The sequence below is a fragment of the Microtus pennsylvanicus genome, chromosome 4, assembly GCF_037038515.1.
Source record: "Microtus pennsylvanicus isolate mMicPen1 chromosome 4, mMicPen1.hap1, whole genome shotgun sequence".
NCBI classification, from domain to species: domain Eukaryota; kingdom Metazoa; phylum Chordata; class Mammalia; order Rodentia; family Cricetidae; genus Microtus; species Microtus pennsylvanicus.
This window is the reverse complement of record NC_134582.1, coordinates 61,183,593-61,255,681: the sequence shown is the minus strand read 5'-3', so window position 1 is coordinate 61,255,681 and position 72,089 is coordinate 61,183,593. Positions and strand designations below refer to the sequence as shown.

Below are 72,089 nucleotides of genomic sequence, written 5' to 3'. Positions count from 1 at the left end.
TCAACCACAGATGTTATAATATGTTAGCATTCACTATGTTCTTTTTAGATTAGGTATCCTTAGCCTAGCACTTACCAAGTACATTAGGCTGCCTGGTCAGTGAGCTCCAAGAATCTAACCATGTCTGCCTCCCCATCCTAAGATCATAAACTCAGATCAACTCGCCCATTCTTATTATACGGTCTCTTGAAATCTAAACTCAGGTCCTCGTGCTTGCGCAGTTAGCACTTGACCAACTGAACCGTCTTCCCAGAGTGCTTGCTTTATCTTAATGTACTGCAAGGTGGTAAGGCTGTATGGAGATCACAGCCACCACTTACTGCCAAAAATCAAACACAACCAGTATCTACAGAAGGAAAAATAATATTCATAAGCCACCAATCTTGTATAGAGACTTGCACAGCAAACCCGTCTCTAAGAGAGCCTAATATCATAACTACAGGTTAGCATTCTTCAAGATTTTGTGAGGCTTCTAACTTGGAAATATTCCCTGAGTCCCACACAGAGATTAACACAGCACACAGTCAAAGCAGTTCTGGATGCTGAAGCTGAGGCAGGGCCACATGCAGGGATGACCCTGCCTTGCCTCTTCCTAGCCTCTGGTACTTGCTGACAATCTTTGGCACCCCTTGGCTTGAGACACATTACCAGCACTCCAGTCTGCCTTGCTTGTCATATGAAATTCTCTTTATGGGTAGCTGCCTATTTAAAGCCGTTTTTGTATAAGAAGACCAGCCATGTTGGATCAGGAGTACAGCACTTGTCCAGCAGGATCTCACCTTAAATGCTTATACTTCCAGTGACCTTAAGTCCCCAAATAAAGGCACAGTGTAACACACTGGGAAGTAGAGTCAACATAAATAGAGGGTCACAATTCAAATCACAATAGAGTCTATTTGTAAACTTAAACATTTGAGATATCAAAAGATGGGGCTTTTAATTTCTTATGTTTATTTTAAATCTTTTATAGAATTGATACTGAAATCTCAGCCCTTGTTCTCCATGAATTTTCAGACTATTGATGAGGCAAGCAGAGAAGCAAGTGAGCACTACACAGTCACAGTCGTTATGGAAGTACATGCCTCATCCCTAGGAAAGATGAACTTTCAGAAATAAAATAATTACAAAAATATTAGACTACTAGTCTAATGAAAGTTCCAGCAAACAAATTCTAAAATACTAAAAGCTCAAATTAAAGATTTTCATTTCTACTAAAAATAATATTTATATCCTTTTTCTCAGAAAAAAATACAGGTAATAGCAAGGCCAGATGACTCTGCATTTTAGGAAACAGTGTAAGATGCAGAAATTCAGCATCCATCCACCACCGTACATCCACAGCGTCCATCACCAGCGTCCACCCACCAGCATCCATTCACCAGCCTCCTTCTACTAGCTCCCACAGCTTCCTAGGAAGGGATCAGGCTGTCGGCCTCGAAAAGGAAACTCTGACAATAGTACTTACATGTTCACTGACGGATCACACCATGTTCCTGACCCACCATGAAAGCATCTGTTCCCTGAAATATAGTCTTGTGGGTTTAATGCTTCTTAGCCCTTTATCACACAACATCACAAAATAAAGATGGTAGTTTCATTTCCTATTACGCAAAAGTGAAAATAACAATAGCAAAATGTGAAATTTGCTCCTCAGGAGTGCAGATGGCTTGATCCTAAACCACACTCAGGAAGCCTCTGGTAATAGATTCGGTCACATGTATACAGATTTATCCTGAGTTACAGAATTTTTACAGCTCGCCCCCAGCCACTCACCTGGCAGACCTGCCTCTTGCCCTTCCCACTCCCTGCCCCTCAGCTCTGAAGCTCTTCTCTCCTTCTGTCTGTTTCCCCTGCTACTCTCTGTAGTCAGTCTCAAAGCCCAAGACTCCATCAGTTCTTCCCTGCAGTTCCCCTGCGTGCACTCCGGAAATGTTTCCTTCATTGTTTCACACTACACTCGCTGAGAAAATACCCTTTCTCCCTCTCATTGAACCTAACCAGGAAAGCCAGGAATGGAAGGGAAAATACTGTTCCCCAGTTACAGGGAGAGTGGGAGGAAAAGCAGAACCTTTTCATAAGCATCTGTGAAGAATGTTAGCGTAATTCTAATCTTGGGCAGAGAACATAAAGGAATCCCAATTATGTGTATTTTTCCCCATAATGTGTCATATCATGAAGGGGGAGGAGGGAGAAGAGGAAAGGGGGAGAAAGTGACAAATGCAGGGGATGCAACAAAGCTGAGGTATAGCCCCTCACAGGTAACACTGCCATGTTCGCGCTGCTGTGTGGGTGCTACCATGTAGGACAGGAATATAGTCTAGAAAATTGAAATCAGGGGAGTTAAGACAGTTAAACAACCTTTGTGATTTTAGACACTCAACTCATAGAGCCGTTAATGTGTGCCTTTCTAAAGCTGTATTATGCTGGATTTATGATTTATGGTTTGGTAATAAAAACAAAACTCCCTCCAATTCATAACTTTTATCAGCCTCATAAATACTTTCTAATACCTTAAAGGTCTCCAAAAATTCTTTTATTAATTTTTAATGCCTCAAAAAGGATAGGTGCTATTTCAAACTTCTCTGGTTTTAGACAGGATCTTACTATATCCTGGCTAGCATGGAACTCATAAAGATCTGCCTGTTTCTTCCTACCAAGTGCTGTAATTACAGGCACCACAGCACCCCTAAAACCATCTTTGTCTTATATTAAATATGTATTTCTGAATGACTGTGCTATGATAATAAATACGTAGTTTTTATGGAGCGAGAATTCTGAACTATGGTTGTTCATTTTTTTAAGTGACATGGTAGAATTCTCACAAGACTTGAAATGTGTCCTTGACTGGTGATTGTAAACCAATGGAGATACACTAGATGGATTGTGTTTTCCTGAAGGAATCTGTGTCTACAGAAGGCTCTCACAACGAGGATCCACATTCCTCCTGGAGAACGCACACAACATGCACATTCTCAGTGGTATGGCCATGTTTACTCAAGCACTGATTGCTGAAAAGAATGTAGACTGAATCGTATCTTTCTATAAATGTGATGCATTTCTTCCTTGCCTGGAGTTAGCAGCAGTCACCCAAGATTCATTCTAAAAAATCATACTTTACCATTTCTATATGAATGTGGTAGGCAATGTGATAACTAGACTGCCCACCACCAAGCATGCTACACCTTGTCCCTCAGACTTAAACTGTGACCTTTCATGGTGCCTTAGTTACTGTTCTATTGATAGGAAGGGACACTATATCAAGGCAATTTATAGAAGAAAGTGTTTAGTTGGGGCATACTGTAGTTTCAGAAGGTTACTCCATTTTTGCCATGTTTGGGAGCATGGTGCACATAGACAGGCAAGGTACTGGAGAAGGAGCTGAGAGTTTAACATCCTGATCTGTTACAGACAGGGAGGAGAGAGAGAGAGAGAGAGAGAGAGAGAGAGAGAGAGAGAGAGAGAGAGAGAGAGAGAAAGGAGAGAGAGAAAGAAGAGAGAGAGAAGAAAGAAGAGGAGGAGGAGGAGGGGGAAGGGGAGGAGGAAGAGGAAGAGGGAAGGAGGGAGGGAGGGAAGGAGGGAAGGAGAGAGAGAAACAGGGCCTGGCCTGAGCTTTTGAAACCTCTAAGCTCACCCCCAGTGACACAGCTCCTCCAACAAGGCCATAACCCCTAATCATTTGTAAACAGTTCCACTACCCAGGAAACATGCACTCAAACATATGAGCCTATGGGGGTGTTTCTCATCCACACCCACCACATATGGCAAAAAGAACTGTACAGTTGTGAGGAAATTAAAGGCCCTGAGGCAAGGAACCTCAGTGAATTATCTGCGTGGAACCAAGGTAATCGGGGTCGTCAGGATAGGAGGACAAGAGGGTTAGGACACAGAGAGATAAGGAACACGGAAACAGATGGCTCTGACAGCATAGAAGCTGACAATGGCAAGAACAAAAATGAAACAGAACACAGATTTCCTTGCAGCATCTTTAAGCAATTTAGTTCAAGTCAGTGGAAACCAAGTCAGGCTTCGATTCTATAAAGTCTTCAACCTGTGTTATTTTTATTGGCTGTTTCTGTAATGACTTGTTCTCACTGCAATAAGAAATGCACACAGTGACGTCATTCCACTTGCTGTAAGAGAATCAGGCACGTGCAGAATTGCAGAGCATGGAGCCTGGACCACACAGGCCTAATCGGCAAAGGATGCTAAGCTCCTGTGAGACATGAGGCCAAGTGACTGACATTTTCAGGCTTGACTGTTTCTTATTTGTAAATGCATGCTGAAAAACCAGGTTGTGAGAGACAGCTGAGAAGGTAAGTCATAGCTGCCTGTGGCTTCAGCTTCAGGGAGATCCATGGGCATCCTCACACATACCCACACATTCACAGACACACTTGTGCACACACACACGCATGCATACATACACACAGAAAGAAGCTCACACAGACACATATACACAGAGAGGCACATGCAGACACACACAGAGAGGTATAAACAGACACATATGCACAGAGGCACACACACACACACACACACAAAGTTTGACAGAGCATCATTTTCCGAAAAATTAAAGATGTTATTGTTATCATGGGAAGACTGAAATGCCCTTCCTTTCAAAGCTGTTATACTTCCTCTACTGCTGAAGGAAAATGAAGTTTCAAAAATTGAATGGCTATTGGAGATATGGCTTAACAGTTAAGAGCATTGACTGCTCTTCCAGAGGACCTGAGTTCAATTCCCAGCAACAATATGGTGGCTCACAACTAATCGGAATAGGATCTGATGCCCTCTTCTGGCATGCAGGTGTTCAGGTGTATATGCAGATAGAGTACTATATACACAAACTAAATCTTTAAGAAAAAAAGCTAAATGGAGCCAAGTTCTCCAGTGACTCTTGGGGTTTTCTGGCTGAAATTAAAGCAGACAGTGAAAGTGCTGAATTTAAGAAACAGGTTCCACCCATAACACATGAAATGGAAAGAACGGTTTAGATTGTAGCTTGGATCACATTTTCTTTGAATATCCTTTTTCAGAAACAAAAACATAATCAGGCAATTTGTAATCAGCTCTCTATTTTCAATACCAAATCATCCTGTTGGAAAATTTGAAGGTAATTGACTTTTTATTCATTTTTAAATACCTGGAACCATAACTTTAACCTGCCTTCTAAAAACAAATGTGGCTTTTTATTTTCACATCAGGATATTTTCAAAAGGTTAGTGTGAAGTAGCTATAAATATGCAGAGATTGCAACAGCTCAGACAAACATCTCAGTAATAACGTAATTGAGCTGTGAATATTTAGTGTTTGAAACCCGATTACTTTGTGGCTTAATTTGTGTACTGCTTGACTGTTTTGCATTTTCAGACAATTTAACAATGTAGACAGTATATGAAGATGAAATCTTAAAAGAAAGCTAAGATGTTGAAAGTAAGAAAAAATGTCTAAGTTGTGTTCATTTGTCAAAGCCAGATACTGAGTGGGATGCATTTGGGCCTGAAAGGCTCCGGGCAGCTCAGTACATAAAAGTCACAGGTACGGAGATCCCCATACACATCTTTGGATGATTAGTTTTACTCTCTTGTTGAATCTTGGCACTCACTGGTGACATAAAGATTAATAACACACTACAGAACATCATCTTTGTGTGTCTAAAATACAGCTTTCTCTATGATGGAGAATCAGTCAGACCAATGAGTCCTTGTGGCTACTTTGTGCTTTCAGAAGATACATGTGGCACAATTCTCCTTAGGAATGGTAGTGATGTGTATTATCCTAGACCCAACTGAATGAGTCTACAAGATTTCATAAAACTGTATATCAAGAAAAAACCTGAGCTTCCAGAGATTCATAATGATTTAGGCCAGTAACGAAAGTGAATGTGGACAGTGTGTGCTGATCAGCTTGTTCCAGATTACTATCTGTATCTGGGAGTCCCCCCCAGAAAGAAACACAAGAAAACAAAATACATGAAAATATCTCTGTATTCTTAAGTTAGTTTTCAACACCCCCACAGGTATCAAAATCAGTGCTCACATTCCTTTAATTGAAGAATGTAATTGCTGCATATCTCTTGTACACATTCCTGTTGGTTTTGAACATCTCTCGATAATTTACAGTCCTCAGTATAATGTAAACTGAACCTGTAATGTTTAGGGAATAAAGATAACTATAAAAGCATATACAGTAGACACATACTCAATACAAACACCAAGTTTCATAAAAAATGTTTGATCCATGGTGTATTTCGTCTATGGATATAAAAGCCAGCAGATGCAGAGGGCTCTGTGTGCAGCTCTTGTTGTTTATTGCTCGTTCATCTCTGCAGCATCCCGTAGGCATATAATTTATTGTAAGTTGTTTCACAAATGATAGGGGAGCCAGGAAGTCCCCAGGTCTGTGGCAGACTTGGCAAGCTGGAAACGCCAGAGAATGGATGGCTTCGTTCCAGTGTGATGATCAACTAGCCAGGCCCCAGCAGACCTCACATCTGGGTTTGAGTCTAAGAGCTATTGGGCAGGAAGAGGCCCTCTTCATTGGGAAGGGTTCTGCTTCTATCTAGGCTTTAGCTGAACGGATGAGGATCACTAGCGTTACAGAGTACCATCTGCTTCAGCATAACAAATAAATTCCAGTCACACTCTGCACCAGGAACTGCACTGAAACAGAATGTAGGCACTTTGCGGCCACTTACATGGACACATAAAAATTAACAAGCACAGCGTTCCTGCTGTCAGTTCCGTTCCACCTCCACATTGAGCCTTCCTGACCATCCTACCCCCAGCCTTCTGGTCCTCACTAAGGACACTTCCAGTTTTCCAGAACCAATTGCACCCTTCCTTTCTTACGTTTTGATAACAGAAAGCAAATGCTCTCATTAAAAATATGATGCTTTCTTTTTAACACCTACCAGTATCTTTTAAATCAGTTATGACAAAATCCAAACCCAAGTTTGAATTTGGATGTTGTCTCCTTCACCAGGTTAAACCAGTGTGTCAATAACTGGTCTCAACATGTAATCAACATAACACTACCCAGAAGATATGTGATATCCATTTTGTTAAAGTGTCTTCAAATCCTGCAGCAATACTGTTCAATTCAAGTTGACCATGTGTTTTGAAGATTTGGGCATGGTTTCTCCTGAAAGGTTTGTAGATCAGAAGCTAGATCCTCAGTTCTTGGTTCCCAGACCTGAAGCTGGTGAGGGGGACTTAAGTTATTAGAACCACCACCGCTTCACAAGAGATTTAGAAATTAGTGCTCATGGGACTCTGAAGTAATTCTCTTGAGGCTGTTAGGCAAAGAAGGTATCTGATGGTAAAATGTTTGCTGGCAGATTCAGACTTATAAATGGAGAAATATAATGTACCTTCTTTTTATTAGTTTCTCTTCTTGTCTCTGCCACTACATCCCTGACAAAGAAACTTGTGGTAGGGAAGATTTCCTTTGGCTCCTAGTTTGAGGAGATACAGTCATTATGGAGAGAAAGCATGGCAGTTAGAGACTTTATGGTGGCAGGAACTTGTGAAACTGCTTACTGTGTCACCATGCATGAAAGACCATGAAGAACAGGAGAAATGACCACTCTGATGGCCAGGCTATAACACTCAAGGCCTACTATCCAAGATATACCTCTCACTACTTCCCAAAGGGGTCTACAACCTCCCCAAACCACACCACCAACAGAAGACCAAATGGTCAAACATAGGAGTCTACAAGGAATAAATACAGCCAAATTCATAACCCTTGTTAGCATAGCTGATATGATTCTCTTTCAATTTTGCAGAAGAAATGAAGTCACAGAGCATTAGAGTAATGCTTCTCAAAACACGCCACGGGAGTAGGTTTCTCTCTTTGCCTTCCCCAAGGCTTACGGATGATGCTGCCACAGCATCAGGAAAGAATAAAATCATTTAAAATTCACATTTTACAAGATACAGAAACCATCAGTAGTGACAGCTTCAAAGGTGGTGACACCGTGCCACAATGGACAGTCTCACAGAAACATCCTGGAGTCAAGAGGGCTTGATTTCACAGCGATGAACAAAGACCTGATTTTCCAGATTCTTTTTCATCCCTCAACAACATTACTTCCCTGTACTGTAGGGCAAGATGGCCCTAATGAGGGTTTGCAGAGCAAAGGAAGAGAGAAGGTGGAGGCATGCCTTCCTAGACTTTCTGACTTGTCTCAGGGAGCACAAAGGGGAAAGGCAGTCTTCTTGCTTGGCTCTTTTCTGAAATGTCATGTTTCTGAATGTGGGGTGATGTCTCCTGTGCCTCACTAGCAGCAGATGAGAACAACATGCTGAGGGGTTGGCAAAAGAGCTCAGTAACTAAGCTACTGCCTTGCAAGTGTGAGGGCCTGAGTCTAGGTCCCCAGAATCCATGTAAAAGCCAGGCATACTGCCTGCCTTCTGCCTAAGACTGGAAGCAGCCATAAGATCATGGAAGTTCATGGACTTGTGTAGGAGGTCCTTCTGTTTATGTGTTGCCTTCATTGGCTAATGAATAAAGAAACTGGGACAAACAAGTGGCCCTCTCCATTGCAACACATGGACCAGTTAGACAGGGACATGTGTCAAAGTTCCAGCCAATGAGAGACCCCCGTCTCAAACAAAAGATGGAAATCCATGAGGACTGACATCATAATTATCCTCTGATTTCTATACATTTTATACAGACAGACAGACAGGCAGGCAGATCACACACACACAGGGAATAGCAGGCTTATGCAAAGAACCTAGGTCATAAACTCATAAGATCTGATTTAAAAAGGCTGAAGTGATGCTTATATATCTAAAGTGAACTTCGATAGATAGATAGATAGATAGATAGATAGATAGATAGATAGATAGATAGATAGATATAGATATAGATAGATATAGATAGATATAGATAGATATAGATAGATATAGATATATATATATATTCAAGGAAGAAAATCAACTCTAGAATATCAGAATTTACCACTGAAATTCTGATTTAATTATTCTAGACTGAACCCTATGGTTCCATCATGAAGACTTCCCACAATGTTTTCCTGCACAGTCATCACTGGAAACCGTTCACCTCAGCCATATCCACACCTGAACTGTACCACAGCAGTCCCCCTACATTGGCCTGAATGAGAGCATCCCCCATAGACTTAGGTATTTGAACACTTGGTCTTTGTTGGTGATACTCCCTGGGATGACTGAGAATGTGCAGGCTTGCTGGCAGAAGTTCATCTCTGGAGGGAGTCTTCCATAGCCTTGCTCTTCTCTGGTTCACTCCCTGATTCTTGCTTTTATTTAGACGCATGAGTTCTTGACTCTCTGCTCCTGCTGCCAGACCCACTGCTCACTGTCATGCTCCGCACCATGATAGATATATACTCATAAGTTACCTTGATTGTGGTGTTTTACCAAAGCAACAGAAAAGCGAGTGATATACCTGCACAACTTGGTCAGCTGTCTTCAATTTCTCCTTTTACCCAAAAATAAGAATATTTTTTCACCTGTTTACAGCCCTTCAATGGTTAATGTTAACTCCTATATCAAGCCCATACAGTGAAGCAAGGTCTACACAGCCTTTCATTATTTGTGCCCTGAGTATTTATCCAAAGCCATTTCTCTCCAAAACCCCTGTTTCCCTAGGAGCTTCCACATTTCATCAAACTGAATTATACGCACTTCATAAAATGGACAGCATTGTTTGTCTTTACTGCTCATCTCCTGTATCTCTGGAATGGCTTCCTAGCCCTGATGATGCAGATTTACTCTTCTAAGTACAGTCCACATATCAATAGTGCTGTATCTGTCCTAAACCCACATGGTACAATGGACCAGTACAGCATTTGGTCTGCTGCATCTGATGCAGTGCATTCACTTTCCAATAATAATTTGTATTTACATCTATCTCTGTCAGTTTACAAATGGGGGCAGAATAAACTCTGTGTCTTTAGAACTTCTATTGCATTAGGAACCTGGTATTTACACACACAATATCATATATCAATAAAACTTTTAAATCATACTTACTTATTTAAGTTTGAAAAAGATTTTTTATTTGTGAGTATGAGTGTGTGTGTGTATGTGTGTGTGTGTGTGTGTTTGTGCATGCGTTCACATACATGCAGGTGCCCATTGGAGATCAGAAGAGGACATCTACTGGCAATGACATTAAGGTTGTGAGCCACCTATTACGGGTGCTTGGATTCCAAGTCCTCTGCAAGAGCAGAAAGTGCTCTGTCATTGAGATATCTTTATAGTCCCACTTACCTATTTCTTAAACTTGTTTAAAAGGAGATGTCCTTTTGTCACTTACGAGGATAATCCCTCAATATCTAACTACACAAATTAGTCAGCATCAAAAGACTAAGAAAAATTTTAAGACATCTCCAAATTAGATGTAGTTGGAGAATAAAAACAATAGTTGGAAAACTATTGCAATTCTACATGTGTACCACTCATTCTAATGAGACATTTCTATCAGTATTTCTTTTTTATGAGGCATGAGTAGAGGGCAGACATTAAAGTAGGATTTAATCCGAATCCTACTCTTCCCTTTTGTTATTTGAGCAGCTGTCAGCAAATTTCCAATCCACATTGTACTCATCTATAGAAGAAAAATTTTATTTCACAATAATAATAAGCAAAATAAAATTTCTGACATTGTTTTAAAACATGCTAATAATAAGAAGTGTCTAGTTTTCTCATCTAACCTTTTCCTGAATATTGTTTCTGTTTCAAGCATCTTGTTCAAAGGAGACATCACAGATCAGCTAATGATAGTCTAAGGGATATACACAGAAAATTCAAATTCAAATCTATATTAAAAAGAAAACTTTGTAATATAAATATGTATCAAGTATTTTCTATATAATATAGATTATATACAAAATAAAACCAGGCCTTTCATTATAACACTGGTATGTGGGAGACATAAAACATGCATATGTGATTTTCATTTTTTATTTGATCTCACTTTATAGCTGACAATGTATGTATTTATTACCTCTGTTAAGTCTCACATCAGCTCCAGAGACAGACAAGATCAAAATCTTTCTCATGTGCAACTCACAAGTTGAACATTGAGGCTTCATAATTTGTCCAAAAGTATCCATCTAACAGGAGAGAGAAGTAAGATTCAGTCCAGAAAGTGTCTAACTTCCAAGGACCCACTCCAAACTGGGACCCTTAACCTCCTGCTTGCAATGAAGAGAATGACGGCTAATTTCACCTGAGTGTCACTTTCCATTGGTAATATAATCCTCTGCTCTTACAGTCAGGCAAGAAACTAATTATCTTCATATAAAAAATTCAGCCTTTGGATGCTGCGGATTTCTATGTTTGGACACATCTGGTTAATTCACAGAACTTTTCTATCCAGATGGCTTGTCATTCTAAATGTCTTCACATAAGCAGAATAAAACTCAAACTGTTCAAGCTTTCCTAAATGAACCTCCAAGCATTCATTGTTCTTTGAGATGTATAGTGTTGACTTTGATGCACTGTCATCTTGTGTTTGGTTTTCCATCATTAAAAATTAATGATGTGTCACTACAGGACTATAAAACTGCTGACTAGGATGTCACACTGAAAAGAAATGTTGAAGTGTCTTATTGAAGAACAGACATAAGTGAAAAATGTCCCAGGCATAGCCATCATCCCTACAGACCAAGGAGCTACTGATACTGTTGATGCAAAACTTTTACATATAATGAGATTTAAGAATAAGACTGAAAAGTACAGGCAGTAATGCAAAAGTAGACATGTGGACTTACTGAATAAAGAAACAGTAAGAAGCTTTGGCACATGGGCCAGCAAGATGACTCAGTGGGTGAAGGAGCATTTGATCAAGCCTGAAGACCTGAGGTCACTCCCTAAAACTCACTTGGTGGTATAAAATAACTGATTCCCATCTATCCAGGTTTCATATTGCTGGAGTAGGAACAAGTCCCAGGACTAGCATTTTTACTGACCATCTCCTGTGTTCAGAGAGTTCTATAGTTTGGATGTGGAATGCATCACGAAGATCATGTGTGAAAGTCTTCGTCTATAGTGCATTTTGATACAATAGTTTTTAAAGTTGGAGATTTGGTACAGTGGTTAGATCATGATGTTTCTGGCCTCATTGATGTTTTAGTCAAGTTGTTTTATATTAATGGGTAATTTGGAGATGCCGAGGAAAGTAGACATGTGGAAGGATGGAAATTAGAGGAAGGAATGAGGTCATACCTTGAAGAATGTATTTTCTGCCCACCTTAGTAGTAATTTGGTAATCTCTCTCCCTCCCTCCCTCCCTCCGTCCCTCCCTTTCTCCCTTTCCTTTCCTTCCTTCCTTTCTCCCTCCCTACCTCCCCCTCCCTCTTTTTCTCTCTCTCCAATATGTTTCTCTTTCTTGTCTCTCTGTCTCTTTCTCTCTGTCTCCCTTCCTCCCACTCCCCGCTTTCTCCTTTCTAACTGGCTTGAGATCAGTAGCTCAGGCCCACCATTCTCTCTCTACCACAATGATTCTGCTTCATCACAGGCTGAAGAGTGCTGGGAGAAGCGCCTGAATGCAGGGACTGGATCCTCTAAAACTGGAAAAGCTGATTTTCTCAAACATTTTCCACAGTGACAGAAGGCTACCTTGCACAGGGAGCATCAAGTAAGAATGGACACGTGTCTGAGCATAGAAAACCCATGTATTAACTGCCTTGCATCCAGAGACCAGAACATCTAGGATTCACACCCACAATGGAAGTGGCTCTGATTTTTCCAGCCCGACTCCTAGAATAAAAATATGTTTTACAATAAAAAAATAAAAAATAAAATAACTGATTCCCTACAAGTTTTCTAGCCTTGACATGGGCAGCATGGTACACCAACACACACACACACACACACACACACACACACACACATAGACATTCACACACAAAATAAATAGATAGATGGATGCATAGATAGGTGATAGATAGATAGATGATAGATAGATGATAGATAGATAGATAGATAGATAGATAGATAGATAGATAGATAGATAGATGATAGATAGAAAAATGCAATTTTAAAAATAAAATACATTGTAAAATGATTTGGCGACAATAAAGATATCGTCAACAGAGTCAAGAGATTTGACCATATAGAATGCAAGAACATTTGTGCAAAATGTGGAGGCAATATCCAGATGTGAAAAGCACTCAGCCAGCATAATATCAAAAACCAAGTAACCTAACGAAATACTAGGCAAAATATCTAAACAGACATTTCTCCAAAGAAGATGTGCAGGAGGCTGGAAAAAAAGAGCACAGAGGTTACATGCTTGAAGCACAGATGTGCAGACTGGAGCTCAAGTTACCAAAAGTCAGACAGATACCAGATGGGTAGAGTAACCTATCTGAAATTCTGACCTCACAAGTCAAGACTGGGAACCCTAAAGCAAGAAGCCAGCTAGTGGAATTAGCCATATGTGCAAGCTCTGCATTTGATAGACTTTGACCCATTGAACAAGATAGAAGAGCAATAGAAGATGACTCCTGATATTAATCTTAGACCTTCATATGCACATATGTGCCTACTCATATGCAAACATTCATACACACATGTAAAGCACACATGCACACACATACATGAAAGAGGAAAAAATAAAACAAATACAAATATTAAGCAAATATGCAAACCAACTCTTCATCAACACTGTAGGAAAATATAAATTATAATAAGATCATTAACAAAGAGTTAAAGATGACAATGTTTATCAAGAAAACAATGTTATCAAGAAGACAAAGAAATGACAAATGCACAATGAGGAAGCAGGAATTCTCATAATCTATAACTGGGTACATTGGCTCAGTTGTCACAGAGAACAAGGCAAAGATTATGCAAAAGAACTGCAAATGAAACTACCTATAATTCAACCACCCCACTATTGCATTGCTGATAGACGGATAGATAAATGGAATAAATTACATCAGACAGACACCTATGATGTGGGATTCCCCTCTGAATGCTGTGAATATGATTTATTACCTTTGGTTAACAAAGAAACTGCTTTGGCCTATGGCAGGGTAGAATATAAATAATGGGAAAACTAAACTGAATTCAGGGAGAAAGAAGACAAAGTTAGGGAGATGCTATGTAGCTGCCAGAGGAGAAAGATGCCAGTCAACCTTCAAGGAAACAAAACATGTAGAAAATGAGGTAATACCACGGCCTTGTGGTGATACACAGAGCAATAGAAATAAGTTAATTTAAGACATAAGAGGTAGCTAGGAATATGCTTGAACCATTGGCAGTGTTATAATTAACAGCAGCTTTTGCATGATTATATGAGTTTGGGTGGCCAGGAAACCAACACACAGTCTCATTTTGCAAATGTCACCCACCATCTGCCATGGATTCACATAAGACCTAAAAAAGCTTAAAACAGTGGGGGGGGGGTGTTTCTAGACCTACAAAAATGGAGTCAACTGGAGCTTTTTTACAGCTATATTTGTTCAGATAGGCTGTTTGCTGGTGGCAAGCACAGGTACGATTTCTTTAAGAACCATGCTGGAGGCATGAACAACTCTGACTTTTTCAAGAGATACCACTACAGAGTACCTAAATGGGGTTTGTGAGAAGAGTACTACAAGTTGATTAATGGCAACATAGACCTGCTGCATCCCTGAAGCTGGGGCAGTGAGCATGGCTTGCAGAGCTGGCAGTGAACATAATTCCACCATATTGGACTGGCAGAGCCAACAGGCAAAGCCACAGTGTTAGTCTTAGAAACGCTGCTTAGCAGTTTAAGAAGCATTCCTGGTCAAAAAAAAAAAAAGGATTACAGGTATGCAATAAACACAGATTCAGACCCAAAAAAGACCTCTAAATGGGTCACAGTGTTAGGTAAATGTACATGGGCTTAGGAGAAAAGGAAGAAAGAGTACAGACAGTCATAGATTAAAGGAGTAAAGATAATAAAGTAAATAGTAAGAAGTAATAGAGTAACAAAAGATAAATCACATGAAGATGGAATGTACACAGAGTCTGGATTGTGTACATTATTGTGTTTCCTTTGAATTTTTTATTGAGACTGAGATAACTACAAAGAGACATTTTAGTGTACAGTCTGCTAAAGTAAACCAACACGTATACTTTAAAGGTATCTTGACTTCAAAATTTGAGTCTAAGGATGTGTTACTTTGGAAAAAAGATTCTGCTTTTGTTTCTACAGAAGATGATAAACTGTGTATTCCTTCTAGGCTAATTTGGTTTGATGGAATAAGACCTCATGAAAGGTCTTCATAAACCCTAAAAATACTTTGCCCAATAAACAGCATGAAGCAGTTTGGAGAAAACTACACACAAATTCCCAAAATGATTGTTTATAATATTTATTTTTGTTTTAAATGAGTTTGTTTGTATGTGATTAATGATCATAATGATGTGGGATTCCCTTCTGTATGCTGTAAGTACAAAGAAGCTGCTTTGGCCTATGGCAGGGCCAAATATATGTAGGCAGGAAAACTAAACTGAATGCAGGGAGAAAGAAGACAGAGTTAGGGAGGTGCCATGTGGCTACCAAAGGAGAAAAATGCCAGCCAACCACTGAGGAAAAAAAGAGATGTAGAAAATGAAGTAACATCATAACCTTGTGGCAACACACAAATTAATATAAATGGGTTAATTTAAGATGTAAGAGCTAGCTAGGAATACACTTCAACCATTGTCCTTAACAGTGTTGTAATTAATGCAGTTTTGTGTGATTATTCGGGTCTGGGTGGATGGAAAAGGAAAAGGCAGTCTCTGTTTATACACCTAGACCCATGCACTGGTATTTTCCTGCAACAGTATGCCTAATAGCCAAGATATGGAATCAATCAAATGTCCATCAGTAGATGAAGGAGTTTAAATATATAACATGATAGGATTCAGTCTAACCATTAAAAGATAAAAATTCTGCCCTTGGCACCAATACTGTATTAAACTATATCAAATAACTCAAAAATAAACTTACGTTGTTTTTCACTTTCTCAATGTTCTGTAGGTGTGGTTTCCATGTCTGGCACACTCAGGATCTATGACCATAAATCTTGATATTGGCATAGAAATCACTTTTTATGTTCAGGTTCATACATGGCTTTCTCTGCCAGTTCCTCAGGAACTGGCACTTGAGTAAATGGTGGTCAGTTTTGCATAGCTGAATGTTATGTTTTCATCCTAATTAGATCAGATAATAAAGTTCTGCCTGGAAGACTAGTTGCTTGCCTACTTGAGAAAACCAGAGATGCTGTACTAAAAAAATTGTTGTAGAACTTGGCACAGCCATGGCATCTCTGGATCATATTCAGCTTGTTCTTTGTGGACAGCCATTCCCATGGAGAAACTGGGCTCCAAAAGTACATTTGACTAGCAAATTGACTTGATTGATTCAAATTTCATTACATACTGGAAGTACATTTTGTTTGAGCTAAGCACATTAATATATATCAGCCAGAAGAAAGGCCCAATTCCTTCTTTGTTATTCATTAATAAAACCTAATGATTTCAACAAAACACTAATGAAGGCAAATATTGACTTGCATAATTCATTTGAAAAATTAATTAATTGTTTTATTGGGGCAGCCTGTTCCACCAAGTAATTACTAAGGCTCCGATGGAGAATCACTTTATGTTATTTATTTAGCAAGCTGTTGTTTACATCCTTCATTTTCTATTGATTTGCTATGCATACAGCTCTCTGCCTACAGAAGGAAACTAAGTGTAATATGAAATAATGATTGAGACTATGTGCTTAAAACTGATAAAGGGTGGCATCTAACAGGAGGTTTACTGAAGTCACACTGCTTTGCAGAGATAGAAGACTGATTCAGTTGCAGTATTCTTTCTCACTAGAGTTTTGGAACGGTGGTATCTGGGGGGAAAATGTCCTCACATAGGAAGCAAGTAGAGGCACAGGCGAGGTCAAAGAAGCTCTCCTAAGTTAGCATTATGATGTACCTTTTGATTAGAGAAACCACAGCTTTAAAGTAGCACAATAAATTTTCATAGAAAGAATAATATTATTTTCTGAAATGCAATATCAAAGGTTATTATGAATAAGTTAGTAAACATAGCAGTGTTGTATCCTAGCCAAGTGTGGTAGTGCACGCCTTCAATTCCAGCACTTGGGAGGCAGAGACAGGTGGATCTCTACTAGTTTGAGGTCAACCTGATCTACATAGTGAGGTCCAGTACAACTGGAGCTATATACTGAAAACATTTCTTTTAAAAAAAAGGAAGAAAGACAGAAATAGTGTTGGATCCTAATTTTCTTCTATAATGTCACTCTATATAGTGAACTTTATCAGATATTTTAATTTGGAATAGAAATGTTTACAGAAAAAATCCTGATAAGTAGATACTGATTAATGGTTTTATTTGCCTCGACACTACAAAGTAAATACTAATATTGTTTACATTAATATATGACCCCTTAGACCATTTTTTCATTAAATTCAGCTATGCAAGAGCAAAGAGTTCACTTGACATCAATAACTGTGCAAGAGGCCAACCAGGGACTGGTCCAAATTGAGACCCACACCACAAAAGGGAGTCCTTGCCTGACACTGCCAAGAGGGCCAGGAGCCAGAGGTGAGATGGCCCAGAGACCTAGGCTAGAAGCAAAGATGACTGTCAAAAAAAAAAGGCAGTGAAATGATTTCTAATGATACTCTGCTATACTCATAGACCAGAGTCTAGCATAATCATCATGAGAGATATTTAATCCACCAACTTATGAGTGTAGATAGAGACACACAGCCTAACATTAGGTGGAGCTTGGGGGATCCTACAGAAGAGGGGAGGAAGGATTGTAGGAGCCAAAGGGTTTGAGGATACCACAAGAACACGGCTCATAGAACCCACTAACCAGGGCTCATAGGGGCTCACAGAGTCTGAACTGACAATCAGGGAGCCTGTATGGGTCTGAACTAGGTTCTGTGCATATTGGTTAAGGTTCTAGGAATGCTGTTCTTGTGGGACTCCTAACAGTGGGAGGAGGGTTACCTCTGACTCTTCCTGCTTGTGGGACCCTTTTCCTATTGTTGGGATGCCTCATCCAGCTCTGATAAGAGGGTTTGTGTCTAATGTTACTGTAACTTGCTGTGCTGTGTTTGGTTGATATCCCTGAGAGGCCTGCTCTTGAAATGGAGAAGGAGGGAATCTGGGAGAAAAGGGGGAGGAGAGGAGATGGGGGAAACGGTGGTCATGATGTAATGTTTTAGAGAAGAATAAATAGAAAAAAGAAAAATAGTGATTGATCAAAAGTTCTCTTCTTTTAGAAGATAATTCATTATCTTGTCCTGTGTAAGGAAAGTATTTTTACATTGCTTTGCCTAAAAGGGACTTTCCTTCAATTGCAGGCATATTATTCTGCAGCATCAGCAAGAACACTAGCATAATAGTGGCATGTTTCATTAAGATATAAAAGGAAGATAGGACCTGAAGTATCGACATTCCAAAATAAATCAGTCCAGCTCTTTACTCAGTTCCAGAGTCCTCGTTACCATACGGATATGACAGATGTCTTCCAGAGCCTAGTTTAGACAGACTGCTCAGGAAAAAAAAGGAGCTCTCCTGGTCCAGATGGAAATTAAGATGGAAATAGATGCCCATCCCCAACAGACCTATTTAAGAATAAGAGAGCATCATTTCTCAGAATGTGTAAGTCGTCTTGGGAGTTTTCTCCTCTGTGCATTATTCAAGGACCATTTTAAAGCAGACCTGTATCTGAACGGGTGGAAGATGGAGAAAATGAACGAACGAATGCCACTAAAGGCCATTCTTTCTGCAGAGAGAGGGTGCATGTCCGATTCAGACATTTACGGCTGCATGACTCTGCAAAGCAGAGCGCTCTAGCCGTTTATTCAACAGTGAATTTCTCTACTTATTCATATCTCAAATATCCACAGGATGGCAGCAAAGGACGACATATCAAATCTGACTGCTTAATTCAAAATCAGCTAGCAAAAGTGATTAATAAGGCTTGAATCTCTTTCTGCCTGAGACACTGGACCAGTATCAAATCTACTCATGGAAACCACAAGTGTGCTGTTTAGTTGCACCTCTATAGGCTGAAGTGACAGTTCACCACGTGATTTATCCATTGTTTCAGTTAAAAATCTGTGACAGAATCTGTCTTTGTACTACTTAAGCTTGTAATCTCACAGGTTTATTAATCTGAATATAAGTCTATAGAAAATGTAAGTCCACAGAGCTGTGGAAGAGGTACCTGTGAGAGCCTTGAGTTTGCTTTCTTCAGAAGTCCATGCTTACTTAATTCGCCTTCCTGTTCCATTTTCCTGTCACACAAACAAATTAAAATACACCAGATCCACACTGTTTGCACCAACTTGATTTGGCTCGTAGCCACAGGATTGCTTCATTTTCCAGCTACTCCTTGCAAGCGAGATGTAATTTACCTCCAAGCTCCAAGTGTAGGGTAAGAGGACCAGCCAAAGAAACACCCACACCCCCACCGCCCCCCCAAGTGCTGAAATCAGAGCCAGTGAAAGAAATGCTTTAGCCCTGAACCCAGACCCAAAGAAATGCACCCTAACTCTAAAACCAGTGCCAAAGAAACACACTTTGTCCCTAGAATCAGAGTAGGTGAAAGAAATATACCCTGGCCCCAAAACTAGAGCCAACAAGCTTTAAAAAGCCAGTGAAAGAAACAATGCTTGGCTCTGAAATCAGCCATATTTTCCCCTGACCAACTAAGCTAACCAATCCCTCTTCTCCCTGGGAAAACTTCACCCCTAAGAATCCCTGTATAAGCCCTGTGCCTGTTCAGTTTGTGGTTGCTCTTCTTCCACCCTGGTAGAGGCAGCCAGTCTCCTGGTCTCTTCCTTCCCAATAAATCTTTTGATCCAGGTTTGGGTGAAGACCTTCTTTCACTGGAGAAAAGACAGAGCAGAGCCGAACTGTAATACTTTCTCTTGGGAAGTCTTTCCCTAGCAGTGCTGAGTTGTTGCAACTTTGCAAGACGAGTCAGAAGCTAAGCAGAGCAGAGCGGTAACATTTTCAATGGGGAAAGCTTCCCCTAACAGAGCAGAGCTGCTACACTCCCGAGCAACAGAGTTGAGTTGTAACAACTTCTCTGGGAAGCCTGGGGGAGGGAGTTGGCAATTTGTCTTTAATCAATTCAATCCTATAACTACTGCTGCTGATCCATTTTCTACATATGACCTAAAACTGAAATTATTATTTTCTTACAAGAGCCATACTATCTCTCACACAAAAAACTCGCAGTTTGGTGCCAGAAACGCTGGCTACTTAGTTGTCAATCCAAAACTTTAACAGAGTAAACACTCCAACAAGTTCCAATAAAGAAAATTTTAAAAGCTATTTCAATCTTATTTGTGCTTCAACTAATGTAAGTCATTCAGTATATCCTAAAATATTTTAGTGTGTAAAAATTGTCCACCCTATCAACAAGGGAACCTACAGAATTTATCAATACAGATTGCCATCTAGTGGTCATATATTAGATCACAGTTTGGATTCTCAAAATGAAACCGCATTGATTATAACTAGTTGGGGTTTTAGTGTACACAATCGCTGCATTCAAATGGTCATGATTCTGTTATTATAACAATTAATTTAAACTTTTTATTTCCTATTTGCACACTTGCTAAGAGGGTGTGATATAAAAATGGATGTGTACCAATAAGAGAAGCTATGTCTGGAGTGCTGGTTTGCTGAATAGCCATTCAGATTTACACATGGATACTCCCATACAGCTTCATTTATGAATTTTCCACATTATCAGATAGGAGTGTCAGACTGCCTCTCAGAAGAAATAATCCTTCCATCAATTAACTGCAATTAACTAAAATCAAGGGATTTTTTTGTCAGTTCTGTACTCCATCAAAGAGCCTACTTTATCCCTTCATGAGTTCTCATTCAGTTATTTAAAATATTTGCTTAGGGTGGGCATGCAGCTGAACATTTGGATTTCCCAACACTGGGGAGGTGGAGGCAAGAGAGTCAGCAGCTGACGATTTATCTTCAGCTACATAGAGAGTTTGAGGGATATGTACATGCCTATAATATTGACTTGGTACCTTGTTACATGCTAGTAAACATAAAAGAATAATGTTGTGGGGTTCTCACCAGAGAAGATTGCTCAGACAGGTGTTCCAACCAATAGAAAGCCTTTCTTAGCCAGCCAGCAACTACACTGTGTGTTTGGGACTCCTGTGCACCCTGAACCTTTCTCAGGGTGAGTTTCTAAGCAGAAAAACTGTGTTCTGGGATCAGCTAACATGAACACTTAGCCAGAAGTGGGACTACAGAAGCCAAAAAACAAGATTAGTGCACTCAGAGACCTCCCCAAAGCTATAGCCTTTGATGGAGTAGGTCTTTATTACTAGATCAGAGTTTGGACTCTGAAAATGGATTGCATTGATGATATATAGTGAGGGTTCTGGCAGGTGGTGCTGTCTCCATGTTGTTTTACAGCCTGAGTGGTACTTCCATCATGGAGACTGTTGTGCAAAGGTCTGGAGCCCTGGTAACAAATAATGACTAAGAATATCTAAGTTTTTATCTAAAGAAGAAAATACTAAAAATCGTATGGTGTTGGGGTTTGCTACACAATGGTTTAAATGTGCTTTTCCTTCTCAGTGTTCTCACATAAGATTAAAAATCAAAACTTTTAAGGGCCGGGCGGTGGTGGCGCACGCCTTTAATCCCAGCACTCGGGAGGCAGAGGCAGGCGGATCTCTGTGAGTTCGAGGCCAGCCTGGTCTACAAGAGCTAGTTCCAGGACAGGCACCAAAGCTACAGAGAAACCCTGTCACAAAAAAACAAAACAAAACAAACAAAAAAAAAACTTTTAAGGAACTGCAAATTCCCAGGCAACATAAGGAATCTTGTATTTTAGTTGTGAAATACTTGCAAATATTTATACTATTAAGCCCTGTTCGCTGGAACCTACTTTATTGAAAACTACCGATGTCTAAAGCAGTGGTTCTTAACCTGTGGGCCATGGCCCTTTGGCAAATCTCTGTCTCTAAAAATATTTTCATCGAGCTGGGCGGTGGTGGCGCACGCCTTTAATCCCAGCACTCGGGAGGCAGAGGCAGGCGGATCTCTGGGAGTTCGAGGCCAGCCTGGTCTACAAGAGCTAGTTCCAGGACAGGCACCAAAGCTACAGAGAAACCCTGTCTCAAAAAACCAAAAAAAAAAAAAAAAAAAAAGAAAGAAAAGAAAAAAATATTTACATCATGATTCTTTTCAGCAGTAAAATTAAAGTTCTGAAGTAGCAAAGAAAATAATTTTATGGTTAAAGATCAGCACAACATGAGAAACTGTATCAAAGGGTCACAGCATTAAAAAGCTAATAAAGACTTTCTATTGGTTGAAACACACGTCTGAGCAGTCTTCTCCAGTGAGTACCCATAGAATTCTCAACCTTTTGAAAATTGAGAACCAGTGGTCTTAAGTCTCAATCAATTTAGAAAGAACATAAATATATAATATGGACATGTTTTAAAACTCTAAGGTTGTTGACATTTTCCCATCTAGAACATCAGTAACTCAGAACAAGTGAGAGTGAGCAGAAGCCAAATGACTAAGCACGTGCTGACCTACTCAAATAAGTTTGAGAGAATAAACACTCCTTACATATTTAATTGGGAATTTTTTTTCTCAAACACACCATTGTTTTCAGGGATTTAAGGCTGATCATGTCTAATGATTGTTATATAAATATCTAGAATCTTGTCATAATATAAGCAAATGCTACTGTAGCTGCTGCTGGTGGGGCTGGTCACATGTGTAAGCCAGGGGTTGTGCTTTGGACAAGGTCTCTAGCAGGATCCAAAGAGAACCCTCTGAGCAAAGATTAAAGATGTTTTTAAAGTCCCACACAGTCCTATACCCTTTAATTTAGAAACCAACTGCCACGTGTGTGAAGCATTGTATAGAGGAGAGATTTTGAGAATAGAAAAGTCCTTGAGAGTCAAGATCATGTGGTTCAGCAGAGGAGGAGGCAAGTAGGGATGGAGGAGGAGGGGGTAGGGATGGAGAAGGAGGCAGGTAGGGATGAAGGAGGAGGGGGTAGGGATGGAGGAGGAGGCAGGTAGGGATGAAGGAGGAGGGGTAGGAGGAGGAGAAAGAGGAGGAGAAGGAGGAGGGGTAGAGGAGAAAGGAGGAGAAGTAGGAGGAGATGGGAGAAGGGGGACAGGGAGGAGTAGGAGGAGGGAGGGAAGAGGAAGAGGAGGGAGGATGAAAAATAGGAGGGGGGAGAAGAAAGAGCACACCCAGTCTTTGACGTTGCCCAGCATTAATCAAGGGACTAAAAGAAAGAGACTAAAAGCACAAGAATAAAAAGATTCCTGCCCATTATACATTTTTCCACATTATATAGTTAATAGTAAGCAGAAAATGTAATGATATTTATATATAAAATCAGAACTTTAAATATTTAAGAATCATGTGCCTAATGATAGATATCATGTTCTTAGGCAGCTATTGACTCACTTGGATTTTGACATTCTGGCACATTCTTCCAGGAATCTGACACCAGAAGCAGCTCATTTGTCTCTAAACCCTTGTTTCATTATTAAAATAATCCCTTCCAAGTGTCACCTTGACATTCTCTCAAAATGACTCTTTCATTCTCAACTGTCTTATTAGAACAAATTTTTATCTGTGAAGCACTTCTTAGTTAATTGAAAAGAGAATTGGAAGCCAAACTCAACTGTCCATACCTATTTGTGAAGATATTTTATAATTACAACGTTAATTGAGTTGATCAAATCAGAATTTTGAAAATTACCTTCACAAAGACATGCTTCAACTTCCACATAATGTGGCTTTGAAGAAGAAAAGCTGCCATTTCTTTTAAAAGAAAATCACAGGAAATCCCTAAAATCACTTTAAACATTTTAAAAATGAAGACAAATTGTTTTATAGTCTGTATCAGAAGCAGAAACTTGGGTACCTGCTCTATAGAAACTAGGGTCTCATGCTCTACAGACTGAACAGAACCAGCTCTGACTTGAAAGCAGTGAAACACGAAACATCTGGTGGAGCTTTAGAAGAACATAGGTATTTGTAGGTTCTACAGGGAAATCAAGTCTAGCATCATAAGTGTTTCTACATAAATATCATTATAAACAGGAAGCATTGTATAAATAATTTCTAAAGCAAATTCTACCACTTAGCCTGAGTCTTTAGGTTTTAATATTATGTGTGACTCAAAGAAGAAAATGCTAGACTTGGATTAAATGATGCTTTTTTTTTTCCCTTAACCTATTTTTTAAAACATGAAATGCCAGAAGATGGTTAGAAACTTGGGAAAATAATCGTTGGAGTAGTAAAGAACTCTGAGGACTTCACCAGCAAAGTGATAAATTACTGAACTACAAACCCTCCCTCCTCTGGAGAGACACCGAGAAGACAGATGCTTCCAAACAATTCTCTGGGAGCTTTAAAACAAAGATTTATGATAGATAGTAAAGCAAACCAAGAAGGAACTATCTCCAAAATGAGAGTAGGGCTGGGTAGGGTTTAACTAGCTCCAAACCCTCCTTGACCCTGTCTTGGTCTTCAGCGATGACAACCCAGTTCCCTTCATCTTGGAAGTAAAGAGCAAAATGCACTGAATATAACTGGCTCTTTTGTGTTGAACTTGTGGCCCCCAGGCTATTTTGAGGAAGTGGTGCAGGTTTCAACAATGGGTCTTAGCTGAAAAGAGTAAACCTCTGCAAGGTGCCATGGATGGCTGCCTCTGATCCCTGTCTTGCTCTTCTCCCTCCCCTTCCCCCCCACTCCTTCATATGGACTGCGAGGTAAATCGTCTCCCCATGATTCCATTATAGTGAAGCTCTGTCCACACTCAGACTGTAGAATGAGGCTTCAGCAAACATAAGAGTCAAAATTGTTGTTCCTTTAAATTATTCTGTCGGTATTTGTTCATGGTAACGAGAAAAGCTGATAAATACAGATAGCTCATTTGCAAGGTGTGTGTGTGTGTGTGTGTTCTAACCAAGGTAGAATATGTTTGAGAACCTGGTTTTCTAGTCTCTCAATCATACCTCAGAATCTAGACAAGGGGAAAGATAGCATTTCTCAAGACAGTGGCAAAGGCTAACAAAACTCACGTTTAAGGTCGTGGATGAAGTCACATTATAGACCACCAAGGGCCAGAAGAGAAGTTGAGGTGAGACTCCTTAGAAAAGACGCATTCATATGCAACCACGCATATGTATGAAGGATGTTTAGAGAGTCACAGATGTCTGCTCGGGCAACACGTGTTTAGAAATGTCCTGTGTCTAATAGTAAAAGTAAAATGCTGCAGATCCCCAAGTGGCTGTAGTGGGCAGTTGATCCAGAGACCACGCCGCAGGTCCCCGAAGTGGCAGCAGACAGTGGGTCCCGAGAATGGCACATTCCCCAAGCGGTTCCTAGGCAGGAAGCTACATGGGCAGCCAGTCCCACGAGGTGAGACAGATAGATGGGCATGCCACAAGACCATGCCACTGGTCTCTGAAGGTGACTGGGCCTGGGCAGGGAGCCATGTGGCTGGCAAGAGACACAGACATGGATAGGCATGCCAGGAAGAGTGAAGTTGGGTATTTATTTAGTGTGTTATGGAGGGGAAAGGGGAGAAGAGCAGAGAGAGAAGCAGAGAGATGAGGGGAGAAGGGAGGAGAAGGGAGAGACAGAGCTTCTGCAGAAAAAGAAGGGACTCAGGCTGGGAAGCTGAAGATGGGTGGGGGCATGGCTTGTCCCTTAAAGGTACAGAGCAGACTATTACACTGAGAAGATCAGCAGTTTTCATCCAGAGCAAGACTGCATGAGCGACGGGGTCTGGGTTGAGCATGGAGCTGGTCTGCATAAACCAGGAAAGGTATACATCCTTCCAAAAGTATGTGCATGCTCACACATCTGTCCATCCATCTGTCTGTCTGTCTGTCTGATTTCTGGGCCATCAGGAATATCTCTGTCAAAGCAGTTGGTGAATGTGAGCTGGAACTCCTGCTGTCTGTTGTGTTTTAAACAGAAGATGCCCACAGAGGCCCATATGTCTGAGTACTCGGTCCCCAACTGTTGTGCTGTTTGGAATGGATACAGCAGGACAAGGACAGGAAGCCTTGCTGGAGGAAGTCTGAGGTCTTCAAGAGTTTATAGCCTGGCCACACTTACAGCTTACTGTCTGCTTCTTGAGTAAGGATGTGTAATGCCCAAGTTTCTGGTCACCAAATGAATTCACAGAGCCGAATTTCTGATGGAAATTACATGAAGATTTTAATAATATTTAAACTGGAGTTTGGACTTCACCTCCACCAAACCAACACAGTGGGTAAGGGAAGTGCTGCCCCAAAGCTGGGGAAGGAGCAAACTTTTAAAGGGGAGATGCCTTAATCAGGGGATTGGGTGAGTAGTACATAAGATAAGGTAGTTTCTGAACCCATTAATCAGATTTGGGGCGTGAAAACCTAGCAAAGAGCTATTAATAACTGACAAGGTATCTTCACAGACAGGATTCCTCCCAAGAACATCTGGACCTTGTCAAATTTTATGGTCCTGCTCCCTATCCTCTTAATTGGCCATTTTTAGGGTATCTGTTCAAGTTTTTGCTAAGGCAGCACATTTCTGGAGCTGAGATCGCCCACTCCCAGCTCATTATATGCCTTAAGGTGAAGCCCCTTCTTTAAAATGGCATTTGCAAAGTCAGGTCCTCAGAGGTACAGCATGAGTAGCCTCTTATTCCAGCTACCATACCTCCCCTGTCTGTCGCCATGGCTTCCCTGTCATTATGGACTCTTAATTCTTTGACACTCTTAGCCAAAATGAATCTGTTCTCTTCTGGGGTGTTTTTATCAGGGATTTTATCACAGCAACCAAAAAAAAAAAATAGAAGAAGAAGAAGAAGAAGAAGAAGAAGAAGAAGAAGAAGAAGAAGAAGAAGAAGAAGAAGGTAATTACAGCAACAAACAGCAATAGGTGCATACAAAACCCATAGTCATCTCTAGAAGAGACGTCTCAAAATAGGCAGTCTACTACTTAAAGTATGAGGGAGGGAGAAATGAAGGGCAGGGACAAATCTGATTTTCAACATAACCACATTATGATTATCAAATAATCAATTTCCAAAAATAAAAATCCACAAATTATATATAAAGAACATAAAACAGGACCCACTCAAAAAAAAATGTGCAGACATAAGATTCATCAAAGATGAATGATTTTTAAAAAATGACCTAAATACACTCAAAATATTGAGAAAATTGTTAGTAGACAAGGAAAGAAAATTTTAGCAAAATGGTATCTGAATGAGTTGAGAATATCAACAAAGAAACAAAAGGGTTTTTTTTTTTTTGAGTAATACAAGTTTTAGGACCTAAAACTACAAGTGAAATAAAGAAAAGATTCATTAGAATGATTCATTAGAAGAGGGGTTAAGAAAAAGAGAAAATAAGATGAACCTAAAGACTTATAAACAGAATTTCTAATCCGAGAGAATGACCTTTTTATTGTTTAAACTATTGACTTCTTTATTTCACAATCCTCAGTTCCAGGGATGGATGCTGCCATGGTCTGAACTGTGGCTCAACTCACTGAGGCATGTAGCTGTTGAAGCTTTGGAGCCCAAAGTGACTGTGTTTAAAAGCAGAGAATTTAGGGAGACAAGTAGCATTAAATCTTAGAAATCAGTTTTCTCATCATCTGAGAACATCCCAGCAGGGGCTGCTGAAACCAACAGCCACTTGCTTATGCCAAGCAAGAACTGAAGGTGATTCCTCCTATGCTGATGGTTAGCCTTTCTGCCCTCCTGCTCTTGCCAGTCACTGGGGACCAATATTCTGTTCTTCCACATGTTTGATTTCTTGGCTTCTATAATTCAGTGAGAACATCAGCCTGGCTTGTTTCTCTTAACGCAACAATCTCCAGCTCCATCTATGCGACAGCAGATGGCAGGATTCCATGCTATTGTTGTGTGTATAAATAGACCACACTTTCTTTCTCTTTACCTGTGGGAACAAAATATGTGGTAAGTAATTAAACAACTTAGTTAGCCAAATTGTACTGGATCTGTGTTATACTTTCTTGAGCAACTTCATAATGTACAGTTATCATTAACCACATTTGAGAGCATTATATAGCTTTATTTATTGATGAATGGTAGCTGTTATTCATTAAACAGAAATATTATAGTGGGAACTGAAGGAATTTTCTAAGGAGTCAGATTGAGGCTCAGGGTAGGATTTCTTTTGCCCCACCCTCCCTTGCTACTTCTCAAAATGTCCCTAGTCCTTACCTCTGAAGAGTCAAGTTCTAATCTAGAGAATAAGTACAGATACACAGCAGAATTAAAGACTAATTATCTAACATTTACACTCAATAATATTAGTTTTCCATCTGCCTTCTGTGTTCCCAAACAATGCAGACTCTTGTTTTTACCTGTAACTCTCCTAAAATAAAGTAACTAAAGCAAGAACATGATAAATTCACAGCATAAAAGTATTATATGGCTGAAAGAAACAATCACTGTCTCAGTAAATTATTGCAACTTCTACCAATGGATTTTATATAAGAGGTCACTTTCTCTCCCTTTCTGCCCTCATATAACAGCATTAAAAAAATAAGCTGAAAAAGCTAGGGCTGGGCATGTAGTTTAGTGGTGGGATGACTGTGTAGCATGTTGTAATCCCTGGATTCAGCCAGACCTTAAAGCTGCATTTTCAGTGAAATATGGGAAGAGACTGTGGTATTAGACCCTAAATGAGTCCTAGTGGTGACTCAACGTTCTGTTAATGACTCGGTGTCCACCTGTTCTAGTCCAGCAGGACCTGTGAAGTACCTTGGTGTAGAGGGTCTATAGGATGGGCAAAATGCCTGCGGAGCAAGCCTAATGGCCTGATCTCCATCCCTACTTGCAGGTGGAAGGAGAGTGCCTACCAGAGTGATCGTCTGACCTACATACATGCCCAGTGATGCACATGTACTCTCTCATGCATCACACACACACATGCATGCACACGCACACACTAAAATAGCAATAACATAATTAACAGATAAACTAAAAATCACTTAATATTATGGCCATATTCTCCAATTAAAAACAATTGACAAATATCCTCATCATTCATCATAATGAATGACTGTAGCACAAGTATGCGGACTTTCAATTGCAGACCAGTCCTGCAAGCTGCAGGTTTCTGCCTTCTTAGAATCTTGGTGTTAATGTGTGTGCTTGCGAGACCCATACAAGCACAAACATTTCCATCTCTTCCCCTTTTTGCACAGATAATGTTGTAGGGGTATTGGCTCAGAGGTGGGTAGGAGAGCTTTATACTCTAGAGTATAAAATAAAAATAAATGAATGGGCTTTGCTTCCCTGGGTGGAGATAAAACACTCAAAGGTGACGTAGGCCAGCTGGAGGGCAAACAGCTCTGCTCTGCTCTGAACCAGCTGTAGAGACAGGTTGAAGGACAAGTTTGATCCCCACTGTTGGAAAATGAGAAAAATGCCAAATGTTGATATTGGCAATGAGGTTCTCTAAAACACTTGCTGGCACATGCCTTCTTGTGTAGTCAGTTACAAAGGTGCCTCCGTGTGACGTGCAAATAAAGATGTCAGGCAGCCCTCAAAGTCCAGGTGCAAGCTCAGCTCTAGTTGAAGGAAGCAGAGAAAATAAGATGAGAGAAGGAGCAGAAAAGTAAAAGAAATGAAACTGGCCAGGGAAATTAATAGAAGATGGTAAGAAGAAGGAGGAAAGGAGATGAGGAGAAAGGATGGAAGGAGAAAATGAAAGGAAGAAACCCATCATCCGTTGTCTCACCAAGGTAAGATCCCAGACATTGTGACATTGTGTGCTCCCAGGACACAGAGCTCTGACTTCCCACTGTGATCCTCCCCTCTCCATTCAAGCTCCAGCCTGCCTTTAGAAACAGGAACATACCAAGCAGTTTCCTCTCCCTTCTGGGAGCATGCATACAGGAAGCGTGAGCTTCAGCTACTCTCCCCACTGTTCTATCTTAATCATTTGAAATCAAGACAAGCATGTGATAATTGACCAAGATAATTGACCAAGTAACTGAATGAGTAATCATCTTTTAAACAAGAGACTAGAGCGTTAGTGGGTCTAGCACTTTTGTAGGTTATGTGACAAGTTGCTAAGTATTTCCATACACTGGGACTAACAACCAGAGTTTCATTTGCATTAAAATTTGAAACTTGCCTAAATATTTTTTTAATATAAAGACAGATTAAGTTATGAGGAAAGTAAGGTTTATTTCTATGTGATGGTTGTCATTGGTGATATGAGTTGAAGCCTACATTAGCATAACATATAAAACTTAGGTCCTGGGACTGGAGAGATAGCTCAGTAGTAAATTGCATTACCTGTTCTTAAAGAAAATCCTGAGTCCATTCCTGGACCTACATGGCAGCTCACAACCATCTACAACTCCAGTGCCCAGGAATCTGATGCCCTCTTCTGCTCTCCATGGTCTCCTGCATGCATGTGACACACAGACACACAACCAGGTTCACATACAGATAAAATAAATAAAATAAAATAAAACATAGATCTTCTGAATGACATCATTCAGCTTGGATGAGGTCAAATTAGCAGGGTTCTCTTTTGAAGAGTGGCATGGCATTTCAGGTTCTGAACTCAGGCATATTCACGTGTCACTGAAACACCATGCTGACTCCGACTCAGACATGCTGTGCATGCTACCAGGGCAAAATGTACTAAACCAGCTTGATGCAAATAAATAAATTTTAAAAATGCACCATTGTTTTTATCTCTGGATTCTCTTTCTAGGTCAGGGATGCTTGGGGCCTTTTAGAATGGCATTTCCCCAAGTATTACGTTATTATATGTCTGCTATAACTTGTCTATGATGATTCATATTTTTAAAAAACACTCCAGTGTAACAAGTATAATCTGTAAGATTGTCCTTAACTTCCAGCAGATCGCACATCAGAGAAGTAGACATGGTTCTCAAGCATAATTTCAGTTATAACAGCTCTCTAACCAGTAATTCAGTTTCACAGGGGAGATGCAGATTGCATACATAAAAGAATCCAAACCATTAAAGGTAAAATGAAACCTATCTTTTAACAAAATTAATGTGCATATATTTTTATCACACAGCACATTTAGCATAAAACATTATGAAAGGAAAATAGCAAACGTCTACATAAAAAGTGTCAGAATGTAAGAGCAAATGTTCTCTGTGGAATCTTACTGCATCTATTAGAATGGGCCAGTGAAAAATACTGCCTAAGAGAACAGATAGATGCCTTCTTCTCGGGCTGGAGAGATGGCTCAGTAGGCAAAAATGCTAGTTACTGTTTCAGAGGACCAGAGTTCAGTTCCCAGGATCCATGCTGGATGGCTTACAACCCCCTGCAACTCCAGCTCCGGGGAACTGATGTACACTTTGGTCTCTGGAGGTAGCTCTGAAGGTCTGTTCTTGGGTGGTGCCTGACTGATCTCAGTTTGTGGTCCTTCCCACAACCAGGTATTGCTTCAGAATAAACTACTGAGACTCAGGCCTCCATTAAACTCAGGCTGAGTCCTACAATGGCAGGTGATAATGGCTGGGAGTTAAGAACTTCTTTGGGTGGTCTGTTCCTATTAAGCTCATCATGGTTGGCTGAGTCCTACACTTCCCCCTTCACAAGCACCGATGATAGGACCCAGTCATGGGTCCTGCTTGCCCATGGCTTTAAGGAGGTATTATTGGGACCTAAGAACTATTTTTAGTTAATAAATCCATTAACTGACAACTTTGGACCTATTTTTCTGGTATATCAACAGGCACTATAGGTAGTTATATTGTCCCCCATGCCAGGGAGTTCCCCCTTGTCCTAACCTTTCAACCTATTCTGGGCAGGGAGCATGAGATGAACATGTTCCTTTCTGCAACTACTCCAAGCTGACATTAGGGGATTATTATCAGAGCCTGAGCAGGTTGAAAGGCTAGCCAAAGGTAGTGAGGAAATTCAGGCAATGGGACACTCATCAGACTTCATTGAAGGGACGGGGAGTGTTCATATCAGCTGGACTGGTCCACATCACCTTTCAGGAAGTTCAGGGCTGGCCACCATTCAGAGCAGGTTGTAGCCAGCAACTGATGCTTAAATGTGTCTGCCAGCCAAGTGGAAGCCTATCGAGATAAGTTTAAACTAGGAACAGAAGTTAAAATTTATGTACTTAAAAAAAATCCATATTGTAGAAAAAAATCCGATAACGGGTGTAATGATCTGTTCTGTCTCTTTAAGAGACAAGCCACACCCACTCCCTCCCCTGTCTGCTGAGACAGGCTGATCTTCAGCTTCCAGCCTGAGTTCCCTCTCTTTTCCATCTCCATCTCGCAGAGGCAGTTTCTGCCTCTCCCCACGTCTCTTCTTCCCCCTTCTGTCTCTCCCTTCTCTCTCTTCCTCTTTCTCTCTCTGCTCTTCTCCCCTTCTCCCTTCCCCCTCCATAACCCACTGAATAAATATCCAACCTTACTCTGCATGGCGTGCCTATCCATGTCTCTGTCTCTTCCTCCCCTTTTCCCCTTGTCTCCCTGCCCTGGACCAGCCACCGCTCAGGGACCTGTAGCCATCCCTGCCTAGGACTGGCTGCTCTCAGGGCCCACTGCCTGCTGCCGCATGCCCCAATGCTAACACTTGGGGATCTGCAGTGCTTCTGCTGCCTGCCACTGCAGGGGATCCTGCAGTATTTTTATTAATCCATTTCAATGGGTATCTGTAAACAGAAGGAATAGACTCATATCTTTGAGTCCTAGCAAAAACTACAGATTTTGGTTAAAAGCACGTGTATTTTTCTGCTGTCCAGAGAACCATGTATGGTTTGGACAGAAATGCCTTTGACCTAATGAGAAACACCTTTAGTACATATTTAAATGGCAACTAGAATAAATCTAAAATCTTGAGTTTCTGACCCAAACAGTAAGTAGTCAATGCCCTATCACCTTATTAGAATTATACCATAGAGGGGGAAGAAATCAGAAACATTTTCCATATCTTAACCTGTATTTGCATCTTAAGTCAATTTTTTGACTCTCAAAGCTTAGGAACTTTTGTATCCTCAGACCTTAAAACATTTTTAAGAGACCTAGTATTTTTAGAATGAGCTAACAAGCTATCTATAACTTTGTGAATATAGCTTTGTGGAAGGATCTGGATAACTTTTGCTCCTAAACTGCCATTATAACTGGCATAGCCAGCAATACTATCAGAGATCCTAGAAGAATAAATAAAGTATATCTTTATTTATCTTAGTACAGACCAAGTAGTTCCCAAATCTATTAAAACTGACAGGGATCAGAGTCCATCTACAGTTAGTCACACCCAGGTCTCCATAGCATTGGAGGCGGAAGTATCCAGAGCAGCAGTCTTACAGTCTTAACCAATAAGGTAAAAAAAGAATTATTTTCCTGTGGAAGAGGGACTTGGAAAAGATTGACCTAACATGTCATTCCATACTTCCTGCACAGAATAGGTTGAAAGGTTAGGACAAGGGGAAATTCTCTGACATGGAGCACAAGATAACTACCTATAGTGCCTGTTGATATACCAGAAAAATAGCTCCAAAGTTGTCAATTAATGGATTTATTAACTAAATAGTTCTTAGGTCCCAATAATACCTCCTTAAAACCATGGGCAAGCAGGACCCATGACTGGGTCCTATCATCGGTGCTTGTGAAGGGGGAAGTGTAGGACTCAGCCAACCATGATGAGCTTAATAGGAACAGACCACCCAAAGGAAGTTCTTAACTCCCAGCCATTATCACCTGCCAGTGTAGGACTCAGCCTGAGTTTAATGGAAACCTGAGTCTCAGTAGTTTATTCTGAAGCAATACCTGGTTGTGGGAAGGACCACAAACTGAGATCACCCAGGCACCACTCAAGAACAGACCATCCCCAAAGGAAATTCCTAACATTCCAACCATTGTAGATAGGATCACCTTTCAGCACACACTCACTAGGACACCCCTAGACAAATGCCAGCCAATCAAAGGTCCTGAACCTTAGAAATCCCTCACCCCCACCTTTACTACTATGAAAACCCAACTCTAACTGAGCTGGGACTCTCGGATTATTCCAATACGTTGAACACATGAAGAGACCGAGTTTGCAAGCTTGTATAAAATAAAGGCTCTTTGCTTTTACATAGAGGACTCGGTCTCCTTGTTGGTTTTCAGGGAGCTTCATGGATCTGGGCATAACAAATGCCATGCGTCCTGGCACTGTTGGTGTGTTCATCCTGTCTGTTTCTTGAGAATGGAGAAGTCTGAGTCATTGAAGGATGTGTCCCATTCTCACTTGTAGATACTTGAAAAAAAGCTGTGGGAAGACAGGGCCACAAGTAAAGGCAGAACACCAGCCTCCCTGCCAGCACAACTCAGGAGGAACGTGCCTTGCCAGAAAGCAAAGTGCAAAACACACTGGGAAAGAGTTTGCCTCTCCGAATCCTATTTCCTAACAGCTTCTTTGTGTGAGGGTAGAAAGAATGTCAGTGCATTCCAGTCTCAAAAGTACTGCTCCTTTATTCTCCTAGTAGTAAATTTCTATACCAAGTGCTAAAGGGGCTGGAGCTATAGCTCAGTCGTTAAGAGCAATTATTGGTCCCCAATGTCACATTTTTTACCGGTATGCCATCTCTGCAACCACATCATGAATTTCCCAGACGCTGTGGAGTATTTTGATTGTCTTGCTAGCCTGAAACTCAATGTTTCGAGGTTGCAGTGTTAGCACCTTCGATCCTTTAGTCTCTACATACAGCAAAGACGAAATCAATTTAGCATTACTTTATTACCTTCTTTAATAAGAACTATTATTTTACACATTCAATGCATGCTTATTTCTATTTGACAAGTCTCAAAAGCAATTTAATTGTCAAATTAAAATTCTTTAAAACATTGAAAAATAAACTTCAATTGCTCTTTAGACAGTTACCTACTTCCTTATAAATGTAAGAAAAAATGATCTGTACAATTACATAAAAACCTGGGGAGGGGATGAAGGTGTTTAAAAAAGAAGCAAGCTGTGTTTCTTACACACTAGAATAGCACAATTTTCACCTTACACATATAAAGAAAGAATAATATCATATGATGCTATGGGGGAAAATGACAGTTTCAAAAGACTACCAAGAAAATGACTCTCAGGGAAAAATAAAAACATGAAAAATGTAAAATGAAATCAGAATCTTAGATACACATGTAACTGAAGACCTTAGCGTTGCTGGAGAAGGGCTAAGGGTTTTCTCATGGAGCCTGTGTCTGGTCGGCACAGCAGTTCAGGCCCTTTCAAAGACTCCCCACATGTAGCCCAAGCTGGCCTCAAGCTTCTCACATAACTACAGAGAACCGTGAACTTTCTTGATCCTCCTGCCTCGCCTCTCAAGTGCTGAAACCATGCTTGTTTTATACAGTGCTTGGAATCAAATCCTGGGCTCCGCTCCTGCCTGGCGAGAATGCATGCAGCTGACTGAGCTACATCTGCTTCATAGCCTTCTTTCCTGCCGCTGCATTCCAAATAAGAAGAGGTCTTAACAATGACTTGCCTGATGCTTCACCAAACTAAACAGCAGCTATATTGTCTTCAGAGCAAGAAGAAAATGCAGGGTGAGACATGGGGAAATGCGAACACCTTGGCTGTTCACCGGCCTGCTGGCTTCACTTCCCTCCTGGCCTGCTTGTTTGTCTCTGAACACCAAAATGCTCCATCAGTTTGTCCTCCCTAAATGAGAGTTTGATCTCTTCCTTCCATGCATCCTAACTTCTGTCCTGAGAAACTCCCCCTAACAAAGCAAACTGATAGAAACCTCACTCACACTGAAGGATGACTGAGTTTCTAGACGATTTGCCACCTAGGTGAATCTGCTACAGTTCATTCAAGCAGCTTTGGCAGACAGGGAAAGGAATCCAAGAGGCCTGGGCTTCTGGACTGGTATCAACCCTCTCCCAAAGTCTCGAACTTAAGGTTAAGACCAATTTGCTCTGCATTGAGAACAAGAGTGGTGCCATCTGCCTGTAATTGTAGTGTACAGAGACTGGGCAGAAGGACTGTGAGTTTAAATGAAGAGAAGGAAGAGGGGGAAAAGGAAGAAACGAGAATAGGGTGATGGAGAACGTATGTAACTTCAGCAAAGATGAGCACTAGAAAGCCATGTCATTTCTGTCAACACCCCACCAGCAAGCTGTGAGTCCCAGCAGTAGGGGACAGAGGGGCAGCTTCTAATATTTGGGAGTACAAGTCTTTATATATCCTGCAATGGGAATCCATTCTTCCATGTGCCTATCTCTTTCTTTCCCACTAAAAGTCGAATCTATATTACTGAATTTAAACAAATTACACAGGCAGGCTGATACATTCATGTAACCAGGCAGGAGCAAGGCTGCCCCTTTAAAACCCCTGATTTCCTTTTACAAGGTGAGCCACACCCAGTCTTGTCTGCTATTTTTGCCATTTTCCTCTTGGTTTCACTGCATTTTAAATGCTGCTCTGCTGTGCACTGTGTAGAAATACCCATGGCTTCAGACTCCGCTGAAATACAGGAACTGCTGCACAATAGACTAGCTGGCCAAGTTTTGTTTCCAAAGTCCAGTAGAGTATTTACTAGTGAAATCGGAGAGAGGCAGCTGCTAGATCATCAGCTTTGCAAAAGGTTTACTGTAATTTAGTATTAATTATTTCTGTCCTAAAACATTCTTCAAATAGTGTTGCTTAATGTTTTGCTCATTTCTTAAGCCATTTTTATGAGTGTGTGGTGCTGCAATATTGGTACAACTTAGCTGTTTTTAGACTGTTTTACCCAATTAATTTGTTAGGTAAATACCTTCAGGGCAGGGTGGGTCCTTTACAGACCTCAGCTAATTCCAGTACTGCAGTGTGAGGTTTGCTGGTTCTTTGTTTTAACACTTGTGCTTTTAGAAAAGCGGTCAGCAACAAACCACTTTAACAATGCAAATTACTAGGGGGAAAACTGTAAAATGTAGAAAAATTCATTATATATGCACACACTCCTTGGCTCACGATGCAGCCGTATCGTAGGAACTCTCAGTGGAGATGCGAGATGTGTGCACAACAGACTGCCAGGGTCAGGACCTGTGGCAGACTGGGAACTGCAGCTCACTGCCCTGTTGAGCGTGGCAGGAAGATTAAACACAGCACACAGTCAGTTTAAAAAAGATCAGAACTCCTCAAACACTTTCCCCTGAATATGTGTCAATTGCACACTAGACTAAAGTCAACATATCACAAGCCAGCATAACTTCAGAGCAATTTGAGTGAGTAAAAACTCTATTTTACAGTCTCTTCATTTCAAATGTCGGGGACAACTGCGGAGGCCGTGTCTGATTGTAACCCGGTGGCATTATCTCTTTGTGCATGTTTCTGCCAATGTAAGAAATTTGGGTTCCAAGTTGTTTAAAAAGTCCAGTCCCTCTTCTTCCTGCTTTTCGCTGCAGCAGCCTACAGAACCTGCTGGAGATCCCCTGCCTTCGTAGTTATAGGTGAGGACGTAGTCTTGGGATGGGATGTGCTCTTCGTTCTGATTACACGCGTGCAGTTTCTGTAAAGACCAAAAAACAGGATTGTATTATTTCTTTAAACAACTTCAATTTTGAACAGAAAAATTATTTTATTTACCTTTTATGTTTAATTTTTAACCAGTGTGTCCTCTAATGGAGTCCTACACACAAAAAATGCACATGATTGGTCTATATTACAGCCATATCATAAATCAGTATAGTTTGCATATTTAATAATCCACAAAAATAAAAAACAGGTTTACAACTGTTATATCTACATACATTTAAGTCATCATGAGATATTTATCCCCAGATGTTATGTCTATAGTTGAGGTCCATTCACGAAGTGGAGACAATATGCCAAGTGGTTAGAATTTGTATGTGGCTATCAAATGGTCCCAGTTTTGAGTAACATTAGTTTACTAACTTGTGTCACTTTAAATTACATTCTCCTCCAATGTCACTTTGTTATTTTGGAAACTACTGTTGGAAATGCAGTGCTTGAAAGCCTGCTTCTTATGCCCAGCATTGTACAGTGGATATAAACTCTGCCTCTATTGTGTGCAATACACTTAAAAAAATTACTGCACTCCAAAGTACCCAAAAGCCAAAGATATATCCCCAGAAAAACCACTAAAACTAAAATCATCAACTCAACGCATATTGCAGAAACCATGTTTTCACTATAAAGCAGCAGGCTTTGGGCAGACACATGGAGGCGGACACACCTCTGCACTGCAGGGTCCCGCTGGCCTGTCTTCCAAAGGCAAGGCTCCCTCTGCTGACCTGGAGAGCAGTCCTTCCCTAGCCCCCAGCTCTGACCAGCTGCCAGCCACACCTCCCATTACAGGGTGTCCCTTAGGGAGCATCTGGAGCTCTGTCCCTTAGCATAATCTTACGTGCATGCAGGCTGCAAATATAAACCATGAAACCACTTGAATAGGACGAAATAAAAACAAAACAAAGGCTGCAGACGTGCAATAAATGAAAGCCCTCTTTTAGAATATTGCTCATGTTCTGTCCATCCCAAAACTAAAGGCGTCTGGTACAGTGTTTGCTCCAAAGACACCAGTGCCCTCTGGGAAAGACATGGAATCAGTGCCAGCAAGAATACCCAAACAGGATCTCCTACCCTGGTCCTGCACACAAATCACATGTGAGATGTCGTGTGCGCGCACACACTTCAGTGAAACTAGAATCTTCCAGAATGAAGCAAAGGCATTAGCGTTTCTAAGAGCTTTCCTGTGTTGGTGTAGACCAAGCCGCTCACTTACCCCTTTCTTTCACAGGACTGCCCTCTCTTGTTGACACACTTTATATTTGCATGGTATGCTTTGCGAGTTGAAAATAATTCCTATGATAGTGTTTTCTATGTTTCAAAATTACTAAGAATAAATTTCAAATGTCCTTACCCACTGGGTTCTTTAGCCATTCTACACTGCATAGCTATGTGGCCACTCACCACACCCTATAAATATGCGCAACAATAGCTAGTCTATTTAGAATACAGCAGAAAAATGAAATAATTTTATAAAGTTAATGTATGGCCTAAGTAAAACATGTTAATATCTAACCTAAAACTGCATTCGGATGTTTATGTTTTCATAGCAAAGTACAAGTTTGATTTGGCAAATAATGTATTTTTGAGAAACTAACATTTATCTTCATATTCTTCTCAAAGGGGTTTATAAGACAGTTGTACACTGAAAAGTGAGTCTTTACAGACAGATATCAGAAATCCCTGGTTCTCATAAGATTCTAGGAACTGAGTGAATGCGACAGAGGGATCAAAATATTGAAAGATTAAATGTAACAAAATCAAGGCATTTTTAAAAAACGACTAGACCTCACAAGAGAAGACACATGAAACACTGGCAAAGCAGCTTCTGGAAATTTACATTATCAGTGTCCTATTGTTCTCTACTTCAAAGTAAACCCTCTGGGGACACTCACTTCGCCAAGCCGGGGCTGAGTGAAACTGTGCCACTCGGAGTAAGTGTATCTGCAGTTGTCAGTCTCCATGTGTCCTCTGCCAGAATCCAGGGTGTGGTGATGGCCGGCCACGCGGCAGGAGTCTAAGGTCTGGTGTCCTTTCATCTCGTATGTCTCCTGCCCACCGTTTCTCATTGTGCCACAGAAGCCTTGGCTGGAGTTGTTGGCAGTCTGGGTGGTGAATCCATTGGCTGAGCACTTCATTATAATAAAACAAGACAATAGTGGGTCTCAAAGAATGGCACACATTGCAGAGAGCAGTCAGAGTGATTACTGTTGTAATCATTCCCACCATAGACTAAGTTTGAATTAATACAACAAAGAGTGGAAAATAAAACAGCAAGGTAAGCTTCAATAAGTACCGCTCCATACGGGCTGGGACACTGAGAGTCCCAAGTCGACTTACAATCTACAAGATTCCAACGACTTACAAATATGAATTGACTCCTAAATAACTTCACAGGGATGCATTTGAAAACTATAGAAGCAATTATTCACCAAGGAAGTTACTTACCACCCTGTCGTCTCCAGGTGCTTCGGTGTTTGATATAATTAAGTTTTGCTGTGCTAAATCTTCAGGAAAATGTTTTCCTTTCCGGGCAGTGACAACACTACATACTAAAGTTAGCAGTACCGCTAAGTAAAAAATAGAAGAAGAAATAAAGTTTTAAAAGGACATACTTCATTTGCCCTACATACAAAAATAACTATTCTTCATTGCTTATGACTTGGGCCACAAGAAAACAATGAGAATATTAACTCTGCCTTTGATCAAATTATCCTCATCTTGCTAGGTTCACAGGCACAGTCTGAAATGCGCAATAATCACAGGGGAGAGTGTTTAGAATCACGAGTTCAACTGCAGATCTTAAAAGTCCCGACGGGGGGGGGGGGCAAATAAAAAAGTGTCTAACATTTATTTAAGTCAAACACTAAAGATATTTATTTAAGTCAAACAGTAAAGATATTTACTGATTCCCAAAATATCAGTTTTTCAATTGGAAAATTAAAAAAAAAGACTTTTTCTCAGACTTGTCTCCAATAAACATAATTAAGCATATTTTGTATCTTCTTAGAATTTTATCCTACATGGTAATAATGGGAGGCTTAGAATAATGTGATCACTAAAGCAACAATAATAGCCGTGATTTGCAGTGCTTCAGAAGACCTGCTAGCATATTGTCAAGTCATGGCTACAATTCCAGCTCACTGTATGTTTTAGTATAACCCATGACCTAAGATTTTTAAGCCTTAAGTTATAAAAGAGAAATAAACAAAGATAGGAATAATTCATGATATTAAAATTATAGGAAACTGAGCACAGTGGTAGTTGTCTTTAATCCCAGAACTCGGGAGACAGAGGCAGACAGATCTTTGTGAGTTCAAGGTCAGTCTAGTCTACATAGTGAGTTCCAGGGCAGCTAGGATTTCATAGTGAGATCCTGTCTCAAAAGCAAACAAAACAGCAACAAAACCAAACCAAAAGAAAAATGCAAACACCAAATTACAGGAAATTCAAATTTTAGCCTTCAGATTTGGTGTCTTCCTATTACAGATGTCACAGATTTCAACTGGCCCAGAGAGCTCTGAGCTATGTACCATCTGTCCCCTGAAAGGACAGCTGTGCCTTCCTTCCCCTCTCTACACTACCTTCTGGCTGCGTTTTCTGATCCCCTTGACCTCAACTACTTCTGTCTAGACACAGGAGCCTCCATGCCATTAACTGACTTCTCTAGCCATAACCTCACCATACAGCCTTCGACTTGACTTTTGCCTCCAACTGAATTCTCCCTGGCCGTGCCAACACTGCTGACTCCCCAAAATCATGCCATGTAGGCATGACCTAGTGATCTTGAAACATGTGACTACCAGGACCAACAACCTCACCCATACAGAGCAGCATGAATGAGTCTACGTACTGGACTCCAACTTTTTCCTCCTGTCAAAAATAATTTTTTGGTGATTGATAAAGTTTTTGGTTCCATTTTGTTGTTTGTTTTTGTCTGTTTTGCTCTGCAATGAATCCTACCTAGTATAGCATTTTCTGAAATTTAGTAGTCTTTCGAGACAGTTATTTCATTGGGTCAATAAAAAAATAATAAATGTATGTTCGAAATTTAGAATGTTCTAATCTAACAATTTCATATCATTAGCTCAATCAACTATTAATTGAGTTAGAGTAAGTTACTACTACTGTCCCTTTAAATGAGAAAAGGGGAGCAGAATTAAGCAAACTAAAGACTTTTTAACAATCTGTTCAAGTGTTAAACCTATCTCAGAAAGGATCATGTTCCTTCAAAGGGTGACTATCCAGGCACAACTCAGCTACCCCAGAATACAGGGCAACTTGTAAAAGGAACTAACTCAAGGGACCCTTGTCTGTATTTACTTCTCAAGAGCCTCTTCTATACCCAGATCTTTTATTTTGCATTTTAACTTCAAGTGGGTGAAAGTACTTACAAAACAGCAGCGCGATGCCCAGCAGGATGGCAAGGATGGCCCACTTCCCCAAGGAGACCCCTACACTCCTTGACCTGGCCGTACACTGGCTCGGATGAGTACAATCACACAGGTTAACTCGCAAGACTTTGGTTGTGGATTGTCCTGCTCTGTCTTGTACAGTGACAGGAACGGAGTATTCTTGAACTTCAGCGTTTTTCCGATAGGACAAGCGGGCGGCTGTATCTTTAAGAAAATAAACAGACTTCACTTTGATTGATTGATTTCTGGTGGAGAGTTGTGCACATCTGTGTGCTCACATTTCGAGATCCCATAATAACCTCAGGTATTGTTTGTTCCCCAGGAACTGACCACCTTGAGTTTTGAGTTAGGCACTTTCATTGCCGAGCATGCGCAGGTTAAGCTAGGCCTGCTGGCCACCACGCCTGGGGATCCCCCTGTCTCCTCCCCAGCACCAGGACTAGGATTGCAAACTGGTACTGCCCTACCCTGATTGCTCATGTGGATTCTGGGGACTGGACTGGGTCCTCGCGCTTGCGTGACAGTCACTTTACAGACTGAACTCTCGCTAGTCCAGTGTTGTTTTTAATGATGACTTATTCTTGCCTTAAAATCTGTTCCGCCATTCTTATTGTAAAACACCCACCTGCCAAATTAAAAATAAATGCAAAGGAGGCTGCCTCGATGCCTCTCACCCTTTCAAGAACTAATATTACCTTAGACATATTTCTTCTTGTAGTTCTATTAAAGAAAGCCTTAATGAAGAATTTTTTGAGATCCAAGTAAAAAATGCACACCTGAATTCCTAGCATGTGAAACTAAGGAGGCCAAAAGGGGACAAGGAATTTTAGGCTGGCCCAAGCTATATAGTGAGATCCTATTTCAAAAGGCAAAAGCAATAATAAAAATTAACAATAACAATCAGGCATAGAATGTTGCTCTAACAACATTCCAGCAATAATTTCCCCTGATCAACACAGAATAAGAATAATAGGTTGGCTCTTGATGTAGAAGGTCAGAATTTTTCCCCAATTCCAGCTCATATGCTATTTAAGAATCTATACCTGAAGATACACAGAGAGCATTCTCAGTTTTCACACTCTAAGCCATTTACCTTCTGTTGTCTGTCCATGAAGCCTCTGGAAAAGGCAATGTTTCGAAGAGCGTAGTACTTCCTATATGATTAATGCCTTGTGTGGAAATAACCTCCCTGCAAGAGCTAATTATACTGCTTTCTCCTATAAAAATATAACCATTTGCATCATAATACTTTGTTTTTATCAACTATGATAGTCAGCATGCCACGATTGTCTTGATAGATTATTTGAATCATGTTATTCTTAATTAACCAAAGCTCTATAGATGTTTAGTGGCAATTATAACATTCTTGAGCTTTCATAATAGACAAAAATGATGTCACAGTGGCATAAAACATAGCCCAGGAAGCACCTAGAATTTCTATAGGTTAAATGTCTGTTAGATCTTTGGGATTTGGACTGTACCTTGGACCTGAACGCTTGCTAGAGGACTGTGAATAGGTCTTGGATTATATTGGAACATGCCAGCATCAGCAGTGTCCAAGGAAAGATGGGGCAATCACTGACCTTTCCAAGACCACAGGCCAAGCCATAGTCATGGCATACATCACAGTAGTTCAACAACCTTGTGTTTCCCTTATCAGTCATCTCTGCCCTCTTCTCATTATCTCCTGACACTACTGTCATCTGTACAAGACATACATCTGGACAAAGAATGACCTTCTTTCCACAGTCCCAATGCATACTCCACGGTCACCTACCATACAAAGATCAGTCTCATCAGCTTGGGACACAAGACTCACCAACACCTAACTTCACCCTTTCTAATACCCAAAGACTCAGCATTCCTGAGAAAGTCTTCTAAACCTAGATGCTACTAAGTTACTCATTTCCCTATTGTGATTTTTTTGCCTATATGCATGTGTTTTTTAATCAAAACATTGCCTAAGCAATCACTTTTTAAGTAGTTATTAGCTGCTAGGCACTGGGCTCAGTGCTGAAAGTGAGAATATGGATTATGAACGCTGTGAGAAAAGAGAGTTGGTAAACAGCAGTCATACAAGGTATAAGGTGTTATAACATGTGATGCAACAGGTCCCTGGGCTCTCCTTATATTTTTCAGGTGAGTTCTGAGGTCAAGCATCTGAACTGAGGTAGTGACTGCCTGACTCATCCCTATGCAAACACTCAAGGTCTGCAGCTTCTCTGACCAATAGTAAGTAATGCGTTCAGTTATATTAGTATGAAACCAAGACACAGTGAAGGTGATTTTTCTAGGTAGAAAGGACAGTGTACATAAAGCTTAGTAGCATGAAAAAATACGGCATCAGAAGTTGGAGACATAGCTCCATGGTTGAGAAAATTTACCGCTTTTCCTGAGGGCCAGAGGTTAGTTCCCCACACTTACACTGGACAGCTCACAACTTCCTGTAACTCCAGCTACAGGGAATCTGACAATATGACACCCTCTTTTAGAATCTATTGATATGCACATGCACTCAGACACATACACACAGACACTACAGAAAGAGATGCATACACACATACATACACATACATGCACACACAGGCACATGCATTGGAAAAAGCTATTTACTATCCTAAACTTTTGTTGTACTTTATGTAAATTAATATGTAGTCAATCTGCTACATCAAATCATATGAATCGTTATTTTTCTGGAATACCATTAACTGAGTTGAGGATCCAGATTCTGTTGACTTCAGGAGAAGAGCTTGCCAAGTTGAACTGAAAGGGAGGGCCATGGACAGGCTCATCAGGATCGACAGCTGAAATGTCCGTATACCCCATCTTTGGCTTGCAGATGACAAGATAATCTTGAAGTATTTCTGGAGCATTGTCATTCACATCCTCGATGTTCACTGCGAGTGTTCCTGTGCATGACTTACCCTCTGCGAAGGGAAAGGGATAAGGCTGAGTGCAGTTCTCATGTTCTTGTTTCAGAGTCTCCGAGGAGGAAAATAAATTTCAAGCTCTTCTCTATTTTTATTTTATTTTATTTTTTGGTTTTTTGAGACAGGGTTTCCCTGTGTAGCTTTGGGGCCCATCCTGGAACTTGCTCTGTAGACCAAGCTGGCCTCAAACTTACAGGGATCTGCCTACCTCTGCTTCCCGAGTGCCACCAGAGCCTGACTCAACCTCTATTTTTATATATATATACAAATATATAATTTTAAGTCTAGGTCCTATAAATGAGACAAAACGTGTCGTTTGTCTTTCTGAGGCTAGCTTGTTTCTCTTAACATGATTTCCAGTTGCGTCCATTACCTGCAAATATTGCTACTTCGTTTTTCTTTACAGAGACATGAAATCCAATGTGTATATTACCATGTTTTCTTTATCTATTTTTCCTTGATGCCCATCTAAACTGTTTCTATTTCCCTGTTACTGTGCAGCAATAAACATGGATACATGGGTTGCTTTGTGGTATGTTGACTTAAAGTCCTGAGGGTATATACTCAGGAGTGGTACAACCTGAATCTATTCCTGAAAACATAATCTTTGGTTATTAGATGAATAGCAAATAAGAATACAAATGAATTAAAGCTACGATTATCTAATGTGGTTCCTGCTGCTGATAATAACAGATACAAGTTTCAACATACATTTTTGTCTGAGTTAATATAAATAATAGAAACAAATGCGGAATTGCAAGCTCTCTTTCCTTGGGTTTATGAATGTTAATGAGCCATGATGAAGTGGTTATAGAAATATTATTCTAATCCCAAAGACACATTCAAACTCGTAAGGAGGTTTTAGTATGTTACACCCGGGGGTCACAACCAAAGATTCTATTTCAAGGAGTACAAGGTAACATGTACATATTAAAATTATTGTTATTTAAATTAAAGCCACAGGTATAGGAAATTTACTTTCAAACCAGAATTCAAGTTTAGAAGCATTTAGCAATCACCTGAATGAGTAAAAACCTCTAGGTAAAGTGACACAAAGCTATGTGGAGGAATCTGAGGTGACAGTTGCATAGTGCCATAAGGTTAGATTCGATCATTGCCCTTTACCACAAACTGTGCAAGAACTAAGTTCCTGCAGATGGAATATAAAGATAAATAAAAGATGTGTTATTTAATTGAGGATGATGGCTCACACTTTATAAACACAGCACAGAATAAGCTAAAGAGGAGAACTGCCACAACCTCAAGACCAGCCTGAGTTACACAGTGGGCTTGAGGCCATCTTGGACCACAGAGTAAGATCATGACAACGACAACAACAAAAGCATCGTTCTGAGTGTGGGGTGCAAGTCTGAAATCATAGCATTCAGGATGCTAAGGCAGGAAATCAGGAAAAATAAAGATCATCGTTGGCTACAATGTGAATTCAAAAGCAGCTTTGGTTGCATAATACCTCCTTATCAGAAAACAAACCAAACAAACAAAGCCATAAATAAATGGTATCTTCTTACAAAGTCATCCCGTAGAACAAGAAGAGAGCTTCCACAAGGTAATTTTCAAGAATTATGTATAGTTACCACAAGATTAACTCTGCACAAAAATAATTACAACTTATTCTTCCATTCTATTATAAAATACTAAATTAAAACTTTGTTACCTTGGTCTATTGCCATGACCGTAATATTATACAAGTCATTTCTTGGAGCCATGGATTCTCTGTCTAGGGTTTTTGATATTGTCAGCAGACCTGAAACTTCTTCAATGCTGACCCATTCTTTAGGGTCCTGCAATTTTTTGTATCTGTTAATAAAATGAAATTTTGTAAGTCTTTGGCATCAGAACATGTCTCAAAATAAGACGCCCGTTTCAATTACGACAACTGCATTAGCCCATGGCTGCCAGATTTGTATACCTTAAGCCATTGCTGTTCTTGGTTTCAGGATCATAGGCCTTGTAGCCATTGATCTTGGACCCCACGGCTGAGTTTTCTTTGATCCGCACATATTGTTCAGGGGGGTTGCATTCTGGCCCTTCATCCTGGTCCTTCACATGAACTGTAACCAAGGCCCGGTTCATGGTGGGTACTCGGCTTGCAACGTCTCTGATAAATGGAGCTTCGTTGTTCACCCCGATCTCTAGGGTCACCTGACGATTTTCTTCATAATCCAGGGGCTTTAAAATAAAGGATATGCGTGTCAGCTCCGTGTGAAGAACATCTGGAACTGCAAGCAGCTGGGTACTGCTATCATTAGGGCCAGGACTGCATAACAAATTCATGATCACCTTTTGTTAACAGTGACGTTTCTTCTTTCCTAGACCTGTGATCCTGTGCTAACTGTCCTTTACCAAGGGTCACCTCCAAAGTCTCCACAGATGGATTTACAGTGTCATGGGGAAGACATCCCTCAACTATTCTTTCCCTCTTTTAAGGAAAATTATTCTCAGCCTAGAAGTATTGCAGAATTATGTCAAAGTCTAACAGGCTGACCCTGGTATTTGACAAACCTTGTAAAATCGTATGGTAACTTCAACAAATTCCAAAAGGTGGAAATATTTCATTCACGTTCTGACTGGTGGGTACTCTAAATGTCTATTTTCTTTTTGTGAGGTTCTGGGAATCTGGTTGATTTGTTTCAGTTGCTGTTTGCTTATTTTCATCTGTGTGATTATAACGGAGTTTCCCTCTGCAGCCCAGGCCAGCCTTGGAACTCACTGCATTGCCCAACCAGCTGGCTTAAACCTTCGATGATGATCCTTTCTCAGCCTTGAAAGCTCAAGGATACTGGTGTGTATGCCCTCACTCAGCTTCCAATATATGTTTCAAGTCCCCTCATACAAGACATCTAATGGAACCATCTCTACCCTTACACAAGACGTCTACTTGAGCCGTCCCTAGTCTGTCTTTTCTTTAAGTGAAATGTACCCAGGATCTCATTTCTTCTTAGGAATCCACTTCAGTTTGTCAAGATTCCTTCCGGAATGATGTAACACTACCTCCTGTTATAAAAAGGCCACTCGTGACAGTTTAAGAATGGTACTTTATCACTGTCTCTCACCTATCACAAGTTCTTCTCACAACAGAAATGCAGAAGACTATCAACATGATCAGCTCCGTGGTGATCACCACATACGACCCAGCTTTAAGCGGGCGGTGTAAACTCAAAGTCCTCACACCTGTGTGCAACAGGAATTCCTATTACCCCATTCCTGTTCACAGAAGTTCCTATTACCCCCATTTTACATAGTAGCAATCTGGAGAATAGGAAGAGAAACTGGTCTTCCTAAAGTCAAAAGATTTCCTTTGGGCAGAACTTTGAAGCCAGGTGGCTTGCCCTCAGACCATTTCCTTAATGGGCACATTTTAATATCCCTTACATAACTAAATCAATTAATTCAGTTCATCAGTCTCCAGAAATATTTTAATCAGTTCCTTGGTTATAAGTGTTTTTCAGACAGAAAAATCCAACAAAATTCATAAAATACTATTTCCCATTATACTGTGAAGGAAATCACAAGAACCTTTCTCTGACTGACTGATGAAAATAGCGGCTTGCTGAATATTAATCAAAATCAAAACATACACATGAGGGAATAGAAACATGGTTTGCTGTTTCAGAGTGCTTCCTGCTGTTCCAAAGAATCAGCATCCTTGGCAGGCAACTCACAGATAAGCACCTATAATTCTAGTTCCAGGGGAACAGGAATGGGGTAATAGGAATTCCTGTTGCACACAGGTGTGAGGACTCTGAGTTTACACTGCCTGCCTAAAGCTGGGTCATATGTGGTGATCACCACGGAGATGATCATGTTGATAGTCTTCTGCATATATATACAGTATATATAGTTTTATCTACATTTTTATTTTTAATGTATAAGTTCTTGTTCAGAAATATAAACACAACTAACATCTCATTAATCTGGGGAGTCATATATATATATATATATACACATATATATAATTTTTAATGGTAAATAAAATAGTTTTCATACTGTCCTTGCACCTACATATCAATAGCGTGAGAAACTAATACTCATACATCTTCTAAAAAGTCAAAAATATTGATGAATCTTAGCACCTATAGCATCCATATGAAAATATTTTTATGATTATCTCAGGAAGCAAGAAGTATAAAGATCCATTTGTTTGATGCTACCAAGGACAATCTCATATATCATATGTTGGGGTGACCATACAGAAACAAGGACAACTTCAGGCAATGAGGAAGTGAAGGGCATGCAGGTAACCATGGCACCTCTGGCTGAATGCAGCTGTATGATCCCGAGCAGCTTCCTACAGCCCTGCAATACCTTCCTGCCAGCTCCGTAGGCTCAAACTCAATGAGGTAGGGAATACAAGTTCTCTCTGCCCTAAGGCATATGTTTGCTCCATTACACTAAAAATTTATTCATAAACATCCCGCATGTGCATAGAAGTGCTAACAAACTCCCTGGAAAATCTTGGAGGTAGAATTCAGGACCTTCCATATAAAAATCACCAAGATCTCTACTTTTTCCACTCAAAGTTATACAGATCAAAACAAACTGACAAGCTCTAGACAACTAAGAGAAATATACCCAAGTAATTCTTGATTCAGTTGACCAGTTATTCTTCCCCTCCAGGTACAGAAGAAGGATTAAAGTATATCTCTAGTATGCGATCCTGATGAACAATGCAAAATGAGGTATTGGAAATGACGCGTTCTTTCAGTAAAATCAGATCACTACCTCATTTCCTTTTTTTCCCTTTTGGGTAAGAATACATACATACATTCATTCAAATATATATATAGTTTTTTCATACAATATATCATGATCATAAGCCGACTTTGTGCAAATTACCACAGGTGAGTAAGACTGCTTAGGCATATGTGCATGTGTGTGTGTGCAGATGTGCATGCTCACGTGTCTGCGTGAGGTTTTAAACTAAATTAATGAATAGTCTACTTACTAAAGTTAAAGTAAGTAACAAATTTATTGATTATTAAGCTGAATAACAAATACTCTATTCTCATTTAAGCCAATTAAATGAGATAGTTCAAGATAAGCACTTGATAGGACTATTATTTGGTAAATAGCAATTTACTGTCAGGGTTGGTTTACTAGCCAGATGCGGACTGGAAATACAACTGGGCTCTGTGAGTAGAGGGTGCAAGAAGCCACCAGGATGTGACCACTCTGCTCCATGAACTTACTGGGGCGTGGTGTCATGGAAAGATCACCGATGTGGGAAGTTATAAACTAGATTTTCACTCTAGGATAGATAATTGCTATATTTGTCTTTCAGGAACTGATTTGCCTCTGTCACCATAAAGTTGCTTATTTTATCATTATCCATTATCATTACTATGAGTTTGGGATATTAATACCTTGTCCTAAAGGAGAAGCAACATCTAAAGTTAAGTTATACTTAAAAAAGTCTCATCCATTGCCTGTCATGACAATATGCACAGTTCATAACTACTGTTTATTTTTAGCTACTAAATGTATTCACTAAATGTAGTAATATAAATTATGCCCAATCTAAAATTCTATGTATTTACACACATAGTTATAAATATAATTGAAATTTTCATGTTATAGATAATGGAAATTAATACATTTAAGGTTTGCTCGGAAGACAATTTTGTACTCTATTTATCTGAAATATAGCAAATGTGAACCAGCGGCAAAGCAGAGACATGCAAAAATAGGCATCTGAGACTAAAACTGCATATCTGACTGTTCCCATCTAGACAGAACCTTCCAGGTCTTGACATCTCCCTTAGAACTCTCACATAGGAAAACAACTAAAACCAGCATATTACACTATATTCTCATCAATAGATAAGAGGCCCTTACTCAGTGAAGAGACATAATACCCATCTACAGGACACTATTATCTTTTTATTTGAGGCTAGAAATAATAAAAAAAAATGTTCATGTCAAAAAAAGACCTTTCTGTCCTTATAGCTTGAAACCAAGAATACAAAGTGAAACCAAATAGCAATATATGCAATAAAATATATCCATCCGGCTCTGTTTTATATAATACTGTATTCACCCTAGGTATTGCTTATTAGGAATAAGATAACAGGCATATATCCTAGAGATAATGAGATGAATATGGGGCTTCTAAGTTACACCAGGAATACCTACTAAAGAACGTGAGTTGCAAATGGACACAGAAACATTAAAAAAAAAAAAACCTGTGTATCTCTTATAGACATAGACCAAGTCCCAAGGATGTGAGTTGTAAAGAAAAGGTGGGAGGTGTGCCTCGGAAATGGAGATCTTTATTCTGGCATACACAGGAGAAAAGAGAGAGAGGTGTCACATGGGAACCATCAGACTAACCAACTTGGCTAGTAGAGGATCCGAAACTGTCTAGTTGATGAAGCCACTAAGTGGCCCGAAGTTCCTATTCTTTATCTCTTTACCTTCACAACACACAGAACACCCTCATTAGTCGCTGGGTCCGTTGTGATTTTGAAGCGCCCGTTTTCATTCCCTTTTAAGATGGTAAAATTTGCCTTCCAGTTGGCACTCTTAACCAAGTCCTTGTCATCCACGGGAATGCGCAGGATTTCCACATTGTATGTGTTCTCCTCCACAGTGGTTTCATACTGGAGGAAAAGAAAACATTAAAAAATGTAGTTACTATAGAAAACTTGCACAAAGTAAAATGTTTCCTAATTTCCAAAAGAACTTTGTCGTCATGGTGTTTACACAGATTACCTAAAAGCATGATCACAGAGAGTATTGTTTCATGAAACTGTTAGACAAAGACTATTTCCTACATATGTAGACTGATGTCCTTGCCCTTCAACAAGAGTAGATAACATAAATCGTAACATCTGGAAACAGAAGTCATGTGTAGATGTGTGTACAGTTTATTTGAACTTCAGTTTTATTCATAAATGAACACTTGGCTCAAAGCATGCCAAAAACTTGATAAACCACATTAGAAAACTGAGATAAGCAAAACAAAGACAGATTTGTGTGTTCTGAACTTACAGCATTTTGTCTGAACGTGGGTGCGTTGTCGTTGGAATCCTGCACTGTTATGATACAAGTTGATGTACTGATCAGTCCAAAAAATTGGCCGTTCATGTCTTGGACTTTCATTATCAGTGTGTACTTGTCCACAACCTGAAAGTAAAATAATTATTTAGTTGACTCGGACACTTGTTTAGATTCATAAATGAAACCTGTGTTGCGCATTCTTTTCCTTGTTTTTATTTGATTTCTATGTTTGGGAATACTTTTAAAATTTAGTAGAGAAAGGTAATTCTGAAAAGGTAACACTTTACAAAGAGACATACTGAGAATTTAGACATTTTCTAACAGAAAACAAAAAAGTCAGAGATGGAGTACAGAGTAATGACATTTGAATTTTAAAATACTCAGAAAAATGTTAGCATTGTCTGGAGCAGTGGTTCTCAACCTGTGGTTCGCACCTCCTTTGGGTCGAATGACCCTTTCACAGGGGCTGCCTAAGACTGTCGGAAAACAGGTATTTGCATTACACAATTCACAACAGTAATAAGATTGCAGTTATGAAGTTGCAATGGAAATAATTTAATGGTTGAGGGTCCTCACAACCATATTAATGCTCGCAGCATTAGGAAATCTAAGAACCACTGGTCTAGAGTAACCTAACCTAGGGTCATGGTGAACAGGTAGGGAGCCCCTACACCCCTACATTAGACAAGTGGTCCAAACCTGAAACAGTAAAAACCAGTAGCAAAGGGGAAAAGAGATGAAATGTACTTGGGAGTTAGAGGAGAGTAGGATTTGATAATCAGTTATTCACTTAAGAGCTAAGAAGGAGGTTGAGTGGGCCAAGTTATTTAGGTAGATACACAAGGCCCCCAGCAGCCATCATGGAAAGTCCAGAACAAGACAGCTCGCTAAGGGCAGCAACACTACAGAGGAGAATGAGGAGGGCTGGGAACATGACAGGTTTTTTGTTTGTTTGTTTGGAGGATTTTTTTGCACACATAGGATTTTATTTCCTAATGAGATCTAATAAACAAGAAGCAGTAACACCTAACTGTGTGGTCCATCCTTCATGGCAGGAGGTGGTGATGGGCAGGCGCCCTTCCAGGTGGGTGAATAGAATCGTGCAGAAGAGGTTATGACGAGAAGAGCTGAGACATGATGAGGCACAGCAAAAAGAAAGCTAAGCAAAGAGTATTAATATGGCAATGACAAAGGACCAAGATGAGAACCATCAATCCAAGGTAAAAGGCTTTAATATGTGCCGAGTGTAGGGATTAGGAGACTGCTAAACGTGGCCATCGGGAGGTTACAGACAACCTCTGGGCAAGAAATGTTGACCAGGACAGGAAGAGATCTATCAGAGACACAGTCACTAGTGTTGACTTCTCTCGTTTTACTCTCCCGCAACCACTCCTTCCGTTGCTTCTTTCCACCTCTGGAGTCTTCCTCTCCTCCTTCAGGCTCCCATTTCTGTGCCCCGCTTTCTCACTAGAGTCAGCATTCTCCCAATGAGGCACCTGTCAGCAGTCTTGGAGAAGACTCTGGTAGCCTGTGCTGTTCATCTAACCTCCCTGTTACCTCCTTTGCTCATCCCTGTCTTCACTCCCTATGCTGTTCTGCACAAAATGCCTGTCCCCACAGAGTCCCACAACATTTGTGTTTGCAACCTGAAGACGGATCGGGTCTGTGAGTTTGGGCCTTTAAAAGGAGAATAATCAAGTCTTACAGTCTTGAATTATGTCATATTGCTTAACCTCGTCAATTTGAATCTCTAAGAGCAGGGAAAGCCCCGTTTTCAACTAATTAAAATACCCATTTTACATACAAGAAATGTCCATAGTATGTCTTACAACTTTCCCATTTGTTGCTATGATGATTAATCTCTACCATCAGCCTAATAGAATTTAGACTCTCCATGGAAAAAGCATCCAGGTCTGTCTGTCTGTGAGGGAGCTACTGGTTTGGGTGAACTGAGAAGGGAAGACGACCTAAATGTGGGCAGCAGGACAACTCCACAGATGAGCCCTGGGCAGCACAGAAGAAGAGTGGAGCAGCAGAATTTCCCCCTCTATTCCTGTGAGCAATAGTGCCCAGCCGCCTCAAGGGGACCTGTCACCATGACTTCCTGCCCTGATGGACTACACCCTGGGACTAAATCCCTCTGTCCTTAAATTGCTGTTATCTGGTATTTTGCAACTAAAACAGTATTGCTTCATACTTTACTACATACAAAATTAAATGGTGGTATCGAAAACCTCTGGACTCATTTGCATTCCTTTCTGTAGGTTCCCACGTTCTCTCCTCTTTGCTTTGGAGTCATACCCCATTGATTCTTCTGTGCTTGCCATAGTAATCACTGTAGATACACTATCCCAGCTATACTGGAGGCTGTGGACTTGTCCCAATAAAGTTATTTGTACATGGGACTCATCTTCTTCAGTGAGTAATGCTTGGCTCTGGGTTAAACAGGCTGACCAAATTGAGAAATAATAACAAAAGATTCAAAAACTTCTTGAAATAACTGGACTTGGGTGAACCAATCAATTTTTCTAACTATCACATTTCTCCTACCTAGATTGGCTATTTATTATACCTTCCTAATAATTCAAGTATTATTATTTTTAAACACCAGGTAATATTCATATAAAGAAGTTGAGTAAAATTACTGCACATGTGACCACATGCTATTACTAGCAAATTTAATTTTCTCCCAAATAATACTTTCCTATTTAAAAGCCACAGATGGATAGACTGACTGAATAGGGGTCAGGATAAGAACGACAGTCACCAAAAAATTAAGCCTTATCACCTTGTGTGACTACTGAAGCCTTTACTGCTCTGGAACCAAGTAACCTCACACATTAAAGGAAATAAAATAATATGCAATCGTTTTCCTGAGAAGCACATTGCATCCTCTTTTTTAAACACCAATCAAACTCTATTTCTTAAGGTTTCTCTTTACATATGGAAATAGAAATAATGCTTAAAAACTATGAAACATTCCAGGAATTCGTATTTTCTTATAATAATTCAAATAAAATAAAACAGAATAGCAAGTTAAAGCAAGTGGGGAGAGAGTTAAACCCACAGTAAAACGGCTTTCTATAGTAAGGACAATACCTCTCTGTCCATGTAGTGAGAGACAGTGGTGATGACGCCGGTGTCGGGGTGGACAGAGAAGAGCCCAGGTGACCGTGGGTTCTGCTCCAAGATGCTGTATTTGAGGCGCGTGTGCATCGTGTCAGGTTCATCTTTATCCGTAGCACAAACCACTCCCACCACAGTACCTATGTGTTCAAAAAGCAAATTTGAACTTCCAGAACACCACAATGGGTTTGCTGTCTACACTTTTCATCATGTCAGAGTGACAGCAGAAACCTTATTTAAATCGTGAGTCTACTCAGATGGGTCACAGCTTTAAACAGGATCTAGAAAGAAGACTCCTGATGGAGAAGCCAAATATCCTGGCATTGAAGTCACAAATTAAAATGTTTGATAGTAAATTACCAAAAATTATATGTCAGTCAAGAGTTAATTCAGAACAGGGTACAAGAGTTATGCTCATGTTACCAGCACTAAGGAGACTGAAGCAGGAGGATTAGGAATTTGAGATCAACCTGAGCTGTATAAGGCCCATCTCAAAGCAAATAAACAAGGTTAAAATAATTTCAATATGAATTCCAACATATTGCAATAATAAGTCAACTAGAGACATAAAACATGTCTCCTAAAGTAATTCAGCCTATTAGATTTAATTAATAGTTTAGACTCATTTTAGTATAGCTATGTAAATGATGAAACTTATTTTTCAATTTAATTTAATTTATTAATTTATTGGGGGATATGCCAAAGCATGTACATAGAGCCTAGAGAACAATTTCCAGGAATCAGTTCTCTTCTGTTATATTTGTCCCAGGAACCAACTGTTGTCATCAGACTTGATGGCAATTTCCTTTACCTGCTGTGCCATGTCATAAGCCCTCAGGGTGATCTTTTTTAGTTCACCCTTTCCTTTAATCTTCTACTCATTTGAAGACATTTCTCTTTGTCTTTTTCTTGCTTGCTTTTTTGCTCTGTCTACTCTGATTTTATTTATTTTGATTTGTCTTCCTTCAAGAGCTTTACAACATAGGTAAGTAAGAACCTAATGGTAAGGTGTGCTTCAAGTAACCCAGATTAATGGAAGCCTACATGTTCATCCTTCATCTCAAGGAAAAATCAAAGTCAATTGTTTCTCTTAGAAACCAGAAAAATGCAATGGGGCCATAGAGCCATGAGGCTTAGAAATACATACACACACACACACACACACACACACACACACACACACACACACACTATACACACATCTCATATTCTTTTGACATGGTGTGTGTGTGTCTCTGTGTGTGTGTATACCAGTGAGAGAATTCAAAAGCTGCCATGAATTCTCTCTCAGTGACTTTAAAATAGAACATGTGTGAGAAAGTGTGTTTCCTAAACTCTAAACTGTTCATCTTAACTTCACCAACAGGATGTTGACACTGTACAAATCAAATTGTCACAGTAACACAAGAAAAGGAAACTCAGGTATAATACAGTAAGGACACAAGCAACGACCAGAAATCTTAGCAGAAAAAATATTAGCTATCTTTTATAACAGAGTCTCCAGTCTCGCTTTATGGTGGTGTGCACACTTCACAATGCAAGCCTCAGAATCAAAATAAGACAATGCCATAGAAATAAAACAATTTTCTTTCACGTTGAAGGGGAATGCTTAGGATAGAACCTGTGTGACCTATGCGTCCTTCAAATTATTCTAATATGTATTCTAAATTATATGTAATTAATTAGTCCAAGAAAATAGACATTTAAAAAGAACCTAAAAACTGCATTCCCTGTCTCTATCATTTAATACTTTCCCACAGTCCCGCTGAAATATCTATACTACATCTGTATTTACTGTTCCTTCTACACTATGGGTCCTCTTGAAAAGGAAGATATGATAAAAACCAAACAATGCATATTACAAACAGCATACAAAGTCTGACTAATGGCTGCATCCCATAATTGATAATTAGTGTCACACTGACCAGAAATTTCTGTAGTATCTGGTAAGAGGCATGTTGATTAGAATTGATGGGCTTTGACTAATGTTTTCTGGTAAGTAGGTCCCAGATCTGTGTTATCTCATGATTGACTGGCCATGAATATAAAAACTCCAATGGGGGAGAAACGTCCACTGAAAAACATGTTTGTCTTGTGAGCACAAGGACCTGAGTTTGATCCCCAGGATCCACACTTAGAAAGAAGTTGGTGATGATGCTGTACTCAGAACTGTAGAGCAGGAGTCGGAGACGGGTGGATCTGTTGCACTCAGTGGCCGCCAGCCTAGTCTACTTGACAAAAACTCCAGGCCACTGAGAAAAACACTCTCTCAAAAAACAAGGTAAGTTGTAACTTGAAGATGACAGGGGAAATTGTAATCTAATTTTCACATGCACACACACATGAATACACAAGCACACACACAAACATACACACAAATGTATGCATGTACCCACACAATGTAAATAAAACAAAAAAATAAAAAATCTTACTGTCTCAAAAATATACACAAACATGTTTGGCATAGAAACAGTCTTACCAAGTCTACTGCTTTCTGGAACCTCAAAATTATAAATGGCTTCTGTAAAGAGAGGGTAATTGTCATTTTCATCCTCGACTTTGATGGGCAGGGGGAGCGGTTGGTCTGCGGAATAGCCATCCGCCGTGGACGCATAGGCGATCAGCTGTGGAAGAGAGACAGTCAGCGCCAGCAGCCAGACAACATCACAGCACAGGGGAGACGAATGCTCCGCACCCTTCCCTGAAGTCCTTTCAGTAGAAAGCTAGCCCACCAGTGCTCCACACTGAGATAATTAAAGCAACAGCCCCTGGGACAGGGAGGAAACAGCTCTGTTTGAGACAAAGAACAGGGAAGAATGTAGAGACGATGGAGATGAAGTCACACATGTATTATTCTGAGGCATTGGGTGTACTTGTGACTCAGGTCACAGTCTTTAATCTTGTTCTCATCAGGAAGGTTCATTGGGAGATGGTCAATTCATGGCCATTGGGAAAAAAAAATCTGCATTATCTGAAAAGCAACCTCCCAATTTTGTTTCTGGATTCTTATTGCATACCCCATAGATTGTATATTTAAACAGATTTTTTTTACAAAGCACACTTATTAATTTCTTCATTGATCATTAACCAAAGGAAATACAAGATCAGACAGAATCTAGTTCTGCCCAGTATGTAATTACATCAAATTGAATGTCTTATAGCCCAAAGCAAAGAATGTGGCATGAGGACATCAGTCAGATTGGTTCCTCTGCACCTCTTTTGTCCTCTAGAAACAGGCTCCATCTTCCCAATGGGATCCTTCTTGCTGAACTTGGTTCATGAGAGCAAAGCACATTCTGTTCTATTGCAGAACCTGTTGAAGTCAGTGCCCCACTGAGTGTACACTTATCTAGACCTGAAAACTGAGCTATTAGCCCTTTACTTAGGCTTTGTTTCTCACTTTTATTCCTTTATCTGCTTATCAGACATGATCAGAGAGTAGCATACATGGGAGAAAGGCAACAGCCGTGGCGGAACCTCAGCTGTGAATCTGTCTGGAAAACTGAAAATGTTCTAGTAAACAGAGATGATGTCTAACAAGCTGAACCCAACTCTTACAGCTGCTTGCACTGAGTTTTATGTTCACAAACAATTAAACCTCTTTGCTTCATTTCAGGGTTGCCTCACCAAAGCTGAGATAAAGGATTGAGCAAGCATTCCAACGCACAGTGTATGCTATTGTTTTCTGACTTTACAACACCCTCTAAAGAAGATAATGCAGGAAGAAAAGAGCAGGTGAGGCCCCAGGAGACAGACGGTTCATTAATATAGGGCCATATTTATTGATAAAGCACCTACATCAAAAACGTCATATTCCTCACGATCCACAGGCCGGGTACAGAACAGATTCCCAGTGTCTCTCTCTATGAAAAACAAATTCAATGGTTCTTGATCAACTCCACGCCCACTTATTGAGTATAAGACGGTGTAATTCTGGGCTGCATCAGACTGAACCTGAAAGAAAAATACACAGAAGTAAGCACTTAAAATTCAATTTAAATGCTAATTTGTGATATATATATATGTATATATATATATATACACACACACATAAGTATTTTGCATAGTTTAATCTTAATGAAAATATTTCAGCAGAAAAAAGCAATGTAATATAGTTGGCAGGGATATAACCATAGTACATGTATGGAAGTCGGAGGATAGCTAGCAAGAATGAAGTCTCTCCTTTCAACATGTGGGTCCCAGGGATAGGACTCAGGTGTCAGGCATGGGGGCAAGTACCCTTACCACTGAGTCATTTTGCAGACCCTTCCCTACCATTTTCCTTACAGCTGAGTCCAAAGATGGTGGGGAGAAACTCTATGGAGACTACACTTAAGCATGGCTACACAAGGGCAGTCAAAAAATACACAGAATAATATGAACAATAAAACAATATAATAACAAAATGTAGCAATATAAGTAATAGTATAAATAATTATGACGTAATAGACTGTGTGAACAAATAGTGAAGATTCGTGACAATTTGGGCTCTATAGAGTGAAGCAAACAGTCTTACTTTTGAACACAGGGATAACCATTATGACCATGCAAAGGTGACCAAGCTACGTCTATAGTTCTAACATTTGTGGGACTGAGGCAGCAGGATCACAAGATGGAGGCCAGCATGGGCTACATATTGAGATCTCATCTCACTTCTAGCGCCCCTTCCATGAAGGAAAGAAAAGAGGAAGCTTTAGCTCTCGATGCTCTCTTAGTACTCTAGAACTGCTTCACTGGTGAACACGTTCACGGGAGAGGAGTGAGCATCTCCCTTGTTAAAGCTGGTTTCTAGAATTCCAGTGAAATGTAGCTATTCTGAAGACCAGGATTCAATTTCTTTCCATCTCCAGTGCATATAGCAGTACCTACAACACCATGTAATAGATATAGATACCCAATAACCATCTTGTAAATCACCAAATAAGTAATTAAAGGCATGCAAAGGCTGTAGTTGTCCTACACCGTTAGCACATCAGTCATTTTCAGATTTTATTCATTTGAATTGTGTTGCATTTCATCAGCAAGTTTAGTCATATCTGCTTTTTTTTTTTTGGCTTTTCTTGACACAGGTTTCTCTGTGTGGCTTTGGAGCCTGTCCTGGAACTTGCTCTGTAGCCCAGGCTGGCCTCAAACTCACAGAAATCCGCCTGCTTATGCCTCCCAAGTGCTGGGATTAAAAGCATGTTCCACCACTGCCTTGGCTTCTACTTATTTTTTTTTCAGTGCTTAACTATTTGCTACATCTGACTCAAAAAGACCCTCCACTTAGCTGGACCACACAAAGAAGGAAAGAACACTCACCTGCTGAAGAAACAATGGGAAGGGACCCAAGGAATTCTCTTGCATTGAGCAAGGAATGGGTGCCCATCTTCTCTTGGCTCTCCTGAGAACAGTATTCTTGGTATGTCTTTTCTTCAGGACCTGAATTTAAAGGAGAAAATAAGTATCAGTAGCATCACAGTCAAAAATGTATGTCCCTTTCTGCTCCTTTTACATGTGCTGTCCTATATGGTGCCACTGGCTGCCACTAGGCATGGGATGTCTGCATTAACTAAAATTAATTTAAATGGAAAACTATCTTTTCTTTGCACTAATTTTATGTTAAGCATCCAGCAACCAAGTCACTGCACCAGACACTGAAGGTAACAGAACATTCTAGAATATTTGTATCATTGCAAAATGTTCCACCAGATGCTTTAGAAGTAATAATTTTATTTCATGTAGCAAAGGGAGACACTTGGTTTCATGGTAATTATTAACAACTAATAATTTTATTAAATATTCAATAAAGTACTAAGCAGTCATTTAATTAACCTTGCCATCAATTTATTAGCATAGATTAAGTGTAGGCCAATTGAAATCTTCCATCATTTTGTGACTACATTTACAATGCTGTTTCTCATGAGTAAGTGCTTGCACTAATAAGAAATCCTAAAGGCTGTGATGAAAGGGGTCTCAAACCAACCCTGGAACACAACTGTCTTAGGTAGAAATCAAAGCTAGACAAAGGCTTCACGAAGGAGGATATCATTACATTTAACACCAGAAAAACCAAAGCCAGCATTGAACTGGTATTGAGAAAGTTTAGAAACAAAAGACAATGCAAAAGAATGGAAGGAGAGAAGAAAAATAATAGGATCAAAACAGGACAATAGAGAAGGAAGAGAATGGAATGGTGGAGGGAGGGCTGGTAGGAAGGGGGACAAAAGGGGAGATAAAAGATACTATTTTTTAAGGGAAGAAATGTTACTAGAAAAAGCCCCATGCTTGAGAATGTCCACTGTGCTTTGCGTACCTTTTTCTGGTGCTCCAGCATTACCGGGATCTCTTTCTGTGTCTGTGTCTTTGAGTCAGAAAGCTGAATGGTAAATGATCTTTTCTTGCCAGACAGCACAAGAGCTCTGGCTGGATAAACTGACCCATCATCTAGAACTCGGAAATCAGGATCGCTTGGCCTGATTCCATCAGCAGAGCTGAGACACTCTTTCAAATTAACTGCCCGCGGAAATGTTCCAGTTGTCAGGTGGAGACACATGCATAAAGGAAACATATATGTTAAAATACTCTCCGTGCACGAAAGCCAAGCAGCTGGCATTAATAGAATACCTTAATAGTCCTCTCTCGTTCTTAAAAATAATACTCTCATTTTAATTAACAGTGATGGTTCTTGACTGTATATTTTTGTTGAACAAGAAGCTTTAAATGTTAACAAGCTTCTAGTAGGCTTATGAAATGATTGTCCACAAGACTAGCACACATAGCTCTCATGACAAAAGTGAGCCACACACCCGCAAGGTGCACCTGAATCAACACAGTGGAATTTCCCTCAACAATGCACTGACAGTGTCTTCAGAGGCACCTGCTTATAGTCAGAAGACACATAAAGAAACACAAAGAACAGAGGAACATATGGGCTGACAGTCAAGTAAGGAAAACCAGTCCCTGAGTTCTTCCCATAGCACTCTGTTACATTCCAGCCCCAAAGACAAAGCTTCCCCTCGGCCTCTATGGGAATGCCACATGGCATCTTTCCTATGTGGGGTTTTGCCTCCTAATAAAATGTGATGACTTTTTAAGTATCAAAACACAACTGTTTCTCATCCCGTTCTTCATCTGCTTTTACAGAAATCAAACTGACAATGCCCAAACAATGACCTCAATCAGGGCCCTTTGCTTCGTGTTGTATCTTTGTTTAACCTGAGTCTGTCATGGGCAGAATTAACAAAATGACAGAAGTGTCATTTTGAATGTTTTAAGAGATAACAATCTATTTCTCTGATCTTTGTATTCTTAGCTGAATGATTTTGTCTGATTTTTTTCTCCCAGAGGAACAGGCTACCTCTAATTACATCTTTCTTTTCTTCTTCCTCACAGTAGAAAAACTGAAATTAATCTGATTGAACACTTTGTTGAAAAGGCCATTTCCATATTTTTGAAAAATTATTTAGTTTTTTTTAAAAAAAATCAAAACTTGTGGTTGTTTCCTCTAACTTCTTCAAACCCACATTAAAAACAAACAAACAAACAAAACCACCCGGGCAGAACTGCCCGGCTTCTGGGAGAAACTGAAGGTCATTCAGTTTTTCGGGTCTACAGTTTAAAATGACTGACTATGTCCAGTCCAGAAGAGAATGGTACGCTTTGTTACACTTCTCAGTAAAGGTGTAACACTGATCAGAATACTGCTCCAGGGCTGTCAAGATGACTTTGTGGATAAAGGTGTTTGCTGCAAAGCCTGATACCCCAAGTTTATCCCTGGCACTCACAGGGTAGAAAGAAAGAACAAAATACAACAAGTTGTCCTCTGATCGACACACACAGAGACACAGACACACACACACACACACACACAGGTGCACAAACAAACACAAAGTAAATAAGTAAAATCTAAGTTTAAAATCAAGGATTGCAGTAGTGTTTCTCTTCAATACTCACCTATACTTACGTGATTCTTGTACTCAGAGTGTTAAGAATGTGATATTTTAAACTACTGAAAGATTAATGATTGAAAAAATGTGGATTGGAAAACTCACACTAGAGTTAACCATCATATCCAACAGATATAAAGGCAAAAATGTGTGTTTGAAATACTGAATTGTCTCCATTTCTAAGTCAATGTAGACTAGTTCCAGAGGGCAAAGATGACACACTACCCTTCTCGCAAACTAGGGACACTCTACATCTGTTTCAAAGCAGCTGTGCAGAAAGTCCTCACCTCTTCCAATTATCTTGTCAGCCTCTAGTGTCGAAGGCACATTTAATGTCACCATTTTACAGGCTTCACCAACAAAACTGAAGACCTAGAAATTTTAAAATATCACATTAATTCATCAGAAAATACAAACTACATGGTCATCTCAGTAAATGAAGAACAAGCAATTGACAAAATCTTCCTTACATTGATAATAACAGACTCAACATCCAAGTGACATACAAGAACTTGCTTAACAAAGAATATCTATGCAAACTAGCAACTAAGTTGACTAAGTTCATGCTTAAGTGAGAATAATTAAATGTTTCCTTCACTGTTGGAAAATCATGCCTACTCCACGACTTCTATGTGATATTATAATAGAGCTTCTAACCAGGGCATTTACACAAGAAAATAAATTGATCTAAGTAAACAAATCAATTGAGAAAAAAGTAAAACTTTCTAGTCTCTCTCTCTCTCTCTCTCTCTCTCTCTCTCTCACACACACACACACACACACACACAAACACACACACACTTATTCTCTCTCTCTCACACACACACATTTTCTCTCTCTCTCTCTCTCTCTCACACACACACACACATACTCTCTCTCCCTTTCTCCCCCCTCTCTCCCTTCTCCCCTCTCTCTCACATGCACACCAAATAAATAAATACTGTAAATAGTTTTTCCTGTAAACTAGCAAAAATCTCCTAAAACAGTTCTATTTAGGATAAAATACTTTGAAGTAAATTTGTCAAAGAAATACAAGATCATGCCCTGAAAACAATAAAATGTGGTGAGAGTTTGCAAAGACTCAAATAAGTGGAAAGTTGACTTATCATTATGGATCAGAGGCATATTCTACAAATACAATCTCCTTTGAATCTCATATTTCTTTGTTGGAGAAACTGGCCATTTATCCAGATATGGTAGCACACACCTTTAATCCCAGAACTCAGGAGGCAGAGACAGGTGGATCTCTGAGTTGAAGGCCAGCTGATCTCCAGAGGGAGTTTCAGAATACCCAAGGTAGGCTATACAGAGAAACACTGTCTAAACAAACAAACAAACAAGGAGAAAGAAGGAAGAAAGAAAGAAAGAAAGAAAGAAAGAAAGAAAGAAAGAAAGAAAGAAGGAAAGAAAGAAGGAAATGAAGGAGGGAGGGAGAGGAGGAAGGAAGGAAGGAAGGAAGGAGGGAGGGAGGGAGGGAGGGAGGGAGGGAGGGAGGGAGAGAGAGAGAGAGAGAGAGAGAGAGAGAGAGAGTCCTTAAAGAAATGCAAAATACTCCCCTAGACACACACACACATACAAGGTAAGTTCATTGGAGGACTGACATTATTCTGTTTTGAAACAGCTCAAAGCTCCACTAACCAAAGTCAAAAGCTGTTAACAGATTAGAACTGACATCCTAGAAATAAGCCTCTCTTCTGGATAGTCCCCGGAAAGTTCAAGGGTCAGAAATCTCACCAAATGATGCTGGGATGATCAAAATGAAAATGAGCCCCTAAGTCATGCCATGCCCAGAAATTAACAGAGTGGATTGCAGACCTAAGGATAAGGATGAAAACTACTTAGAACAATTGTTCTTAACCTTGCTAATGCTGCGACCTGTCAATTCAGTTCCTCATGTTGTGATGACCCCAGCCATAAAATTCTTTCATTGTTACTTCATAATTGTAATTTTGCTTCTGTTATGAATCACATTGTAAATATCTGATATAAATTCCACAAAAGGGTCACAGTTCATAGATTGAGAATTTCTAATTTAAAAGAAAATTTCTCAATCCACGTTGAGCAATAATTTCTTAGCTGCAATATCAAAACACAGCACTGAATGAGCAAGACTTGATATTTAAAACCTTTGTGCTTCAGACAATATGGTAACCGAAGTGAAAATAAAGCCCGTAGGATGGGAGATAATACTTTCAAATGAAAGAACAACTAGTGACATATATGTAGTATATAAAGATACTTTGTAACTCCACAAAGATAGTAACTAATGAAAAAATAGGTAAAGATTTGAATACAGGTGTTCAAAGATGTACCAATGATGGTTAAGAAGATGAAGAAATGCCCAAAGGCATGGGTAACTCTAAACCATGAGATGCCTGCTGAGCTAGCATAAACAAAACAGAAATGCCAAGTTGATGTTAAAAATACATAAAAACTAGAACCTTCCTGTATTTTCCATGGAATTGGACGGTGATATGGATATTTGGACACAGTTGCAATTTCTAAGAGAATTAAACATTAAATAAAGATAGTCCAGCAGTTCTATGCTGTTTAAGAGCTGTGTCCACACCAAATTCTACATGTATAGTCATAACAGCATTGTTGATAAGGAGCAAGAAGGGCAAACACACCCACCCAATAGTGAATAGATCAACAGAATATGATCTAGCATGCAACAGAATATTATTCTGCTATTTAAAAGTCATACTATTGATCCATTCTAAAACAATGGGTAAATCTGTCATCATTACATCCATCAGATACAAACACAATAGAGGCAATGTAGTATGTGTGTATGTGTGTGTGTGTGTGTGTATGTGTGTGTGTGTGTGTGTGTGTGTGTGTGTGTGTGTGTGTGTGTATGAATATGATTTCATTCTAAGAAGTGTCCCAACAGGCAGCTATGTAGAGACAGAGAACAGTGCTGGTTGACTACAATGGGAGAAGGAAAAGGAAGCAACTAGAAATGAACTCAAGTCTTCTTGGGAAAGCTAAGGAAATGCTCCAGGATTAGACCATGGTGATCATTGTGCAGTCTATATTTGCTGAAAGTCACTGAACTGTGTGCTTTAAGAGTGTAATTCTGCTTCAGGCAGACATCAGAAAGTATGTTTGAAACAGAAAAGGGTACATCATTGGCAAAATCATTATTCCTTACACATACACCTCTTTCAGATCTACAGATTAACATATGAAATCTCAGGAAATACTGAAAAACCATGAGAAAGAATTTCAGCTCTGATATAATCAAGTACATTAGGATTTAAGTGATTAACTCATGCTAATTTAACACTGTGTGTAGACATAAAGATCAAGAGCCCTATTCTAATATGGACATATTCTAACATTAATTGAAATTCTTAATATAATTTTATCACTACTCAATATTTATGGTTATTTATATTGTTTTCATTTTTCATTCTAAGATAATAAACTGAGCATCCCTTGTAGGTACAAGGAACTAAAAGATATGATATAAACTGCCATACAAATCCCTGTCCTGCACTCAGGAGAGTGGCCCCTATGCCATGCCTGAGCAACACAATAGAGCTGACCCTGAAGGTGTAGGTGTGGGAGATCCCACCCTGAGGACATGAAAGCAGAACTGGCCCTGCCCCTGGCTCATTGATGAAAGGGATGAATGTGCCAAAGCACTGCAGGAGAGCTCACACTGGTGTGAAGACAAGGGAGCTCACACTGGTGTGAAGTGAAGACCAGGGAGAGCTGGCAGGCTGATCCACCCTGCAGCTACTCAGGGCCAGAACCAGTGTTGTGTGTTAGCTTCCCCCTACATCTGCCCCATCTGTGATCTGTGGGAGCACAGGAAGGGACTGGTCATGCAGACCCAAAGCTGCAGGATCTTCATGACACAGCGTAACCACAAGATAACCAAATGAGTCCCAGTAAGAGCAGCATCAACAGTGTAGCAGAAACCAGACCAATGACTCTTTGCAATGGACACAGGCAAGTAAAGATATGTGGATAAAAAGGTTTCCTGTGTGACTCACTGTGTCACACTAAAGCTTCCATGATGAGATTGGTGTTTCTTTTTTCTTTTCCTTTTTTCTTTCTTCTCTTAAATTTTATTTTATTTTGGTGAGGAAGTTGCAAGGGCAGAGGGTAGAAACGAAGGGACAGAGAAATGAATGGGATGGAGAAGCATGACGTGAAAGACATAAAAAATAAACAAAGAGAAAGTTAGAAAACAAACCACTTGCTCTTCTGAATGCTCTGGCTCACTGCTTATCACTGCTTATTGATAAATTGTCTTCCAAGTCTTACCATTCATGGAGCTGGAACACTGCTGTGCATGTCTTTTACTATCTTGTAATTGTTTTGATTTCTTTTTAATATATTAATCTGATAACTGTGTCATTTGCATATTAAAATTTTTTGAGACAACATTTTTTTCACCTTATTGCCATTTGTCTTCTATTGCAGCACTGAACTATCCCTCTTCTCGTCTTCACTGGGATTCACTGCATAACCCTGGCTGTCCTGGAATTCACTGTGTTCATCAGGTTACCTTCAAAATCCACTGCTTCCCCCTCTGTAATGCTGGAACTAAAGCCATGTGCTACTACACTCAGTTTAATTTACTTTTTTAATTATAGGGTTTCTTACTTTTCATAATTTGTGGAATATTTTATATATGTGGTTACCATTTTAAAATAAATAACTTTATTATTTTCTTTGCAATTTTAATCAATTGTGTTAATAATTTCTTCTGGTTTAGGTTTAATATGACTTAATAGCTCTCAACCAATATTTTCTTCTCAAACTATAAAACCATTTCTATCTTTGTCTTCTACCCATGTGATATATATATGTATGTATATATATATATACAAATATATACATACGTATATATATATCTTTACCTCCTGCTGCAGAGATCACTACTGACAGCACCCTCACAATGACTCTCCCAATCTTAGCTCATGGTGTTACATCCACAAATAAGCCTAATACCTCCTTCTGCCATATCTCGGCTTTCTCCATGGTTCTCTCTGTATGCATCTATTTCTCCATCAATGTTCCACTGTTTTATTCAGTACAGCTTTATATCAAATTTTGGTGTCTAAGAAGGTGGCCCCAGGACCTATATCACTTCCCTTTAAAGAAAGCTCTTTTACCATCCAAGTCTCTCAAAGAAACTTTATAGTTGTGTTACTTAAGCTTTCAGTGAAACTTTACTTATGTTTTTTAAAGAATTTGATGTGGATGGGCCCCTAAGCATGGTGAATACATGCTTTCAATTCATTTGTAAATTGTGCTATTCCATTTGAAGAGGCATTCTGAATGCACAATGAAGTTCTTTCAGGATCCATTAGACTGTTTTTATTTACTTCCTTTTGCTGTTTGAGATTGAGCTTCTCGTATCTCCAGTTGGCCTTGAATCCACATTGTAGCTGAGGATAATCCTCCCTCTCTATCTCCTGAGTCTTGAGATTGCTCATGTGTACCACCACAGTCAGCATGCTAGGTTGTTTTTAAATACATCAATGATAACATTGCCATAAATAGGCTTCTTCTTTTCTCTATATATCTGTCTGCTGACAGTCTAAAGGAATAACTTTTAAATTATTTTAAATTGACCTATATGAAAGGAATTTGCTGACTTTTGTTAGCTATAGTATGGTTACCTGATCTTCCTTCTGCAAAGCTGGTCCTGCATCTCAAACAATGTCTGTTGGTATTATTTTCTTTCACTCCTCCCTATACCTCTTCCATAACTCCCTTCATACATATGTTTGTGTTTATTTGGCCTTCCAATAGAATATACAAAAAAAAATAACAGTTACAATGGTCAAATTTTCTTTGTTTCTAAGCTTAAAGAGAATGTTTACCATTTCACCATTATGTATGTGTCTTTTTACTTTTTTCATTACATTCAATCATTCTTTTTAAATTCTTAAAAAAACTGAATTATATAATTTGTTTATGAGTGAATGAGAGATAGAGATGATAGATAATAGATAGATAGATAGATAGATAGATAGATAGATAGATAGATAGATAGATAGATAGATAGATGATATAGCTAGAAAGAGAGTTGAAGAATGTGTGTATGTGTATGCATGTGCGCCTGAGTGGAAATTCCCACAGAGGCCAGAAGAGGTCATCAGATTCTTTAGAGCTGGGGTTAAAGGCAGTTGTGAGCCTGTTTAAGTGGGTGCTGGAAACCAAATCTGGATCCTCTGCAAGAGCAGTATGTGCTCTTAATCACTGAGCTATCTCTCCAGCCCAGTTCAGTTTTGTTAAGTATATTTCACTGAGTTAAGAGAGACCATTGCCATATAATCAATTTGCCAAGAATTTCTTTAAATGATAAATTTGAATTGTCTGCTTATTTTGAATTGACAACAGTTTTGTTTTCCTAATATATCGTTAGCATGTTATAACACAAACTGTAGATGTTTCCATTTCCTGGGGCAATGCTTCTTATGACATAACGTTTAGATCCATCATGGGTTTTGTATTTCATTGTTTCCCATACATGACGTCCGTGGCAACATGAGACGACTTTCTAAACACACAGGGACCTCAGAAAGTGAGCTAAGAAGAGTCCACATACTTCTGTTGTCAGAATTCTGTTCTGTATCCATTCTATATAACTCTGGGTTATTCACTTCTTGCTGGTCTACTGAATTTAAAGGAGAATGGAAAGTTTGGGCTTACCCGCAAGCTGGACAACCTGAGTTCCATCTCCAGAACACACATGGTAAAAGGGAAAACTAAATTCTCCATTTTTCTCTCTGACCTCCACATACAAGCCTAGATTCTACCCCTGGAACTTATGGTAGAAGAAGAGAACTAATTCCCACAAGTTGTCTTCTGATTTCCACACATGTAGCATTATATAGGCTCTCCAAAAATAAATACATAAGTGCAATACATTTAAAAAATAAAAGATAAAAAACTTTATTTTTTAAAAAAAATTGATGAATTGATTGACAACTTGAATAAAAAGAGACCTCTCAAGAGTAACTTCAAATACCTTATTTGGAAAATAATGTTAAAATAGCCTTAAAATGTAACAAAATTGGTTTTATTTTACAGTACTCTATAATTTTTTTAGTGATGTGATTGCAAAATTATGAAAAATTATCATTAAACTCTGAGGCAAAGATCTAACTCCAAGTGGAAGATTAAAGCAGCCGCCTGCAACTGTTTGGTTTTGAGAAGGTTGGTTTTATGACTTCAATGCAGAAAAGAGACTTGCTTAGTACACCTTCCCCCACCAGAGCAAATAGAGCTACGGAATGGGGTTGGGTGTGGCTCAGTGGCAGGGCATGTGCCCTGGGTTCAGTAGCCAGAGATGCAGAAGAAGAATGGCAGTTGATGCCATGGATGCCCCGCCTGCGGCACCAAGGATACCCAGACTGAGCAGAGTAATTGACACTAGAATTTAGACCTTTCCTTTCTCCCATGGACACTTATCCTCCATGACATGGGAACACTAGCATTCAAATGTTTACCACCTCCAGAAAAATGAAACAAAACACTAAGATCTACAACTCTGCACTCACAGCATTTGATGATTCTAATAAATTTCCTCCTAACCAAACTCACTATAAGATGGAATTCTGGTTCAGTGGGAAGTGTGACTAACCGCAGTTCTCCAGAGACGCCATATATGGAAGACACCGGGCATGGGGATTACAACAGGATCAAAAAATGTGCACGGCTTTGCATTCATTCCACAGTCAAAAGTTGCTTCAAGACCTAGTCATCACAATATGACCATCAACAACCCCGTTTACAAAGTTGTCAATAACCAAGTGTGAGCTCTGGGATTCCCTGGGGGTGGGAGAGACACTGCAGCAGTCTAAACACGCATTAAAACTCTGACTTTCTTTTCTTCCTTTTATTGTCATGGAGGATCTTACTATAAAGCCTCACGGGTCTGAAGCTTGCTATGTAGACAAGGCTATGAAGACTAGCAATCTTCCTGACTCAGTCTATGTGATTAAAGGCAAATGTCACTGTGCTTGGCTTACACTCTGACTTTCTTACAATGAGGCTTTAAGATAAAGATTCTCCCCCTTTAATTCTTTATTTGCTGTAATCCACTTTCACTAATAAAAGTCAATACAAATTTCTATATTCCCTTTTATTTTAAGTATGCCAAATGTCCTCAAGATCAAAGTCTTCCTGGTAACGGGATCCCCTGTTAGTTAATATTATACAACCTGAAAAGTTGGAAGGCATGTTTGCCAACATCGGTTGCAGGTACGTTTATACACACTAAGAAGGGAAGACAGAATGGACAGGGGAATCTTGAAAGAGTAGCCCTTTAGGAAACTGGTAGACTCTCTCCAAAAACATACCATTTATGAATTATAAAAGTACATGGGCCTGCAATGATAGTTCTGATGTAGAGAACTGCATTAAACATAAAGGTTAGAGATGGCATCTTCCGTGACAGGTAGAAAGCAGCTGATCTAGTGTTAGTTTCTTCACTCCCGATAATCTGTTGTCGCATTAAATGAGGAAAATCTAAAAATAACACTGAAGAGCTTTCACTACTAGTGAGATGGCTGTCTTTCTCCTACTTTGTTTTCCTAATCTGTCTCCTTCCTTAGCTGTGTCTATGGCAGTTCAGAGTGAAGGAACTTGCCAATTGGAAGTTTCTTCCACCTGCGGATAACCTGTGGTGGGGGGCGGGGGGTGAGATGATGAGCATGTTGAGTCTTTGACATGTGCTAAAGACTCTTTGAAAAGCCCTCCTCAAAAAGGTCACTGTTTTTAGAGTTCCATGACTAATCTCCATGTAATTAAAGGTGCTTCTAAAATGCCCCATTAATGTTATGCTCAAAGACTGCTAGGGGGAAAAAAACACTTAGTTGTGGAATTCAACACATCTGTAAACTGGGGGCTTCTGGGGAGAGAAACACCCAACCTATATACATGCTCCAATCTCCGAGTGCACTGTTAACCTAAACTCTGCAATTCCTCTTTCAACAACTGGAAGGAACACACCACTGAGCTGAGTTGATTCTGTTGTTTATTGCACCGTCCGGCCTCGACCCACCAGAACCCTGATCCACAGGTCCCTGTCATAGAGCCCTGTGCCCTCCTTTCTGGCTAGTGCTCCTAATCCT

General features: G+C 39.8%; 1 protein-coding gene across 3 annotated transcripts; it reads right to left on the bottom strand.

Moving 5' to 3' along the window:
- Window positions 1–37,348: 37,348 nt before the first annotated feature.
- Dsc3 (desmocollin 3) lies at window positions 37,349–68,462 on the bottom strand. Of its 3 annotated transcripts, XM_075970883.1 has the most exons (16): window positions 68,448–68,462; window positions 63,270–63,354; window positions 61,350–61,549; window positions 60,356–60,475; window positions 58,853–59,008; window positions 57,534–57,678; window positions 55,028–55,194; window positions 51,920–52,054; window positions 51,343–51,528; window positions 46,839–47,098; window positions 46,584–46,726; window positions 44,681–44,905; window positions 41,958–42,182; window positions 40,012–40,133; window positions 39,459–39,695; window positions 37,349–37,546 (listed from the first exon to the last, which is right to left on the bottom strand). In XM_075970883.1, exons 1-16 carry the CDS (start codon window positions 68,460–68,462, stop codon window positions 37,349–37,351), a joined length of 2,619 nt encoding a protein of 872 aa, XP_075826998.1. The 3 variants fall into 3 exon arrangements, with proteins under 3 accessions (XP_075826998.1, XP_075826999.1, XP_075827000.1); XM_075970884.1 differs by lacking the exon at window positions 68,448–68,462 and having other exon boundaries at window positions 44,681–44,897; window positions 46,576–46,726; window positions 63,270–63,330; XM_075970885.1 differs by lacking the exons at window positions 37,349–37,546; window positions 68,448–68,462 and adding an exon at window positions 37,640–37,666 and having other exon boundaries at window positions 63,270–63,348.
- Window positions 68,463–72,089: the final 3,627 nt, after the last annotated feature.

Excerpts from the sequence above, each read along its gene's own strand:
- Dsc3 (XM_075970883.1), bottom strand. Across the intron at positions 52,055-55,027 it reads CTCACTACATGGACAGAGAG|GTTGTGGACAAGTACACACT; the intron begins GTATTGTCCTTA and ends TTTTACTTTCAG. Across the intron at positions 40,134-41,957 it reads GGGCATCGCGCTGCTGTTTT|CGGTACTGCTAACTTTAGTA; the intron begins GTAAGTACTTTC and ends TTTTTTACTTAG.